The 64,439-nt window shown below is 40.9% G+C and overlaps 2 protein-coding genes across 5 annotated transcripts; one reads left to right on the top strand and one right to left on the bottom strand.

The window, feature by feature from the left end:
- Positions 1 to 8,421: 8,421 nt before the first annotated feature.
- Positions 8,422 to 14,906, top strand: RBM12B (RNA binding motif protein 12B). Of its 4 annotated transcripts, none has more exons than XM_034763275.1 (3): positions 8,422 to 8,557; positions 11,364 to 11,409; positions 12,132 to 14,906. In XM_034763275.1, exon 3 carries the CDS (start codon positions 12,160 to 12,162, stop codon positions 14,230 to 14,232), a length of 2,073 nt encoding a protein of 690 aa, XP_034619166.1. In that variant the 5' UTR covers positions 8,422 to 8,557; positions 11,364 to 11,409; positions 12,132 to 12,159; the 3' UTR covers positions 14,233 to 14,906. The 4 variants fall into 4 exon arrangements, with proteins under 4 accessions (XP_034619166.1, XP_034619167.1, XP_034619164.1 ...); XM_034763276.1 differs by having other exon boundaries at positions 8,429 to 8,566; XM_034763273.1 differs by having other exon boundaries at positions 8,429 to 8,566; positions 11,364 to 14,906.
- A 12,738-nt stretch (positions 14,907 to 27,644) lies between these two features.
- Positions 27,645 to 58,394, bottom strand: CIBAR1 (CBY1 interacting BAR domain containing 1). The gene is made up of 9 exons (XM_034763272.1): positions 58,278 to 58,394; positions 53,405 to 53,639; positions 49,007 to 49,075; positions 45,552 to 45,653; positions 40,667 to 40,672; positions 39,617 to 39,721; positions 37,846 to 37,959; positions 35,339 to 35,458; positions 27,645 to 28,915 (listed from the first exon to the last, which is right to left on the bottom strand). The coding sequence occupies exons 1-9, from the start codon at positions 58,364 to 58,366 to the stop codon at positions 28,808 to 28,810; spliced, it is 948 nt and encodes a 315-aa protein (XP_034619163.1). The 5' UTR covers positions 58,367 to 58,394; the 3' UTR covers positions 27,645 to 28,807.
- Positions 58,395 to 64,439: the final 6,045 nt, after the last annotated feature.

Below are 64,439 nucleotides of genomic sequence, written 5' to 3'. Positions count from 1 at the left end.
CCCCAGATATGTAAGTAAATCAGGGAATGTCTAAAAAAAATGTGATTAGGGATATTTCTTTTATTTCTTATTGACTTGTGATCTCCTCTGTGCTAACCCCAAATGCTTTTCTTTTGCTTGTAATCTTTAAGCTAAACCTCAAAAGAGCTATCTTGATGCTTAATTTTTGTAATTGTTTCTTTTAAAATCTAGAAAAAAGCCTAAGTTCCAAATGTATTTAGTTTCTTTTTGTTTTTAATAAAATTTACCTTTTTTAAAAACAGGATTGAATTTTTGTGTCCCTAAGAGGTTTGTGCATATGTTGTTTAATTAGCTGGTGACAACAGCTGATTGCCTATGTTTTTTTCCCCTCAGCTCTTCCCCGGAGAGGGTGTGTGAAAGGGCTTGAGGGTACCCCACAAGAAGGAATTCCCAAGTGTTCCTTCCTGGGTTCTCAAAAGCGGGGCGGGAGAGGGAGGGTTTGCACTTAGGTGGTGGCAGCTTCTACCCATCCAAGGTCAGAGAAAAGCTGTGACCTTGGAAGATTAATACCAGTGTTAGGTAAAAAGCAAGTCCTTACTCACCTCTCCAGCACCCGAGTTCGTGCGGAGTTGGTATGGGGCTCACAATCTGTCAGAGACCAGACACCAATTCGTTGATCAACAGGCTCACACTATCCTTAGCTTGAAAAGCTTCAGAGTAAGTGTGGCAGGTTTATTAGGGGTGAGCATCAATATTTATACACAGAAGTAAACAAAGTGATTAACAGATCATAATGGTCATGTATAATCAATCAAGATTCTACAGGATAAAACAGGTTAAAATGTAAATTCAAAAAGAGAAAAGGGGAGATGGCTACTTAAGGGGAGGGGGGTGTCATGAGTAGTTCGCAGGTCAGAGCTTTGATTAAAAGTTCAGACAGAGATATCAAGTCTGGGTTAAGTTTAAGCTCATCAAAAGTTCAGACTCAACACCAGCCTGGAGTGGCCAGTATTCATTTTTAAAATCCTTGTGGGCCTCCATCTTCTGCACTCGAAGTACTAGAGGGGGAAATCAACCCTGACAGATTCAAAGAATTAATTTAGTTTCTCCGCAATGACCTTATCATCCTTGATTGCTCCTTTAGCATCTCGATTGTCCAGTGGCCCCATTGGTTGTTGTACTTAAAAAAAACATTGCTATTACTTTTTGAGGCTTTGGCTAGCTGTTCTTCAAATTCTTTTTTGGCCTTTCTAATTATATTTACTTCATACACTATATACTATATACACATCATTTGCCAGAGTTTATGCTCCTTTTTATTTTTCTCACTAGGATATAACTTCCACTTTTTAAAGGATACCTTTTTGCCTCTCACTACTTTTTTAACTTTGTTGTTGTAGTGGGGTGAGCACCCGCTCCAGGCCTGAAGGGGTTGGAAAAGGCCTGCAGAGGGCTGGGGAAGGAAGCAAAACCCTGGCTGATTGGGGGAACTGGCTGCAGCTGGGGCCATGCCCCAAACAGACTAACTGGGCCTTATAAGAAGGCCAGGGCAGCCAAGAGCTTAGCAGTCTCTCCTCTAGCTGTGGAGGGAAAGAGGCCTGACTGCTGGAAGGTTGAGAGGTACTTGGGAATGAGGCAGGGCTGGGGAAAAGCTCGAGAAGCAGGGGAGCTCCAGGCTGGTGATTCCCCAGGCTTTAGGGCCTGGTTCCAGGCCCATAGAGGTACTGGGTGATAGAAGAAGGCAGCAGGTCAAATCCCCCTTGCCAGTGATGAGTGGCATACACTGCAGTCTGCCCCAGGGAATGGGGGCTAGTTGGTGATTGGCAGTAGCCTTATACTGAGGTGAAGTGGGGATAGTGGGTGGGGGTTCCCCTGGGAGGGGGAGACCCAGAACTGTGGGGTTACTGCCTGGGGGCAGCACCCCAGATAACTGGGTCTGGGAGGAATGGGGGGGGGGGCAGCAGTAGCGGATCACTGGCTGACAGATGGTGCTCTAGAGGGCTGGTGAGCTAATTCCTGGAGACACCAGCAGGAGGTGCTGCAGGGGTGAGTCTTACCATGTTACAGTTGTTTAGCCACAGTGGCACTTTTTTAGTTCTCTTACTATGTGTGGCTTTTTTTTTTTTTTTTTAGTATACATTTAAGGTGAGTGTCTATTATGGTAGCTTTAAAAAGTTTCCATGCAGCTTGCAGGGATTTCACTTTTGGTGCTGTACCTTTTAATTTCTGTTTCATTAACTTCCTCATTTTTGTGTAGTCCCCCCCATCTGAAATTAAATGATACTGTGTTAGGCTGTTATGGTGTTTTCCCTGCCACAGAGATGTTAAATTTAATTATATTATGGTCACTATTACCAAGCAGCCCAGCTATAGTCACCTCTTGGACCAGATCCTGTGCTCCACTTAGGACTAAATCAAAAATTGCCTCTCTTGTGGGTTCCAGGACTAGCTGCCCCAAGAAGCTGTGATTTAAGGTGTCAAGAAACTTTATCTCTGCATCCTGTCCTGAGGTGACATGTACCCAGTCAGTATGGGAACAGTTGAAATCCCCCTTTATTATTGAGGTTTTTTATTTATTTTTATAGCCTCTCTAATCTCCCTGAGCATTTTGCAGTCACTATCACCATCCTGGTCAGGTGGTCAGTAATACATTTCTACTGCTATATTCTTATTATTCGAGCATGGAATTACTATCCAGGGAGATTCTATGGTACAGTTTGGTTAATTTAGGATTTTTTTACTTCATTTGATTCTATGCCTTCTTTCCCATATAGTGCCACTCCCCCACCAGCATGACCTGTTCCGTCATTCTGATACATTTTGTACTCTGGTATTACTGTGTCCCATTGATTAAATTGGAGGGAGGATGAGAAATAAGGAAGAAAAAAAGATGAGTAGGCTGGGAGAAAAGGAACAAAGAAAGGGGAATATAAGAACAGCATAAAATATAAGGTCAGAGAACCCAGTAAGAGGAGATTCTATAGACTGAGGCAGGAGAAATAAACTTGGCTTAAAATAGGTGTGGGGTGTGTGTGTGGTTTCTCCTCCTCTTCTTCCCCCCCCCCCCGCGCAAAGCAAAGGTAAAATAAGAAGCAGTGAGCAGAAAACAGCAAATGGGACACAACTCTAAATACCTTCCTCTCTCAGCTCACCTTTGACTGTATCCTGCTTTACCTTTCTATTTGGAAAGGTTGGCAGACTTATGCTGCAGAAGAAAAGTGGCTGGATGAGAAGGTAGAAGAGAGAGGGTAACTTCTTCTCCCTTTTCCCCAGTTACCAAAACCCACCTGTATCCCTCATGCTTCTCTAAACCCTACCAAAACTTCTATACACTAGATGTCTTCATTATTATTCCTGACTATCCTTTTCCTGACACAAAATTACATGACAGTTTATGATCCTGTGTGCTATTATTGCTTGGAAACTCCTACCATGTTTATCACACCAATTGCTTCCTAGCACTTCCCAAATGAATACACATTTCAGCAGTAACAATGACTCTCTTAAGGGTCTAGTTACCTGGTGACAGAGACTTTATCTTCCTGTGCCAGTAACATCTCTCCTGGAGACAGCAAAGAGGCCCAGTTGTCATATAAACTCAATCTGCCTACATGTTGTTGTGTTCCACCAACTATCTTGTATTTTTCACAATAAAATAAATAAGAAAACTATGTCCCCATGCAGCATGACTAGAAAGCTGGAGAACTCTTTCCAGAAAAACTGGCACCTATTTCCAAACCAAAATTGAAGATAGTTGTTACTCAGATGGAGAGCAGAATCCTGACTTCATGCTCTATATCCTAATGCCCAATCTCTAAGGCCTGGTCTAAACTGCTAAGTTTTTTTTTTTTTGCCAAAAGGCAACTTTTGGCAATGAAACAGCAGAGGTGTACACTCCGCAAAGCCAATTTTTGCAGTGAAACTCCTCAGTTGCAGCACTGTAATGAAACCACCTTGATGAGTGTCATAAAGCTTTTTTGCTCCAAGGTTTTATCGTTGTAGTGCCAGTGTAGACACCATGCTTGATTTTTAGTGCTGTTATTGGCCTAAAGAATGTGTCCCACAATGCCCATCTGCATCACTCTGGTCAGCAGTTTCAACTCCGCTGGCCTGCCACCAGGTAAACAACCTTCTATCCCTCCCCCTTTAAAGCTCCAGGAATTTTGAAATTCCCCTCCCTGTTTGCACAGCACGGAGAGCTCACATCGCATCCTCCCAGGTGACCAGGGTGGCTCCATGCAGCAAACAATCTCCCGCTTGGACCACTGGAGCTACTGGATCTGATAAGTGTTTGGGGAGAGGAGGCTGTCCAGTCCCAGCTGCGCTCCAGACGTAGGAATTTTGATACCTATGGCCAGATTGCAGGCAGCTTGTGTGAAAAGGGATATGACTGGGATATGCTGCAGTGCAAAGGTGAAAGAGCTGAGGAAGGTGTACCACAAAGCGAGGGAGGCAAACCATCACTCTGGTGCTGCACCCCAGACCTGCTGTTTTATAAAGGAGTTGGACGCTATCCTAGATGGCAACCCCACCTCCACCACCAAGAGCACCGTGGATACTTCGGTGGGTCTGGAGCCAGTGGAAAGTGTATCTAACTCAGAAGAAGTAATTGATGAAGAGGTGGAGGCTGAAAAAGATGTGGAGCCCATGGCAGGGTTGCCCGATGGTGAATCCAGTCAGGAGCTGGTCTCCACTCCAGAAGTGTCTAGCCAGTCTCTGCAGTTGCTCTTTGGCGAGCCAGAAGCAGGAGAGGAGACCCCTGGTAAGTGGTTTTGCTTTGTGAAGTTCTGAAGCAGGTTGAGGGCAGAGAAATGTAGAAGGCTGGCTTTGTTTCTGCATGCTGGGCATTTCCCTGCACAGTGAGGCAGTATGGCCCTGGGGTATGTGGCTGCTCAAAATCAGCAGCCAGGCATTCTGCCTTGGCAGTCTACCCCTGGGTAAACTTTTTGCCCTTCACAAATATTATGCAGCATGCAACATGTGGCTATAACAATCAAAATATTTTCCTCATGAAGGTCTAACCTGCCATATAGGCATCGCCAACAAACCTTTAACTAGCCAAACACCCATTCAATAGTCATTCTGCACCTACTGAGCATGTTGAACCGCTCCTTACTGCTCTCTAGGTTTCCAGTGTACAGCTTCATGAGCCATGACATTAAGGGGTACGCTGGGCAGTGTTTCCTCTAATTTTTTGTCCATGTGCAGAATGAATTTTATGTACACCAATATGGAGGTGATATATGAAGGTGATGTGTCATATTGGTACACATAACAAAATTCATGTGGTGGGGGTGGGTCCAAGAGGTTCGGAGTGTGGGAGGGGGCTCAGGGCTGTGGCAGAGGGTTGAGGTGCAGGGGTGTGAGGGCTCTGGCTGGCGGTGTGGGCTCTGGTGGGGGGGGCTGGGGATGAGGGGTTCAGGGTGTGGGAAGGGACTGAGGGCTGGGGCAGAGGGTTGGGGTAGAGGGGACTGTGGGCTCTGGGATGGGGCCAGGGATAATAGGTTTGGGGTGCAGGCTGCCCTGAAGTGGGGGGGGGGAGAGAAGACTCCCCCCAGCCCTCTCACTGCAGCAGCTTGGGGCCAGGGGAGAGGCACCGCTCCCAAGGTGCAGCAGTTCCAGCAGGCCTGGGCTGAGGGAGGGTCTCCTCTCCTCGGAAGCTCTGGTGGCCCTGGGCCAGGCTGAGGGAGAGGCTCCTTTCCCCGGCCACACAAAGTCCAGGGCAGGTCCATGCTGGGGCCAGCAGGGAGGGGCGCCTCTCCCTGCCACAGCAGGTCCACACTGGGGTTGTCGGGGAGAGGCGCCTCTCCCCACTGCAGTTCTGAGCCCCTGTGCGGGGCTTAATAGACAGCTGCACAGCCATGCGGCCACACAGCTTAGAGGGAACTTAGATGCCAGGTCTCCCAGGATCACGATGGACATTTTGACTTCCCTGTACGGTGATCATATGGTCTAGAAAGAAAGTCCCTGCTTGCAGCTTTCTGTACAGGCCACTGTTCCTAAATATACATGCACCTTTCCGGACTACCCCACATTGATGTCAGTGAAACGCCCATGGTGATCCACAAGCGCCTGCAAAACCTTGGAGCAGTACCCCTTCCAATTGATGTACTCCATTGCAAGGTGGCCCGTTGCCAGAATTGGAATGTGTTCCATCTATCACACCTCTGCAGTTAGGGAAACCCATTTCTGCAAAGCCATCCACATTTCATGCACGTTGCCAAGAGTCATGGTCTTTGCAGTAGGATGTGATTAAAGGCCTTGCATGCTTGTGTTAATATAGCCCCAGTGGTCAACTTTCCCACTCCAAACTGGTTCACGATTGACTAATAGCAGTCTGGAGTTGCCAGCTTCTATACTGCAATCGCTCCATGCTTTTCCACTGTGTGTGCAGTTCTCATTTGGGTATCCTTGCACCGCAGGTCTGGGGCGAGCTCCGCACACAGTTCCAAGCAGGTGGCTTTCTGCATCCGAAAGTTCCCAGACCTGTATAACAAGGCGATCCTACCACTCAGTGCTACTTTCTTGAGCCCAAAAGCAACGTTCCACTTGTGACTAACTGGGCCTGTTCTTACTGTGGTCTGTGAATGCTGACAGGGGAGTGTGGCTAGGATAGTCTGCATTGGGGGATGGGAGTCTGCCCGAAGGCGAATACCTGAGCGTGTAACATGAGAACCCAGGAAGGGGTTGGAGGCCAGGTGACACCTTGGCCCGGGAAACTGAACAAAGGCGGTGGGAGGGGTCGCTGAAGGCAGAGTGCTGGAAGCGGGCTGGAGAGATGGCTGGGAGGCNTGTATTCCTGTCATCCAAATAAACCTTCTGCTTTACTGGCTGGCTGAGAGTCATGGTGAGAGCCCTGAGTCCCCCAATACTGCGTGACACCACTATGTTCGGCTGTTCTGTGAATGCCAGAAGTAACCTCCTGTTACTGCTTTCCATGTCGGACACCACTTCAGGCAACTGTGACTGCTATTGCCTTCGTAATTTCAAGAATAACTCCACTGCTATTCACAATGTGCTAGTGATAGCTTGCAGAGAGTGGAGATGAGCGCAGGATTCATTCCTGCAGATAGATGTGGTGGGGCAAGCAGAAGACAAGGGACGTTGAAAAATGCTGCAAACTGAAGACGGAAGCACATGGAATGCTGGGATGGAAAGCAGTGCATCATGGGGCATTGAGCTCGGACCAATGATGTGCCACAATCCCCTCCACCTTCCCACAAGACCAAGTAGCAGAAGGGGGAGAGCTGCACTGTGCAATGCTCTCATTGCCGCTGCAAGTGTGAACGCGCTCTGCTGACAATGGAAGACAATGTGAACACACAACAGCGATTTTCTTTAAGTGTTTTTTTTTAATCACTGACCAAACTCTTAGTGAAAAAAATCTGCCAATATAGACCTAGCCAAGGCATCTATCACTGAGAATAGGGACTTCGTAACCCATTCATTTACCTTGATAGCGTTACAGGTATCCTATGTCTCGTCTAACCAGAAAACAAACACTCAGCCTGCTCAACCCATGTTAATACTATTCCAGCCAGCACCAAGACAGGATGGGAGGACGCTACCCTGTAAACAAGAGGCAGAGAGTGGAACAATTGATAATGCTAAGGCGGCGGTTCTCAAACTGGGGGTCAGGACCCTTCAGGGGGTTGGAAGGTTATGGGGGGGGGGGGAATTTGCGAGCTGACAGCCTCCACTCCAAACCCTGCTTTGCATCCAGCATTTAGATGGTGTTAAATATAAATTAAAAACACTTTTTTTATATAATTAGGGGTCTCACTTAGAGGCTTGCTATGTGAAAGGGGTCACCAGTACAATAGTGTGAGAACCACTGTACTAAGGAGATGCCAAACTAGACCGTGAGACTGAAGGTCGGGGAGTCCCCGACTCTGCACCCTCAATCTAGGGTGACCAGATAGTTAGTGTGAAAAATCGGGACAGGGGATGGGGGTAATAGGAGTCTATGTAAGAAAAAGCCCCAAATATCAGGACGGTCCCTATAAAATCGGGACATCTGGTCACCCTACCTCAATCTGAATCAGACAGGCCCTTTGCCCGCTATGAGGCAGGAGCTCCCTCCCAGCATATGCACACTGCCCATGATGGCAAAGGAAAAGTGGAGCAGCCTAGGACATGCTAGGCATGCGCAGTTGCGATCCAAGCACTGGTGAAAGGGGAAAGCAACGGCAGCCACGAAAACGATAGACGCATGCTGCTGAGCTCCGATGAGCAGGCCGCCTATGAACGTGCACATGCGCAGTGAGATGCGGTGATGACAGCGGGAAGGTCACGCACACAAGTACACTGGTTCCGGTTACAAGAGGTTGCAGTGACACTCTGCCATAGGAAGTCGAGTTTGCACATGCGTAAAGACAACCCTGGCGTAAATCACCCGGGCGGGAAGAGGCTGCAGGGTCGCGCATGTGTAGTGTAGGCTGAACTGTAGCGTGGGGGGCGCGCATGCGTGTGGGCCCGGTCAGTTGGGAAAGGGGAAAGAGAGGGAGGACGCCATCTTGTTGCTGCTTCTCCGGAGCTGCGGGGACCCGGAGCGAGGCGCTCTGCGGGGAGCCTCTCCCTCGTGTAGCGCGCAGCGGTGTGTACGGTGGGTGGGGCGAGGGAAGCGGGCTGAGGGAGATCCGCTTCCCCCGGGCAGTGCTCTTGGCCGCTGGCCGGCCGCCTATCCCCGGGGCGGAGGGTCTGCGCTGGGAGATGGCCACGGGGCCGGAGACGCGCTGCCGGTTTCTGCAGCTGCCTAGGCGGGCTCCGCTGGAGTCCCGGCCTGGTCCCTGTGATGCTGTCGCATATGGAGGCCTATCGGCCGCTCCGGATGGTCCTCATCGCCCGTGAGCCTGGATATCCGCCCCGGTGCCCCGTCCTGTCCCCTCCCGCCCCGGTGCCGCGGGGAGGCCGGGCTTGTTCTCCGCAGGATCGGATCACAAACGGCCTCTGGCGGGACTGGGGCGCACCTGGCATGGGGGGAGCGACCCCTCCCGGGCCCCGTTGGCCTCTGGATGGAGGATACCGGCGAACGTGCGGGCTGGTGCTGGAGGCGCCCGGGTCGTGCCCCGCTTGGAGGCGGAAGGTGCTGTGTTTTCTAGGCTTGTGATGCGTCGTGAGTGGCCCTAATCAGGCTGCGGAGTGCGGGGATGCTGACCGAGGTCTTGAGTTTGTGGGACCGCTCGCTGGCTCAGGCTCGACACCTGCTGGCTTCTCCTAAATAGTAGCGCCTCGCCGAAGCCTTCCGTGCAACGGGCCTGTCTGCAGATTTCACTCAGATTGGTGCTCCAGTGAAACTAAATCTCCTAGTTGATAAACTTCTTGCTTTGACTGTTAGATCCATTTTTTTGCCAGCAGCTGAGATAGGGAATCGCTTACCGACTTACCAGTTTTTTTCTAATGAAATTCATAAACATTGTTCACCCACTTTAGTTTATTTAGTTTCAGTTAATGCCATCCTCTGGCATATGCTGGATTTTCTTCAGTCGTCCTTCCCAGACCATGAATTTGATTGCATGAGATCTGGGGATGGGAAATTATACAGTGATAAGTAAGCATCAGTGTTACGGAGACCTAGTTTTATGAAATGTTTGATTCTTTTTGATTGGTAGTGAAAGGGAGTATGGTATGAGGTTTTGCTAGGTGATGAACTGAAAGTATAGTCCTAGTCTTGTGTACTTCTTATTGATGCTTTTTTGAAGGTATTATTTAATGAAGCCTCTGTGCTTTGAATTGGTGAGTACGTAGAGCTTTCCCAAAAGCCTTACCCATTTATCTAAACATTCGTTCTTCTTTGAAGGCCTCATTCTACTGCTGATTTGGACTTACATGTGTTTAAAAAAACCCTTTAAACTACATTTCACTTCCTTGGGTTATTCATTTAAGCCATCTAATGAGTTGTCTACATTTGTTACCATCTCTTGTTTGGATGAACAGCTAGCAAAAATTTATTAGATTAACTTGCATTTCTATCTGTGGAGCAGCTGAACATTGATTTTATTTTATGTGGCGATCTGAAATTAACTTGTCTGGTTTAAGCACGAGAAGTTGTATATTGTGTCCATGGTGTATGATGGGAAAACTTGGCAGTTGTCATCACAGGAGTACTGAGCATACCTGGTTCTGGGTTGACGACAAAAATATTGGGAAATGATTTTTGGTCATAGGAACACAGAAAGGTGCTAGAAAACTGCTGAAATACTACATCAGAATGCTACATGAATTAGTGGGCAAATGGATTTGACTTTTCAAGAAACGAAGGCTCTTTCAGAGAATTCTCTCTCCCATTGAATTCTTTCTTTGCACGTTGGCACTGCTGTTTCAACTATTGAGAAGATAGCATATACAGATGTGAGGAGCTATTTATCTACAAGTGCAATTATCAAACATTCGGTCTTTCTAGCTTACAGACTTGTCTATGGAAAGGAAGTATTCAGACAGTTTAGAAGTAAAATAAGGTCTTTCAATTACAGAAATTTGGGCTCTTTTTGTGCTAATACAGGTGAAGTGTGATCAGCTTTTGTGATTAGTAGATGTAAGTTGATCAGAAATCTGAAAAATTTAGAGTGGTCAGTATGGTATCTTATATTGGTGATAAACTAGGGCTTTCTGTATAATGTGGTAGCATTCTTAACTACTTGTCGGTAGCAACTTGTTAAAAAAAGAATAATAATTTGGTAGTAATTCAGTGCATGGGTTTGTCTTGTTTCTGTAATATAGCTGTGCTATGTAATCCTGTAGCTTGTCAGAGCACATTCAGTGGTTCTTGGTTGCATATTTGGAATGCAGCAAGCACTTGCGAGGAGAAAACCTTGCAAATGAGATTTGTTTGTAAATTCATGTACTCATTGAAATCTGTGTGGAATTTTTGGCTCTTTCATATGATTGTCTATCTTCAGTGCAATATTGGACTGGTGTTGATTAGCATGTTTTGTCGTGCACGTCAAAAGCAGGTGGATTTCAGAAGACTTGGACATGTAATCTTGAGCTGGATTTATACACCTTTCAAGGACTGAAGTAACAGAGGGTTTTCCCTCTACCTTATTGGCAGTTCTGTTGCATTTCAACAGTTCGGTGTGGCACATTTGATGACCAGTTAATCTCAGCATGTTTACATCATTTGCAGACGTCACCCTTAACATTTGAATTTTCTTTCCTACATCTAAAACGGATTCAGAGACAGAGATGCAATGCATAGCAGTGTGCCGAAGTACAATATGTCTCGCTTATATTTCTCTTGGAACAAGGAAGGAATTCTCCATAGTACTCAAAATTGTGGTTTCATTACAGTGCTTGGCTGTTAATGTTATCCATTGATATGGACATGCCACAGTAACATGGCGCAATATGTAAAACAAAATTCAAATATCAGCCATTAATTATGTTTCATTTTCTTTCCACAGTTAAGTTGATTTTACAGAATTTATCAGGTCTTCCAAGCAAAAACAGGTAAGCTGCCTAAAGCTTAATGCTTATCACTGAATATTGTCAAAGATCACGCACGGCCTTTTCACGCATACTTATGACTGGGAATTAGGACGTACTCTCCTGAGTGCATGTGGCTGCTGCAGTTAGCATCCTGACTACCTGAAGGAGGCAACGTTGTTGAACACTGAATAAACGTTCCCATTGGTGAGCAGAACTGGTCAGTTGGTAGACCAGCTTGTCTGAAAGTCTAAATTCATCATTGTTGATGAATTACTTTAATTCTCAGTGAAGTAGTTATCCTTTTTGTCTGTAATCTTCTACCTAGACTTCACAGTGCTATGATGGAAAGTGTCCCGTTAACACTAAAACATAAGATTTTGGTCCTTAGTATCAGGTAGAGATTTCTGGCAGGTAGCAACCATGCCATGAAGGACTTGAGGCATTCCTTACTTATCTTGGATGGTGAGAAGAGTGACTTACGTGGATTTTGTTGCCCTTAAGATAGGGAATATTGACAGTTATGTGCGTACATCCAGGTGGAGTAGCTAATTGTTCTGACTACTTAATCAACCTTAAGATTAAAACAGGGTCACTGATTGATTTGAATTTGAGAGTTTTTGATTTCATAAATCTTGATTGATTGAGGCAGGGACCTTCCTTAAAAAGGCTCTAGCTTATGTATTAAGATACTGTAATAGATGAGTACTAAAGACTTGCTATCATGTGTACCTTTTTGTCTGCAGGTGATTTTTGCTGTGGGTTGAGCTCAGAATGGCTGTAGTCATCCGTTTACAGGGGCTTCCTGTTGTTGCGGGTCCTGCAGATATTCGCCGTTTCTTCTCGGGATTGAATATTCCTGATGGAGGAGTGCATATTATTGGAGGAGAAACTGGGGAGGCTTTTATTATATTTGCAACAGATGAAGATGCACGACGTGCCATGAGCTGTTCAGGAGAGCTTATCAAAGACTCCCCCATAGAGCTCTTTCTCAGCAGCAAGACTGAAATGCAAAATACAATAGAAATGAGCCGGAAAAGATTTGATCGTGGGGGAAGAGAACCAATGTCTGGGTCTAGACGAACAGGTGGTAGTAATTCTGGTGCATCAGGTGTTGGGAACCTTTCAAACTTAGTTGCAGCTATTACAAAAGGAATAAATAAATCTGGTTATGTACCAGAGTCTGGCTTTCATACCAATGGCACAAGACATGGTGATCCAAGTATACCTAAATCAAACTATAATCAGTCAAGAAAGGAGTCAGTGAGTTCAGATGATGTTTATTTATTTCTACATGGCATACCGTACTCTGCAACAGAAGATGAAGTACGTGCTTTCTTTTCTGGATTACGAGTAGAGGGAGTGATCTTTATAAAACGTCGCAATGGCCTAAATAATGGTGATGGTTTGGTAAAATTTGCTACACCTCATGGTGCCTTAGAAGGACTTAAACGTCATAGACAATACATGGGTCCAAGATTTATAGAAATAAGTCCAGCTACTGAAGAACAATGGATTGAATATGGTGGCAGGGTAGACATGAAGAATGAGATTGCTCGTTACTTAAGCAAAGAGCGTTCTCCAACAAGAGGTTCAAACTATACTCATTCAAGAAAACATTCTCATTCAAGATCTCCTCCAAGGAGACAAAGAACACGCTCTCGTTCACCTCGTGGCCAGGAATTTTACTTACACTTAAGAAATCTACCTACCTATCTTGAGAAGAAAGATCTGAGAACTTTCTTTGGAAAGCTGGATGTGTCTAATAACCAAATCAAGTTTTTACTGGACAAGCATCAAAGGAAGACAAGAAATGCATTTTTGATGCTGAAGAATCAGAGAGATTTTGATATTGCTCTGGAACATCACAGGATGTCTCTCTTCAATCGTCCTGTTTACATTTTTCCTATTTCTAGAAAATCTATGTTGAAACTAATTGAGACATATGAGAAGAAGAGCTCACAAGAAAGAGAGCGGCCTGGACAGGCTGTATCGGAAAAAAGTTATCGGGAGGGGCATTCTGGCCCAAAAATGTGCATATATATAAGAAACTTTCCATTTGATGTGACAAAAGTTGAAGTACAAAAGTTCTTTGCAGGATTTGCTATTGATGAAGATGATGTCTACTTGCTTTATGATGACAAAGGAGTTGGGCTGGGAGAAGCATTGGTAAAATTTAAATCTGAAGAGCAGGCAATGAAAGCAGAAAGTTTAAATCGTCGAAGGTTCTTGGGAACAGAGGTACTATTAAGACTTATATCTGAAGAACAGATGCAGGAGTTTGGTTTAAATGTTCTGCCATCAGCAACAAGTGGAAAAATGCAGGTTCATTCACAGGCATATGACAGAGGTGAGCATTCCCGTCCAGCTGCTTCACCACCTGGACAACCACAAGGATTACCTATGCACTCATTTGGTCCTCCTGGGAGCTTTAGGCATCCTTCTGATGTTAGACGACCTCCTGAGGATTATCGAGGTCCTCCACCTTTTATGGATTTTGGTGGTGATGGCGAACCTTTTGGTAGGATGGAGTATGGAAACAATAACATGGGAGGCTTTTCTGAGGGAAGATTTATGTCCGATCCAAATTTCAGTGGTGGTTCTGATCGTGTAACTCCTATTAGATTAAAGAACTTGCCATTTAGAGCCACTCCTAATGAAATTTTGGATTTTTTCTATGGCTATGGTGTCATTCCAGAGTCTGTTTCTATACAGTGTAACGAACATGGACTACCTTCAGGTGATGCCATTGTTGCTATGACAAATTATGAGGAAGCAATGGCTGCTATTAATGAGCTAAATGATAGACCAATTGGCCCACGCAAAGTTAAGCTAAGCTTGCTTTAAAGAGAGAAAATGTTTCTCAGATTAAAAATTCTAGACATCACAGTATTGATGCAGTAAGATGGATTCTTATTTACAAGTTTTGTTACTGGAAGATGCAGAAGAAACAGTTTCCATAAACAGAGGAAGTTGTAAATAGTGTCATGTTTAGTTATTTTGTATTGGTTCAAATTGACATCTGTAAGGTTTTTTTAGAAGACATCTTAGAAGTGTATTATGCTTATTTTTATTTTTATGGCCGACGGAGAGCTCAGTAATCCTAATGGATTGTCTGTTGACTTGTAAGGTGCATATCTTGATATTAAGACATACAAACATGGAGTTGTAATGCATTTGGGGGTTTTTAGTTTTGCTTTCATTCCATGGTTCCATGATTCTTTGCATCATTTGAAAATGTAAAACTGCTGGTTGACTTGGTTGTACAGACTGGTCAAAGAGAACAATTTCAGTGCCACCTTCATTAGTAAATATCCTTGGAGCTATAGTCAACCCTATATATTTAGAATAGGTAAACTGTAAACATGAGTGAATTTCTTATGTGTAAACTGTTTAGTCTTGTTCAGTTTCACGTGGTCGCAGGCATCTCAAGTTATTCTCATAAAATTAGTTTCCTGTTCATGTTAGCTGGCTGTGCAACTTCTAAAAAAAAAAAATAAAAGGATTTACAGCTATGTGGATTACCTGTTTAAAATTTATTTGTGTACACTTATTCATTGAACCCTTGGTCAGAATCACGCTGAACATCTTTCATGGAAGGGGTGAAAAATGGGTATTCAGTATACACTGCTCTTTGCACATGTTGGTCAGTTTTGGCTCTAAAACTGGTTCTCAACCTATTTATCATTGTGGGCCACAGGTTGAGAACCACAGTGCCCTCCCTCCCCCCACAACTTCCCACAGTCCCGTATGCCCTCCGCCCTTCTTGACCTGCTGCGCAGGGCCGGCAGCCAGACCCCACAACCTGGACCCCGGGACCCTGCCACCTGGGGCCAGGTAGCCGGGACCACAGGCACCTGGGGCCAGGAGCGGAGCGCCTGGTGCAGGCGGGCAGCGAGGCCCGAGGTACGGGGCCAGGAGCGGAGCCCCACCTAAAACCTGGGGGTGCTGCAGACCCCTGCAAACTCGTAGTTCCAAGCACGCAACCCCCCACAAACCTGCCCAGGGACCCACTCTCTTGCACCCTGCCCCCCGCGGCACTCACCAGCCCCCTGCTGGTAGGAGCGCTCCTGCAGGCTGCCAGAACATGTCTGTCCCTCAGCCAGCCCGCCTCAGACCAGAGCAAATTTTGAATTTTTTTTTTTTAGCGCACAGCTGAGTTGAGAACCAGTCCTCTGAAATCTATGTTCAAAATTTGGTGGGATTTTCTGTTCTATCTCAGCATGGTATATTGTCAACAGTGGGGAGTGAAAGTAGGATATGGGTTTTTTAGTGTCCCATATCCACATTCTTGAAACTATTATTAGGAATAAGTTGGTAGTTATAACAAATTTCTTAAATGCAAGCTAGTTCAGTGACCATGCTGTACAGACTTACTAACATCTGAGCAGTATGTCAGTGGCAACTACCCAGTTACATCCAGTTATTTACTGACCTTTTCCTATAGAAATGAAAAAGACCTTGGCTTAAATCTAGATGTTTAGAATGCTTTTCTAAGTAGTATGCTGCTACTTTTAAAATTGAAACGAGGAATAGAAAGTGAGGTTGCTTCTTGTTTCTTTTGTGGTTCAGAAAATAAGTTAGGTTCCCTCTATTTGTGATATATTTTGCATTATAAGACATAGCAAGATCATAACATTACTGTTTAAAGTGAGTGGGAGATTTACAAAACTGAACTAATAGAATTTAGATGCTTAAAAGTCTACCCTGTATTTTATCTGACTGTCAGAGTCCACCCCAGTGTCATTTTAATGCATGAGTCGCCTACTGTAACTACCTTCATACAATTCAAACGGTAAATATTAATATGCAATTTTTAATTCATTGTAAGTAGTGTAAGGTAATAAGGTAAAAAATCTCAATCGTGATAGTGGCACTCTTACTGCAGCTTTAAACTGTACAGCGTTGTGGGTTATTACTGCGTTTTAAACAGGTCTTCTGAGTTTTGTAATAACTGTTAGTTCTACTGATGCCATGTAATGGATCCTTCATCATGTAAAGCACTGTTCATGTGGGTTCCATGAGGGTTTGCTAGCATTCTTGTACTGTAGGAGAGAGAGCAGCTTAGGCTTACTCCTTGGCCAATGAATTTCTGGGGTTTTGTATGAACTGGATAATGAGGGTTAGTGTGTGCTACTGCATATCAATGGAGAAAGGTTAAAGCAGTTCTTGTGTGGGGCAGATGAAGAGCCAGAACTATCAATAAGAAAGAGCAGTTTTTGGCAGTAAAACAGGTATAGTAGATGAAACAGCCTGCCTTTTGAATTGAAAGAAGAGGGGCTGATTAATCAAAAACATTCATATCATACAAGCATGCAATACAGTACATTTTTCCCCCTTACTAATCTTATCTGGGACACCATGAAAGTAATAGTGACTTGAAATCAGTTTGGATTTTAAGATCAAAATAAAGTTTGGCTATGATGGGGATTTATTGAATGTTACCTACTTATAGGAACATAAACTTGCATAAAACTTCATATGAGACCCTGTAATACATTAAACAAATTGCTATAGGAAAAGCTTAATTACAGTACCAAATTTTTAAAACCAAATGCTAGAAAACTTCTGGCTGCTTTATTGCTACTGCAATTTTTTCTATCATTCAAGACGTTTATTTTGTGTACTGATGTTAGGAATAGAAGAAGAAAAGCAAGCAGCATTATCATCCCTTGTATTTTTTTTAAAATAAAGAATTTAAATGGTAACTGTGTTTTTGAATTGTTCCTTGTGAGTAGTCCCATCTTTTTTTCAAAGGCTAGGAAAATGGCTTTCAATACTTCTGCTTTAGAGATGGAAAAGGCATTGCTCTGCCTGTACATGGAGAAATCTGTGAGCTGAGAAATTAAGAGATACAGTAAAACTTTCAAAAGTGACTTAGGCTCTTGAGTCGCGTTTAAAAATTTTACCTACTCTTGCCTCACATTTAAATTTCTAATTGAAAGTAGTTTCAGTAGTAAGCTGGTTTTGAGTCCTCCTGCCAGTTTTTATTTTGAAATAGCACTTAATATCAAATATCAAAACTACTACCCCAGAGTTGTCAAAACAAAGTGAACATAAATTTGTCTAATCTTGGAGTTAGAAAAAAAATTCATCTGGAAAAAGGTTTTGGTAAGATTTCTGCACACTACTTTTAACTTATTTTAAAGTTCACAATTCTTCTAGCTCTTACAAAACCCAGTATCTCAACTAATGGAAAAAATTGCTAACTTTTTCAGCCACGTTCCTGCATTTTTGAAGAATCTTTATGCTGCGTAGTAACAGGCATCTGGAAATAAAAACACATAAATCTCACAACATATGTGCTGTTTCTTTGAAGTGTGTAGTTCTCTGCAGCTGTCTATATAAAATGGCTTCTCCATCTCCAGCGCTGTAGTTCATTATATATTTTACTGACAAGTTTTTTTTATCAATAGGCTAGAACCAACAGTTATGATAGGGAAAGCTGGATACTTTTTCAGTAATTGTACACAGTAAGAAATAAAACTAACTAATGTACCGGGGAAGATATTTTAGTTAGACTGTTTAAAACACATTTTTTTACCATGTTTAACTCCAGTGAATAATGAACAGTGAAAAGAAAAGATGGCTTTGATAAAGATTTAGACCTCTGCCCCTTTACCATATAAACTCAGAGCCTGGAACATCAATGAAATCCTTAGGAAAGACCCAACTTGATATTACTGACTTTTCTATGGCAAAAATCCATAAAGGTCATCCTCATACACTATTAAGGAGCAAAATTTAAACCCCTTGCAGGTCACCCATAATTTATAATTATTGTCTTGGATGCAATAGTAAGGACTGATCCCTGCAACCTCCAGTGGTGGAAATGCCAGAAGAACATTATTTAACTAAAAAAATGTTGCCATGACAAATATGTACCTATCATGGCTTTCTTAACATGTCAGGGCTTTCTTGGGTGTTACATTTTGGCTTTCTAGGTTAGCTACTGTCATATCTACCATGGATCAGTTACTTTCAAACACATCATACAAGTTCTAGATAGATTATTTAGAAAAGTACATTGCAATATTCAATTCATCTGGCATAGAGGAAAGTTACTAGGAAAGGATGCTGATGAGCTGTATTACTATAGTAGGAAAAGGTAGCTGGAAGCCTAGTTCTGCAGTATTTTTACATATCTATCTGCTTAGATAAATTCTCTACTTCTCTGGTATCAAAGAGATGGGGGCAGTGCATCCAGATTGAACAAACTCAAACTGAAAGTCGTCTTGAGTTGGATCAGGTCTGCACTGATGCAGGCAGTGGTGACACTAAGCATTCTAGTATGGCTTAAAGTATGACTTTGTATCTTTTGAGACACTGGGCTGGTGTTTTATTAGTCTGCAAATATATCTGGCAATGCAGCACATTGTTGTTTCCTCTGCTTCAGAATCCGCCACAATCATTGTCCTCCTCTCTTTGATGCTGTTCTGACTGTGTGTGAAGCTGCTGAGCAGTCTTCCTTCTTAGATGCCATGCCTGAAGTACAGGAAATAACTCATTGGCAAGAGCTGGACCAGTAGAACAAATGCCAACCTCACTGAGCTTGGCTCAGGCAGCAGCGTGGCATGCCAAGATCACCACTATGCTAATGATCTGGAACAGGTAGGTCTCAGGCAGAGGTGAAAGCAGATAACAAGGTATATTTGGGATCTGATTAACTGTTGAGGATTGGAGGAGAGTGGTATGCTCATTGCTGATTAAAGTCAAGAAGGAACTGACTGGTATTTTCCGAAGAGCAGCATATATACTCAGCAGGAGCTGGTGTGCAGTAACAATTAAGGAGCCTGGCTTCTGCTATCATCAGTGGCCCCAAAGCCTTAAGTGCTAGGGAAAATGTGCTGAACTAAAACCCAGCATTTGTGCAGCCTTCTCATTCCTATTCTTAAATATTCCACAATCAGAACTAAGTTACTTCTATTGATAATGCAGAAGTGAGAACAGTTCTACCTCCACTGATAATAAAAATGGATTAGTCAAAATCAGATGCCTTGTATTACATAGGAGCATAGGTCTGCTGAAGGGGTTATCATTTTCACTCAATTTTTTCACTGTATCTGCATTTGAAGTACTTCTTGACAGTTTTACAAGAATGTGAAAATACAAATCTGTGAGGTCTGTTTTCAAATCTAGAATAAAATAAGGAAAGGCTTCCCAACTAGAATCTTGAGCATTTGATTCACTGATTTATAGATTGTAAGACTGAAAAAAAGACAAGTGTTCTTTCATGTCAGTTCCTGAATTTGTGTTTTTATACTCTATACCTTGCTTTGTATTTAGGGAGGCCAGTGTTTGACTTTTTCACCTCCCCTCCCTTTTCCCCACCCCTACTATTAATTCCAACTGAGGTTATGGTAAAACCATCTATATAATCAAATACGAGCACTGGAGGAGACATCTCACACGATCCCTTGTTGTAAACGGCACTTCAAGAAGTGCACTTCATACCTACTCACACAGTTCCAGGAATTAAATTGTATGCAAAAGGTTAATATTTCACACATTTCTTGATCACATTAATTTTATTCTGAATTATATATAACTCAAAAGAATTATTTTACATCCCCTCCCCCACTTGTGATGTATTAAAGTATAGATATAATGGCTCTTTCTGCCTTAGAAATTCCAAAAATGTCAAATCTAGATTCCCCTGGTTTTACTGGAACAGAGGCTGGAGGTTTTAATGTGTACATAAATCTCTCCCCACAATAACTGAAGGGGGGTGGGGCGATGTCAGATATTAAGTAGATGGCAACAAAAACAGTTCAAAGTAGTGGAACTAAAAATTCATTCTTCAGCTATGTTTTTTGTGGGGTTAGACCACTCTTTAGTTTTTCAGATACATATAGTTTCAGATATTTTCTAAGAAACAAGCAGGAAATATTAAAACAAACCTTTCATATCTTTCTCATGCATCATAATACAGCAAAAGGGAATAAGTCCATATTTTGCACTTTTGCAGGTTACTTTTCAATATTCTTACTAAATTGAGCAATTTAGAAACCAGGCTAAAATTGTCCAGCTCACAGTATTGTGGCTGCAACAAGTGTTCAGTGTCAAGTTATGTTCTAATTAAAACTACTGTTTAAAAGATTGCTTGTACATGCATACTGTAGATGTTTTAATATAACTAAATGGGGGAACAAAGAATGTACCCCATACTGTATCATAAAAAGCAGTGACTTTGAAAAAGATTTAGTGGTTGTGGTGGATACTCAGCTGAACATGAGCTCCCAGTGTGACACTGTGGCCAAAAGAACTAAGGTGATCCTGGGATGCATAAATGGGAACCTTGAGTAGGAGTAGAGAGGTTATTTTACCTCCATATTTGGAACTGGTGTGACTGCTGCTGGAATATTGTGTGCTGTTCTGGTGCCCACAATTCAAGAAGGATGTTGATAAATGAGAGAAGGTGAAGAGGAGAGCCCAGAGAATGATTAAAGGATTAGAAAACATGCCTTATAGTGACTGAATCAAGGAGCTCTATCCCTTTAGTTTAACAAGGAGATGGGGTATGGGTAATTGAATTACAATCTATGAATACTTAACGTGGGGAACAAATATTTAATAATGGGCTCTTCAATCTAGCAGAGAAAGATATAACACAATCCAATGCCTGGAAGTTGTATCTAGACAAATTCAGACTGGAAATAAGGTGTACATTTTTAACAGCGAGAGTAATAGAAATGTAGGACTGGAAGGGGCCTCAATAGGTCATCTAGTCCCTTCCCCTGCACGGTGGCAGGACTAAACATTATCTAGACCAGCATTTCCCAAACTTTTTTGGCCATGGAACACTTTTTAGCCTATTACGGAACACTTAATATTATTTTGTAGTCGTTTGGTTTTCAAATAAAAAATTGCGTTATTTATGCTCAAATATATTTTATTTTATAAAACAAAGCAAAAATACAAATTTAAAATAACTTGAACTAACAGTTTCTAACTGGAAAACGCATATAAAGTAGTACAAAAATCAAGTGCAAGAGTCAAAATTAAAAAGTGTTCTACTTTAAAAAAAATGTTTTTATATATACACAAACACCAAACAAATTAGGTTTTTACTAGGAAAATCTATTTTTATAAACAGAAATACAAATTTGGATTTAATGGGATGGGTGTTTCTGCATTTTTCTATCACAAATTCGCTTAATATTAGGAATAATGCTAGAAAGTTGAATCCTCATGTCAGGCACATCATCAAGTCTATTCCTATTTTGTTTTTTGTTGCAGTATAATAAGAAAATCCCGTCTCACACAAATAAGTTGTAGCAAAAGGAAGGAGCACCCAAACTGCACGTTTAGCCACATTAGGTTACTCTTCTATTAGGCAGCTCCAAAAATTATTCAGCGGAAGATCCTTAAACTTTTGTTTCAAATCAGAGTCAGAAATTAAGTCAATTAGGCTTTCATAATCGTGTGCAGTGAAGCCGACTGGTTTGTCTGTAACTACAAATGGATTTCGAACACAAGCATTATCAGTAGTCGTAGGAAAATATTCTAATAAAGAGGCCTACAAGTCATGTAAGTGCTGTAAAATGGTGCTGGAAACTTCTTCATGGACTGTAGAATTTATTTCAGTCAGAAATTCATGTACTGTAGGGAAGCAGTCTAAGTTACTCTGTTCTACAGAAGATGTCCAGAATTCCAGTTTCTTTTTTAACGATGAAATTTTATCCATTGTAGTAAAAATGGTCACAATCTTTCCTTGCAGCGACAGATTAATTTCATTTAATTTTGCAAAAATATCTGCAAGATACACAAGTCTCATTAGCCATGAGGAATTTGTCAGACAGTCATTAAATTTTTGTCCTGAATTATCTGAAGTGAAGAATACCAGTAGGTCACTATGAAGCTCAAAAAGCCTCACAAGCACTTTTCCTCTGGATAGCCACCTGTAAAAGAAGCGCTTTGTGCTGACTACCCATTTCCTCATACAAAATTTTAAATAACCTGGATTGAAGTGGTTGAGATTTGACAAAATTGATAATTTGTACTGCTTCATCGAGCACAATTTTCAGATACGCTGGTATTTTTTTAACTGCAAGTGCTTGTCTGTATAGAACACAGTGGCTCTTAGTGCTTTCTGGTGCCACACTTATGATTTGCGTTACAGCTCTCTTCATCTTCCCGATCATTGTTCGAGCACCCTCAGTACATACATCAATACATTTTCCCCAATTAATTTCATGCTTTCTGATAAAATTGTTGATGCAGTTGAATATTTCTTCTCCAGTTGTGTTGCTTTGCAGAGATTCACATAAGAGCAGATCCTCTTCAATAATATTATTAAATCTATGTCGGACAAATACTAGTAGCACGGCAAGTCCTGAAACGTCAGAGGACTCATCTAGCTGCAATGCATACTCATGGCAAATTTTCAGTCAGCAAACTAGTTCTTTTTCTATGTCATGGGCAAGATCTTTAATACGGCGTGCAACAGTATTATTTGACAACTGTACAGCATCAGTTTTTTTTACCAGACTCCTCATTCAACATGCACATTACAATATCTTTCGCGCAAGGCTTGATAAGCATTTCTCCAATAGTGTGAGCTTCTCCGGCAAGCGCTATACAGTAACTTACTCGACAAGTTGCCTCTGTTACACTTTTGTTGTCTGTTTTAGCAATTGTAATCATCGAAAGTTTACAATTTCCAAGTGAGTCATGCTTCCTCTTGAAAAAAATTATATCTTTGTCTTTGTATTCAGCATGCTTGGTTTCCAAATGCCTACAAAGTTTAGCAGGAGCCAATGAACTATTTGCTAGTATTTTGTTGCACACGACACACTGCGCATCGGGAACATCTTTATTTCTAACACACGTAAAAACGAAAGAAATAACTTTCATCATACTTTTGTTTCGGTCTTTTAACACCTGCTTCTTGTTTTTTGATATATTTCGGTGGAAATTCTTTCACCTTGGATAACTCACTAATACTAACAGATTTTTCAGCAACAAAAGCCTGCGAGGTTCATCTCACTTTGAAGCGTCACAATATTTTGCTCATTTATTTCAGCCAGAGTTTTGAAGTACCAGAAGAACTTGCTTTTCGTTTCAAAGTTCCTTCTTTTAGCCGCAAATCCGTGATGATTAGGTTTAGTAACAATATTTAGAAATACTGATTTTTGTCAAATTTTGTTTGTCACAAATATTTATATTGTTTCAAGTGAAGCTAGCTTATTGCACACATGGTAAAGACCCACAGGTTTGAACATATTGAGTGAATGTTATATTCAACATGGCATAAAGAGAATGGTGTGTGCATACCACTGCAGTTCACGCAGCCTGGAGCAGAAGGGGTACGACGTCACTAACTGAAACATGCCCGAAAGGGGTAGACGTCAACTTGCTTGTGTGCCACGTTCTCTTTACGCCATGATATTCAATACGAGATCTATCAATAACCGGAAAAAGAATTTTGTTAAATTATAGTCCAAGAAGAGTTGTGAATTATGCTTCAAATATGCCAAATTTAAAATTAAAAAAAATTTAAAGACCCTTTTTTAAAATAATGATTCTTTCATGGAACACCTATTCACATCGTGCGGAACACAGTTTGGGAAACACTGATCTAGACTATTCCTGACAGATATTTTTCTAATCTGTTCTGAAAAATCTCCAATGGTAGAGATTCCACAACCTCCCTCAACGACTTGTTCCAGTGCTTAACTAGAGTTAGGAATTTTTTCCTAATGGCTAACCAAAATCTCCTTTGCTACAATTTAAACCCATTGTTTCTTGTCCTGTCCCCGGTGATTAAGGAGAACAATTGATCACCCTCCTCTTTCTAACAAGCTTTTATGTACTTGAAGATTCATGTCTTCCCTGAGTCTTCTCTTCTTCTGACTAAACAAACCCAGTTTTTTCAATCTTTCCTCATAGGTCATGTTTTCTAGACCTTTAATCATTTTTGTTGCTGTTCTCTGGACCTACTCCAGTTTGTCTACATCTCTCTTGAAGAGTGGTGCCCAGAACTGGACACAATCCTTCAGTTGAGGCCTTATCGTTACTGAATAGAGTGGAAATATGCCTTCTCATGTCTTGCTTACAATACTCATACTAATACATCCTAGAAAGTTTGCTTTTTTGTTACAGGGTTCCATTGTTGACTTAGGGTATGTCTTCACTACCCGCCGTATTGGCGGGTAGCAATCGATTTATCCAGGATAAATCCTGGATAACCCGTTAAGATGCAATATATCGATCCCCAAATACGCTCACCGTCAACTCCGGAACTCCACCAGAGCGAGCGGCGGTAGCGCAGTTGACGGGGGAGCCGCGGCCATCAATCCCGCACCATGTGGACCCCAGGTAATTCGATCTAAGATACTTCGACTTCACCAACCTAATTACGTAGCTGAAAGAAGGGTATCTTTTTACATTTTTTCCCCCCCCCCCCCCAGCGTAGACCAGCCCTTTTGTAGTTCGTGATCCACTATAACTCAGATTCTTTTTTGCAGTACTCCTCTCTAGGCACTCTTTTTCCCAGTACTTTTTTGCAGTACTCCTCTCTAGGCACTCTTTTGTATTTGTGCAATAGATTATTCCTTCCTAAGGATAGTACTTTGCATTTGTTCTGTGTTGAATTTCATCCTATTTCAGGTCATTTCTCCAATTTGTCCAGATCATTTTGAATTCTAATTCCGTCCTCTAAAGCTCTTGTAACCCCCTCCCAGCTCTGTATTGTTCACAAACTTTATAACTGTACTCTATGCCATTATCCAAATCACTTATGAAGATACTGACTAGAACTGGACCTAGGCCAGATCCCTGTGCAACCCCACTCGATATGCCCTTCCAGATCGATTGTGAACCATTGATAACTACTGAGTACAGTTTTCCAGCCAGTTGTACCCTCACCAGTTAGGCTCTGTTTCTCTAGTTTGTTTATAAGAAAGTTATATGAGACAGTATCAGAAGCCTTAGTAAAGTCAAGATGTATCACATCTTATCCACAAGGCTTGGTATCCTGCCAAAGGAGGATATTAGGTTGATTTGTTCTTGACAAATGCAGGTTGACTGATCACTTTATTTTCTTCTAGTTGCTTACAAAGTTATTTGCTCTATTATCTTCCCAGGTACTGAATTTAAGTTGACTGGTCTAATTGCCTGGGTTGTCCTTATTCCCTCTTTTAATAGATACTATATTGGCCCTTTTCCAGTTCTCAGGGTCTCTCTCCTGTCCTCCATGAGTTCTAAAAGATAATCACTTATGGCTCAGAAATTTCTTCAGCCATTTCCTTAAGTATTCTTGGGTGTATTTCATCAGGCCCTGCTGACTTGAAGACATCTGAATTGTCTAAGTAATTCTTTACTTCTTGTTTCCTATTTTAGCCTTAGCCCTTATCCCATTTACACTGATGTTCACTGGTAGTTGTCCAGTCACTGCTAACTTTTTTTGGTGAAAACTGCAGGAGGGGTTCAGGTTCCAGACCAGCGCTGCTTATCTCGAGCGGCTCTGGGGTGGCAGTGGCGTGCAGCAGGGCTAAGGCAGGCTTCCTGCCTGCCCTGGCCTCACGCTGCTCCTGGGAGTGGCCAGCATGTCCAGCAGTGACCGGGTGGGGTGGGGAAGGAGGCTCCATCACGTGCTGCCCTCATCTGTGGGTACCACTCCTGAAGCTCCCATTGGCTGTGGTTCCCCATTCCTGGCCAATGGGAGCTGTGGGGGGCAGTGCCTGCTGACAAGGGCAGCACACGGAGCCCTCTGCCTCCTCCTACTCCCCCAGGGGCCGCGGGGGTGTGGTGCCGGCCATTTGTGGGAGCTGCGCGGGGCCAGGGCAGGCAGGGAGCCTGCCTTAGCCCCATTGTGCCATGGGGCTGGCAATTCCACAGACTGGATCCAGCCCACAGACTGTAGCTTGCCCTCCTGTGCTACAACAATCCTTATGATTCTTCATGACTGTGCCCTCTTCTACTGTACTTTTAATTTCATCTTGCTATACCTAGCTAATGCTCCCTAGACTGGGCCAATTTGACTGTTAGTCACCTCCAAAGATGGAGACTGTCTGGGACATCATAATTGCCTCTTTTATTAACATAAGAATGGCCATACAGGGTCAGACCAAAGGTCCATCTAGCCCACTATCCTGTCTACCGCCAGTGGCCAATGCCAGGTGCCCCAGAGGGAGTGAACCTAACAGGTAATGATCAAGTGATCTCTCTCCTGCCATCCATCTCCACCCTCTGACAAACAGAGTCTAGGGACACCATTCCTTACCCATCGTGCATATCTATTCAAGTGACATCATTATAGGACCTAATCACATCAGCCATACCATCAGGGGCTCGTTCACCTGCACATCTACCAATGTGATATATGCCATCATGTGCCAGCAATGCCCCTCTGCCATGTACATTGGCCAAACCAGACAGTCTCTACGCAAAAGAATTAATGGACACAAATCTGACATCAGGAATCATAATACTCAAAAACCAGTGGGAGAACACTTTAACCTGTCTGGCCATTCAATGACAGACCTACGGGTGGCTATCTTACAACAGATAAACGAGAGACCGCTGAGCTGGAATTGATATGCAAACTAGATACAATCAACTCAGGATTGAATAAGGACTGGGAATAGCTGAGCCATTACAAACATTGAATCTATCTCCCCTTGTAAGTATTCTCACACTTCTTATCAAACTGTCTGTACTGGGCTAGCTTGATTATCACTTCAAAAAAATTTTTTCTCTTACTTAATTGGCCTCTCAGAGTTGGTAAGACAACTCCCACCTGTTCATGCTCTCTGTATGTGTGTGTATATATATATCTCCTCAATATATGTTCCACTCTATATGCATCCGAAGAAGTGGGCAGTAGCCCACGAAAGCTTATGCTCTAATAAATTTGTTAGTCTCTAAGGTACCACAAGTACTCCTGTTCTTTTTGCGGATACAGACTAACATGGCTGCTACTCTGAAACTTTTAAGAGATTCATTTGGATTTTCACCAGTGTTATATTGTAGCAAGCCTTTATTTTTCCTCAAAACAAGTCTGTATTATAATATCCTACAATAACAACACTTGAAGATTACACTTGTCCATGTAATATAAATTGTGAACTATTCCTCAGTGCATTCTTTTGTTTTCTACATAGTACCTAAAAGAGCATCTTACATGCCAGAGAATCCAGTTGTATTTTACTTAGTTTAGCTAGTGCCTACTTAAGATACTAATTTAGATTGTGTGTTACTCATTCCTTGATACAGATAAGTAAACAGTGTCAAAATTCCAAATGGCGAAAAAGGAGTTCCTTAAAAACTTTTATTTTTCCATCCTGTACACAGATAGTTTCAATAACTGCAGATTAAGATTAGTAAATACTGAAGTTCAAGATCGATAAAATACTGAAATAACTATTTGGCAGACAGACTTTCACTCCATACAATAATACTGAATATAAATTTGATACAGGAATGTGTATAAGAGATACTTATATAGGAAAATACATTGAAATCTTGTATCAACGTCCATAACTGCTCTTGTGGTAAGAATCAGTAACTGAATTGACTAGTATAAAAGGCAAGTATGAAAAGGTGATGTATACTTATACAATGGTTCTTTTATCATGAAGGCACTTTCACGTAAAAAGGAAGCGTATGAAAAAAAAGAGTTCTTGGACTAGATCCTTGGTTCTGATACAAGCCATTTGCACCACCCCAGTAGTGTAAAAACCACAAAGCTATCTTAATTAGCCAGTTGAGGCTTTCCCCTGTTTGGGGAATCCCCAAGAAACAGAAAGGTAGAAGGCAGCACTATGTTACCCTGCCTCCTACTCCATAACAGGGGCATTGGCAAGGCAAGGTAATATGCCAGGATCACTTCTGTATTCTGCTTTGCAGCTACCACAGCAGCTCTTTGGGGTTGTGGATAGCCAGGCACAAGTTGCAATAGTAGCTGCATTACAACCTGGCCCCAAGATTGGGAGGGAGTGGGTGAAATGAAGCTAGTATACTGATACCCAAAGCCTGTGACAAATACAGCTCAGCTAGACCTAAGAATAAGGATCCTTGTGTTCACTATCTGTCTAGGCAATAATTAAATATTACAGTAGATCATTTTGAATTGCAATAGGAGACAAAAATGAAGTTTGACTAAAATTAAATAGACTATACAAGCTTGTAGTGTAATTTTTCTACTGAAATGTTACTTGCTTTTCATTTTCTGTCTACTGAAATCATCCAGTTTCAGTACACTTAGTTACAATCTTCAAGACTGACCTGCTGTTCAAGTAACAAATAGCCAATCAAATGAACAGGATTAAATGTTGCTGCCAATTTCTTGCTGCTCTGCTGTAATTATTTTAATGGATGACCTCAGTGAAATTCTCATAATCTAAAATATAAAAGCTGTTAAGCAAAGACAGGCCTTGTCATGTGAAAAAAGACAAAATACTTAGAACAGTTCTCAAAGTTATCTCTCTTCCTTGGTAGCTTCCAATTCATCCTCCTCATCCTCCTCCTCTTCTTCCTCCTCTTCATCTTCCTCCTCTTCTTTTCTTAGCCGACTGTTAGACATTTGCTAAAAATGGAATCCAACACATAAATCATACTTTTTGCATAACACTTTGGAAAAAAAAATTCCCCACCCCAAATCCATGCAGTTTTAGGAGTGAACTGGTTATATATAAAATCTAAATTTCCTGCAAGGAATATAATACCAAGCATAAGACACAGTACATAATATAAACTTCAGCTAGCTAACTGCAGAGACTGATTTAAAAATGTTGCTCATATGATACCAGTGTCAGTAAAAGAGGAAAAATAAATATACATTTATGGGACGGAGTTAATAAGCTAGTAGCAGTCCAACACAGCTAGGTGGGCCATGTCTAGGCTATGGCTGTTACAGTGACACCACTATGGTGCCATAGCACCAAAGTGTAGAGTGTTCCTGCAGTAATGGAAGAGGTTTTTCTATTGTAGGGAACTTCACTTGCCCAAGTGATGGTAGCTAGTTTGAAGGAACCATTCTTCCATCAACCTAGCTCTGTCTACACTAGGGCGTAGGTTAGCATAGCTCCAGTGCTCAGGGGGGATGACATTTTCAGCTCCCTGCTTGCTGTAGCTATGTCGACCTAATTTTTAAGCGTAGACCAAGCTGTGGGAAATCCAAGTTTATTTCCTTGATACCGCAAGCCAGTTGTACAGGGAACTCTGTGGAGGCCTTGTAAGAATTAAGAAAAAAGAATCCAACCTCTTCAGTTAGCCAAGAATCAGCAATGACAAGCTCCAGTGGTACATTCATGTCTTTCTCCTGAGAAAGGATCACCACAAGGTATGGTCTTGGTGTTCTTTCTGCAACCTCCCTATTCCCACCAATATCAGAACTCCTTTCTCACCACAGTTTTACATGCATACGAGATGGTATTTCTGTCCCTGCCTTCCTGCTACTAGTTATCGTGGAAGGGTGCAATGTATATGTTCTTTCTTTGCTTCCCCAACCATAACCTACATCTGAGGAGGCTGCTGTCCAATTTTATTTTGTCCAGTCCCCCTTGCTACTGACATAAGGGCTTAAACTTGACTCCCACTCTTTTATGGGAGCTGGGATCACGCCTATAGTTAACCATTCAAAGACCCAAAACAGAGGTGCTGGAGGAGTAAAACAATGCAAATATTAAAACAAGTTTGGTTATTTTTCTTCCTGATTCACTTTTCTGAAAAGTTAAGGTTTTATTTCCAAGTGTCCTTTGAAACCATCTGATTTATAATTACTACCTAGCTACATTAACGGATCCTAGACTGGCAGCTATCAGATCATGTTCGCAGTTTTGGACCTGATCTTCTATGCAGATTCTACCTAGGAGTCCCATCTATTTTTAATCACTAGATGCAGAAAAAGTTTTTGACTGAGTAAACTGGCATTCCTTAAAAGATACTTCAGATACATTTGGTTTAGGCCCTAAATTTCAAAATTGGATTAACTTCTTATATTCCAACCCATATGCTATTATATGAGTGAATGGATAATTATCATAAACATTCCTCATTTTTAGAGGCACAAACCAAGAATGCCTCTTATCATCACCTTTTTTTGCCACAGCAAAGGATTCATTTGCCCAGTCACTCAAATAATCCTAATATAAATGGAATTACAATAGGAAACAGGGAACACAAGTCACCCTTATATGCAGAAGTCATGATATGTGTTACAAATCCAGCTCACACACTACTAGTTGCAAGAGGAAATCTTAAAATGTGGCAAAAAGTCAGGATTTAAAATAATCAAGTCAGAATGCCTGGATGTAGGTGAGGGCTCTGATTTATTGAATGCTATACAAGATAAATACAAATATAAATGGGTAACTACATCATTAAGATACCTCGGAATATAGTTTTCTAAAAGAGGGCAAGACCTACATAATATTAATTATATTCCTTTGATTAAGAAAATCGAGACATCTGGAAATTTGGTAAAAATATGAAATTTCAAAGGCGAAACTACAGGTAGTTAAAATGAATATCGGATCCCTAATTAGCTTCTTTTTCCAAATGCTCCAGGTTTTAGTCCCAGGAAGTCTCGTAGATCAATGGCGTCCACAATAAATAAATTCATTTGGAGAAATAAGAATCCCAGAGTTAAGCAATCTATGTTATAAAGGCCAGGATAAAAGGGAGGATTGGCTTTATAACCATTCTTTTATTAAAAACAACAATAGAAGCTTGGGATAATTTATTTAGAAAGCTAAACCCACATCTATCACCTCTAATATCCATGACAGACAATATAGAAATTAACACCATAAAAACCTAGGAAGTTTTGACATTTGAGAACTTACAGGTATATCAAAATTCTGCCCTCAGTTTGGAGAAAATACATTTAGATCATTTGATGAAATATGGCGCACGAGAGACAGCAAAATTCCAGTGTATCAATATATACTATTAAGACATTTTTCAACCCACCCCACAAAAAGGCAAACCTAAGAAAAAATGGTTGGAAATTGAAGAACTACTCACTACATCCATGAAACACAAAAGTTTACCTTCATTCTATAAAAGTAATTTTTAACTGTTACTTAGGGCTTGTACACACTAGCATTTATGTCAGTATAACTTATGTCACTCAGGGGTGTGGAAATGTAAGTTACACCGACCTAAGCGCCAGTGTGGACAGCACTATGATGGCCAGAGAGCTTCTCCTGTTGACAGAGCATCTCTCGCAGAAGTGGATTTATTATGCCAATGGGAGAGCTCTCTCCCGTTGCATAGAGCATCTACACTAGCTGCACCACTGTGATTGATTGGCAATCCCTTGATTCGAGGATGATCTCTATCACGGATTTACATATGGGTCCTGAGATGACTCAGGAGTCCGATCCTGGAACCGCAAATCCACCCGCAGAAGGTACAAACATTTTGTGGCAGGCCAGCTGCCTGCTGAGAGAAAGTTCTTTCTTTTTCCTTCCTTCTCGCTCTCTTTTCAGCTTCAAGAGCAAAGCGCTTCTCCTCGAAGTGGGCCACTATATGATGGAGGATATGGCGCTATATGGTCGGTTGGTGGCTTGCTCTTCCCAGCTTGTGATGTCTACATCAGTTTTCTTAAGATATGCTTTCAGTGTGTCTTTGTAGCGTTTCCTCTGACCACCATGGGATCTCTGACCATGGGTGAGCTGAGAGTAGAGGACTTGTTTTGGGAGGTGAGAGTCTGGCATCCGCACACAATGTCCAGCCCAGCGAAGTCCCACTGCGGTGGCTCCATTTCAACGGAGAGACTAGCCTACTAAGCTCTTGTGGACTTTACCACCTGATAGCTCACAAGTCTAATGCTCAGTGTTGCAAAAGAGAACATCTAGCTTACCTATCTAACTGAAGGGACAAAGTGGTCTTGACCCACGCATTTTAGCTCTTTGAATGGCAGCTGTCATCACCAATGAATTTGGAGTTGGGTGGGTCAGGAGAATGAGAATTCCTCAGCAAGCAGCTGTATAATTTGTCTGCTTTCTTAGAAATTGTCTGTTCAGGTGCTGGGTTTAACCAGATACTTTTTGCCAGCTATAATAAACCATCAAAGACTGGCAAGGTATCTCACTTCTAGAAGGTGACCCCAGTATATCAAGAACAGATGTGACATTTACTCTAAGGTTCCTAAAGGATGTTCAAGGTAATTAGTACCCAACCTTTCCATATGTTTGTGAAATTGGAACATATCTTCTGGAGGGGAAGAAGATGATGCACCCACACGATCATCTGGTGAAGTTTGATCATCCAGATCCATATCTGCATTCAAAGGTTCAACAGGCCCCTTTAGTTCCTCTTCAGGCAGTATGTCTGGGACAAGTAAAGGAGACTGTTCCTTCAGTACCAGACAGTGACAAATCAGGGCAGGATATTTCACCTGAATTCTTTTGGGAGAAGGCTCTGTTGGAAGCTGCCTTTCTTCAGCCCTTTTAAATTCAGGTTAATACATAGGGGAAGGCAAATATGGCAATAATACCCAGGTGGTTCTTCCTAGTCCAAGGAAGGGTGATCTTATGGTCTGAACAGTTGGAACGGAGAGTCTTGATAACTCTAATTTCTCTCATCCTTTCCCTGGCAAAAGACGGGCAAGGAATGGTATCAGGCAGGACATGGCCCGATTCTGGATCGGAGGCAGTTTCCAAGGGTGACAGCAATAGTTTGGTAAGCAAAAAGTCAAAGGAGGTGAGACATTTCCCTGAGGAACTAGTAGAGGTTCTAGGGGCAGGTTCATTTATCTTCGGAGAGATCTGTATAGATAGGGAAACTGATTTACCCCTATAAGGCTTTTTCTTTTCTGGAGAAGGGGGAACTAGCATCCCACTGCCTTACACTTCTTTACCTTTAAGCATTGAAGGTCCCCCTGATCTGAATGAGGGTGTTCCCAGGGCTTGATACCTAAGCCACCATGTTACTGAGTCACCCTATTAACAGTGGATCCTCCAGTAGGAACTTAGTGGCTCACAAGAAGCCTCAACAGGCTCACAATGAAGTTTCAAGTATGGAACTGATGGCCTCTGGTCCTGACCAGAATACAGCTCTGTAATTTGGTTTTGGCCTTCTATAACCACTCTTTGCTGTGGCTCGGACTTCCAAGGCTGAAGCCTTATGAGGACACTTTTGCACTTCAGTGCACTGAACCAGACATATAAGTTCCTTAGAGATATGCTCTCGAGAATTAACTTTTTCAGCAGAGGTGTCACCTCTGATCTTATGGATTCACAGTGACTGGTAGTACCTTAGGTCTGACTCCAGTAAAAGAGACAGATACCTATACTGCTGGACTTTTTGATCCCCTTTGGGGCCAAAGCTGAGGCTGGTCTCCCAGCATTTGCAGATCCCTGGGTTTCTGGAACTGAAGTTTAAATGCTAATGCTTCCTGCAGTAACATAGGTTGGAGGCAAATGCAACTCCTTTCTGGCCATAGGGGTGAAGGTGCTACATATAGAGCAAAGAGAAGGTGAATGACATTTCCTCAAACAGGCCAGATAACACATGTGTATTCAAAGCACGAAAAGAAGCAGGGCAAGAAGGCTGATTTCTTTGTCTTTGTTTCCAACATACTAGAAACAAGACCTGTGCCAGGGCACTAAGATCCTTAGTCAAAAACCCCTCGAAAAAAGAAGACAAGAAAAAAAGAACTAACATCTAGCTCAACTAAGGTGATGACACTGGGAACAATATGTTCCTTTGAATTGGGGGTGCCAGGACCTGGCAAGTGTCCTGGTCCATCTGCTACCGTAGTTGGAAAGAACAGAAGCAATCATCACACCACGCCTCCTTTATAGCCCTGCCCTCAAATCTTTAGAGCCATAAGGAGAGGGGCATGGAGCATGAGAGTGCTCCAATGAGCACTTTTATCAGAAGGTTCCACTGGTCCAAGCTACACTGTTGATGCAGTTCAAGAGTGGGAATGTGCAGAGGCCACTCAAAGAATGTGTCTCTAAAACGCTCCTATTACTAGACTGCTGCATAAAATGCAACATGAGAGCCAAAAGCTTGCTAGCTTGCTTAATACTGATCAGAGTCCTAAAACTTTTCATTTTAGAGATTAGGAAATGTTCAATTTCTCACAACCTGCGACTGTTTCGTTTGTATGATCTCTCTTCTTCTTACACTCCTTTTTTGCCCTATTATGGTATATTTTTAGACATCTTATTTCTTCCAACATTGTCAAGAATTTTTGCTTCTGTCATACCTCCAATTTTTTGCATGACTTTACTTTTTTTATTTCTCCATTATCATCTCCCTCTTCATATTTTTTCAATTTATTGGACACATTTTAAAATGTACTATGAAATCTCCTTGCTCATCCATACTAGATCATTTTACCCATCTTGATATATTTATCCTTAAGTGGAATGCATTCTTGCTGCAATCATTAATATTGACAAGTCTGTCCTACCCAATTTCTGTATCTTATTCTTATCACAGTCAGTTCACATTTCCTAAAAAGTCACTGCAACAAAGCTGCTCTTCTAAAATGAAATAAATATTAAAAAAAGTTTCTACAGAATTCTTCTCCACATCTCATACTCAATAACGGCCAGTTTTTATTTCCTACAAAATCATTTTATAAAGTTAGTATTCTAAAATTAAGAAGAGAAACATGTTTTATCTATTTTATTCTTCTATCACCCAAGTGTTGGAAGAACTTTGTTTCTGACATGTCCCTTCCCAATTGTTTCTTTTTTATATAAAATAGTTTATAGTAGAGTATTTACTATTGTATGCAAATCTTAGTCAGTTTTAACAAGGTTATTATAATTCCTAGGTACAAGATACAAAATTAAAATGTTTACTGAATATATCTGGAATGAACCCTTCTCCACGCTCAGATGGTGTAATTTGTCAAAGGCCCATTAAAGTCAGTGGGCCTATGACAGTTTACATCACCTGAGGCTATGCTCCTGAGATACTGTCTCTAATTTAACACACCTTCTGAAATTAACCTTGAACCTAACATTCATGTTTTCTATCTTACCTGTATTATTCCAGGTGAAAATTTTGATGAACCAGTTCTTTGAAGGGGGGACTTTGAGTTTGCACGGACTATGTCTAAACGAGACTGATAGTCTGGTGGATACAGTGAACTCCGAAAGACCTGTTCAAGGTAAAATGGCAGTGACTTTAGTGCCATGATATAAATGCCAGACTGACAGCCCAAGAGACTGAAGCTCTCTAACATAAGTACAGCATTGGATAGTGACTATACAATCTTACCCTCCCAACTCTGATTTAAAGAGACCAACTCTGGAATAGAGAGAATAATTCAATCTATACTTAGTCTATATATAGCATACTATCTAATAGTCCAGTGGTTCCCAAACCGTAACAACCTGTGAACCCCTATCACTAAAATGTCAAGTCTTGCGAACCCCCTCCTAAAAATGAATATTTCCAGGGATTTTCTCCTTTACCTGTGTATAAATTATAAATACGGTGATCTTGGAAATATAAAATTTGTTTTTATGATAAGCTTATTACACACTATTTATCATTACAGTATTTTTGTTACATTATGAAAATGGCAACACTCTTTCAAGATCTCACTTTCATAGCTTGTATCACTTTGAATAAGCCTGTTATAAGACAAGGTTCCTATGGTTCATCAAGGAGTATCAGATGTGAAACAGCATGAAGGTATTTAAGAAGCCAACTCAAAGAGTTGCTCCTACACAAGCATTCAGGTCTTCAGCAGTCCAGGCAAACAATGCACGTTACAACAAAGCTTAAACTTGTTCTTCATAATAATTTTAAAAACCATACTAGCTGCCTCTTTAATTTTAAAAACAGCAAAAAATATCCACCTCCCTTTCCATTTCTTATAAGGAGTCTTGAAGTTTAAATCTCAGTGTGATCGATATGCTTGCTTTGATCTGCTTAGCTCTTGGAAGTCCAGAGGCTCCGGGCTGCTGGCCCCGTGCTACCCAGGGTCCCTAGCTCTGTCCGCCATTAGGGAATTTTTTCCCTAAGAACCCCCTGTACCATTTCATGAACCCCCAGGGGTTCACAAACCCCAGTTTGAGAACCACTGTAATAGTCTATATTAGTTAATGCCATTCAACATGGTTTTATGGAAGATACATCCTGGCAAATTAACTTGATAATTTTTTTATGAGTTTTTGATGAGATTACAAATTAAGCTGATAAAAGTAACAGTGATGTAATATATTCAGACTTCTGTAAGGTATTTGACTTGGTACCACATGACATTTTAATTGAGAAAGTGGAATGATACACATGAAATGGATTAAAAACTGGCTAAATGGTAGGTCTCAAATATCATTATAAATGGGGAATCATCATCAAGCATTTCTAGTGAGGTCCCGAAGGGATCAGTTCTTGAGCCTACATTATATATTTTTATCAATGACCTTGGGGGAAAAATTACTGATAAAGTTTGCAGAAAACGCACGATAAGGGAGTGGTAAATAATGAAGAGTACAGCTCACTGATAGAGAGTAATCTGACTTGTTTGGTAAGGTGGGTGCAAGCAAACAATATACATTTCAATGCAGCCAAATATAAGGTCATACCATATAGAGGCAAAGAATGTACGTCATACTTACAGGATGGGGGACTCTATTCTTAGAAGCAGTGACTCTGAAAGAAACTTGGGGGGTTCTAGTGGATAATCAAATGAACATAAGCTCCCACTGTGATGTTGTGGCTAGAAGTGCTAACATAATCTCTGGATTTACAAAGAGGGGAATATCTAGTAGGAGTAGGGAGGTTATATTACCTCTGTATTTGGCAATGGTGCAACTGCTACTGGAATACTGTGTCCAGTTCTGGTGTCCACACTTCAAGAAGGATGTTGAAAAATTGAAGGTGGTTCAGAAAAGAGCCACGAGTATGATTAAAGGATTGGAAAATGTGCCTTCTAATGAGATACTCAAGGAGCTCAATCTATTTAGTTTATAAAATAGAAGGCTAAGGGGTGACTTAGTTACAGTCTATAAGTATCTATGTGGGGAACAAATATTTAAACAATGGGCTCTTGAATCTAGCAGACAAAGGTATAACAAAATCCAATGGCTGGAAATTGAAGCTAGACAAATTGAGACTTGAAATAAGGTGCACATTTTTTAACAGTGAGAGTAATTAACCATTGAAACAATTTACCAAGGGTTGTGATGGATTCTTCATCAATGGACATTTTTTAATCAATCAGAATTGGATGTTTTTCTAAAAGAAATACTCTAGCATTCAACCACAGCTACTGGACTTGAAGCAGGAGCTAAGGAAGTTCTAATGACCTGTGTTATTCAGAGGCTTAGATGAGATGATAACAATGGCTTTAAAAATCAGTATATGAATCTATACCCACTTCAAGGCACCTTTACACAGCTGGAGAAGTGTAAAAGGGGCCTCAGTATAAATGAGAATCTGTCCTTTGCATTTTCTGAATTAGGCAACATTTGTAGATCCAGTGTGCAACTTGGCCTTGTATGTAAATAATAAAAAAAGAATGTTGATTGCTCTTACCTCTAAATCTTCATTCTCATCAATATTGTGTATATTTTGGTAGGCAGCAGTGTAAATCTCTAAAGCTTTTCCATGGAATAACATTTCAATAGTTATAAATTCAGAAAATATGCTCTAAAAATTAAGAGAAAGGTTTTATTTGTATGCAGATTTATTAATTTACATGACGAAACTACACTCCTGCTTCAAACACACAAAAACTGTATCAGAATTATATCACTGATATCCTAGGACACAAACAGCAAAATAGTTGAATGCATTTTTTTAAAAAAAAGTTGGACTTTAATTCTAGCTATTAACCCCTAAGTCTGCTGGCAACTTGGCAAACACTATCTATCCCAGTAGTTCTCAAACTTTTACACCGGTGACCCCTTTCACTCAGCAAGCCTATGTATGCAACACCCTTATAAATAAAAACACATTTTTAATATTTAACACTATTATAAATGCTGGAAGCGAAGCAGGGTTTGGGGGTGGAGGCTGACAGCTCATGACCCACCATGTAATAACCTCACAAACCCTTGAGGGGTCACGACCCCAGTTTGAGAACCCCTGATTATCCTGTTCCCACTTCGTATACCATTTTAATTCCTAGTGAACAGTTAACTAGTGACATATATGACAGGCACTGAAGAGGAAAATGATAGATCAAAGCAAAACAAAACAAGCCTGCCTATGAAAACTCACACTAGCAGAGTATTAGATTATCAAACTGATATATATCTGGCTGATTTACACAGCCCTTCTCATTCAAATGTTGCATTTCGTTTCCTTAAAAATATTCTGTGAATTACAACTTACCAATAGCCATCTACTGAAAACTTGAAATTGGTTAGGAAGAATCTATGTCTATTTTTTATTCTACTGTCTATAAGGCTTTGGAGTGGAGCCCAGAGCTGGAGCGCGGAGCAGCTCCAGACCAATGGAGCTACAGGTTTTTGCCTGGAGCTGGAGCAGAGCCGGAGCACAGCTCCAAAGCCCTAGTTAATACATACCACAAAACCCTACCCTGCCTTGAACATAAACAGTCACTGAATCTCCAAAACTATTGGGATGATTCTCATCCATGTTACTATATATTGCATAATGTTTTATCTTTTCTTCCTCCCTCATTCTTTCCTGTTTGGTCTAGTTATTTAATTTTTTTTTTTTTTAAAAGTAGCCCACTTCAGTAACTTTATAGTAAAGCTGTGATGACATTTTCTAACCCCCTTTCAGTCACTTATATCCTTTGGGCTTAAGTGTCTTACGTTTGTCCTCTCAGATAAGAGGGAAATGAAGGCCTTGCCCACTTGTAATCATTAAGAATCTGAAAACACTTCTTGTAATAGTAGGGGTTTTAACCCCCATAACCTAGCCGAATTCCAAGTTTGGTAATTATAATCTGCTACTGATAGCTGTTACTGTTGTTCAGCATTGCCACTTCATTCCACTCACAAACCCAAGTATTTACTGGGGGGAATATGGCAGCTATTTAAAAGTTCAGTGAGACACTAAATGACATTTTAAGGCAACAGTTAATATTGTATCCAAATGAAATGAAGAATAACTAGTTGATTTTTTGTGTGTGTAATGTTATTTGAGTATTGAAATAGTTGTGAATATCACAGTATTTGCCCCAATTTGTATTTGTGCACAACTCACGTGAACTGGAAGTGTTGCCTAATCTTGCCAAACAAACTGCAACTAAAACCATTTCACATATCAAGAGTGATGCCATAAATTTAAATGTGAACTCTCTCTCTATATATATATATTTTTACATGCACACCTTTATGTCCTTTATTTTCTGTTTCTCAAAATTGTCAATGGTTTCCTCCAACTGCCGACTTGTTCGAGTTGCATCCATTGAAGCTCTCTGTAGATCACTTTCAGCCTTTAAAAATAACCAAATAAAGACTGTTATTCCTCGAATTGATATTTAAAAAGTTGTGTACTATGCTTTACTTTAGAAACCAATAGGCTGTCCTGCACATGCAAATTACTATAGTTTAGACTTCTTGTAAGTTGGACATTAATATCACTTACACAGAGGTAGAGCCCTTTAGAAAAATTTTCAAAGATTTGTACAAGGAAAAAAAGGAAAATGTAGAGAACATGAACTATAAATCCTGATGTACAAAAGTATGCTAAGCAAGTGAGTCTTTAAAGCAGTGGTGGGCAACCTGTGGCCCGCTGGCCGCACGCGGTCTGTCAGGGTAATCCATTTGCGGGGCCACGAGACAGTTTGTTTACACTGACCGTCCGCAGGCACAGCCGCCCGCAGCTCCCAGTGGCCGCGGTCCACCGTTCCCAGCAAATGGGAGCTGCAGGAAGCGGCGGCCAGCACGTCCCTATTCTATGGAATTCTATGGCCAGCACATCCCTGTTCTATGGAATTAGTAATAAATAAACATACATCATCTTCATCTCCTCCTTTAGGCCCCAATTCAGCTAAGTTCTTAGCACTATCTTAATTTTAAGCATCAGTAACACTTCCCTGTTCAGCAAATCATTAAGTATGCGCGTAAGTGTTTTCCTGAATCCTCCCATAATGTGCTGCAATAGACAGTTTTGGGCATATCATATTTATCTGATACAGTTCTGTCCTTACTGGTATTTAGTAAGTAGTAGATATTGTAATGTTAATTATATTATTGTCATGGTAATAGAATGTTATTCTTGATCCACTTTAAACAGATATGGACATATTTTAATATACTAATTTCTTAGGGAAAACAGAATGTTGTGATACAATAGAATACTAAAACATGCATAGTTTGAAAATAAATAATTAAAAGATTTTATTCTGATGTTTCCTCTTCAGAAACACAACATGCACCTGTGACTGTAATTATTAATAAAGGAAAATATTTTTGATGAAAATGAAAGTAAAATATTTATAGTACAATTGTTACATGTGACCTTTGGTAAAAAGTCAATATGCTTACATAAAAATTATTTTTATCTACAATGTCTATCTTTAATACATTATGTGTGTTCATGTGTGAAATATTTGATACACCAAAAATACCCAGTAACAGTGAATGTTCCTTCTGGGAGCTTGTCACAAATATGCTATAGCAGAAACAGTTGCACGCTTCTGTATACTTAAAATATAGAATGGAATATTATGCTGCAGGTAGTCAGCAGTCTTTTGGAGGGGAGAGCAGTTCTCTCAGCCTATTTCACTAATAATTTTATAGTAGTCTACCAGTTAGAGTTAAAAACAGGTCTTATTAATGAGTTAAGGTAACCCATATGATAGAAAAACATCATTGCTACTACATTTTGGGCACATATCTGGTGGTCATCACCAGGGTAGACAGCTGCTAGAAGTGGTGCAGGTTTTCTTTATCACATAATGTTTAATCATTATCAGACATCAATCTGAAAAAAAATAATCAAATCACAAAAAGGGCCAAAACTCAAAGAAACAGTTTAATTTTGACCAAAATTGGCAGAAAGCTAACTACAATTGATAATGCAATTATGTACTCAAATAGTACTGTTCTGAAAAGTTTGGGAAATATTTAGCCCTAGGTGATATATTGTATGCATTTTCCCCATACTTTTTTGCCTTCAGTTAAAGCAAAAGTCTGTAGTCACAAAACAATATAAGCTTGTTTGTACCATGTAATACATTGAAATATTTGTCATTATTTGTAGAAGGGGTTGATTTGAGAAAAGGTTTTCTGTCTGCTATTTTTATGAATTTGTGCAGATAAGATGACCCTACCCCTTAACATCAAAAATATATGTTTTATAATTATCTGCTCGGCTGCAGACATAGGTCTAAAACACACATGGTACATCTGTAATTATCTTATCTTCTTACCATCATCGAATACAATGACAATACATGTAAACTACTTATAAAAGTAATGACTCTTAGGGCTTGTCTATACTTACGCGCTGGTTCGGTGGCAGGCAATCGAACTTCTGGATTCGATATATCGCGTCTTGTCTGGACGCGATAAATCAAACCTAGAAGTGCTCCCTGTCAACTCCGGTAATCCTGCTCGGCGCGAGGAGTACGCAGAGTCGACGGGGGAGCCTGCCTGCCACGTCTGGACCGCGGTAAGTTCGATCTAAGGTACGTCGACTTCAGCTACGTTATTCACATAGCTGAAGTTGTGTACCTTAGTTCGAATTGGGGGGTTAGTGTAGACCAGGCCTTAGTAGAAGAGCTGTAGAATGTCTTGTATGAATAGATCGTCTGAATAATGCAGCATAACCATGTACTCTTATATAATCCTACATATAATTATGAACTACTGAATGTCTAATGTAACACTCTTTTAACCTCAGAAAAATAGCCACAGTAATTTGCAGATAGTTGAAACATTACTATTCTCCCTCAGAACCTGTCTGAAGTGCTCAATAGTCTCTTGCTACACTCGTCACTGTCACAGTACCATGTATCAGAGCACACCGAATCTTCCCTACAGCATTTCCATCACCTTGTTTCACAAGTACTCTCACACTCATACGGTGCAAAGGTGAGGATAGCTTCTGGAGCAGGTAGCAGCACCATCATGTTAGAAACAAGATGTTCTGGGCTAAACATCACCCATCCATTTTTGACAGGGGACACTTAAAAATACTGAGCTGTTGTATGATTCCATCTGTATGATTGATAATTTGCATGTTTCAGGTGCAACCTGAAGGAGACCATTGTTGGTGGCAATTTCTCACTTGTTTTCATCTTCTTAGCAAACATTATCCAGAGATGTTTGCTTCTTATCACAGTACAATAAAGATACCATGGAGGCATAGAATAGAAAGAAAGCAGCCTGAGCTGCACTGATCTCAAGATGTTTCAAACTTCTGTGAACTCTGGGTGCTCAATTTTTGTCTTCAGTCATCTTTTTGTACATGAAAGCTGAAGCAGAATTACATCCACTGACAGCATGAATGTCTGACAGCGTAAGACATATCCATTCCCAGCTCCATAGCCATTCTGTGCATGGGAATGAATCTCTTCTTTTGGCCAACACCAGTTTTGAAATAGAATTCATTTTCCCCAAGAGTAGAGCAATATCTTGGGCACACAGATGCAAAATCTGGATCTAAGCTCCACATTAGCACCCTATTTACTGAGTGTTTGCTTTGCATGAGCAATATGCAAGAACGTGTGAATCTGCTTCCTTGTGATATGCCTTGAGTTCTGGTATTGCAGAATGGTTGCCAGATGCTACTTTTACTGCTTGTGAGATGTCATGAAATCTAGCAGCAAGGTATACTTCACAACCAGGTAACAATCTCTGTTCATACTTCATAATTCAGTCATAGAGAAGAAATTCTGTAACATCTGATTTATTCTTTGAATTTGATATCTTCAAGCATTGCTTTGGTAATGATATTAACACAGTGGGGTTCCAAACGTCTTGCATTTGGACGTTCCCCCTGAGGTCTCTCTCACCAGATGACTGATTCTTCATTTGCATGCTTGTCACCAACAAGAGCAGTGTCTTGACATTTTAATCAAAGGATAATGTTCAGCAGCTGATCAGGCAGCTCCCCAAAAGTTTTGCACTTGGCAGTATTAGTGCCCACCATCTGCAGAAGCATCATGAGGTCAATAAATAGCTAATGTTGGCTCATCGGATGATAGTAGCTCAACCACTGACAGATTTTTCTCCAGCCAAGATGGTGTGTTGCTCTTTTGGGTCTTTCTTAGAGATCCATCCAAACTGAAGAAGGAAAGCGGGAGAGGTGCCAACTCATACTTCAACAAACCCTGGATATCAACATATCTGGACTTGGCAAATGCAGTTAGCTTGCTGAATGTCTGACAAAAGTTATTGCTTGTGCTGTCTGCTTCTGCTGCTCGATTGGCTTGTTGAGATTACCAAATGATTTGAGATATCTTTTTATGGAATCAAAGAGGTCTACCTCACCCCTTTGCACTCGACTGGTTACAAACCACTTCATTTATTTTATGCCGTTCCCTCTTATTATGCACAAACTTTCTGCAGTTTCAGGTGGAGCCACAGTAGACACTGCAATGTACACAAGTGGCTTTCTGCTGTCTGGGCTTGTTTCAGGTTCAGTACTAAAAGGATTTGTCATTCTTTCAGTCACAATTTTTGTAGTATCTTGGACATTTTCATCAGCAGTCATGCACTCTATGGTTGTTTCTTTGTGGAGATCTGCCACTGAAGGCTGAATTCCACATATTTGTTTTGTCATAGCTATTAATGAGTCAAGTAACACTTGGTCAGAGCCTTATCTTCTGTGCAAAGATGCTGATGCTTCCCATAATCCTTGTTGAGAGATTGCTCAATGGCCATGCCATGCCATATATCCCTGAAGGGTCAGGCAGTCTGGTATACTGCTCCCAGATTATCAACTAAGGCATGATATATATCTGGCTTCTCCTCTTCCAGAAGTCTGTCTTCTGCTACATTTACACAACCCCATCTAGCAAAATTCACCTGACCACACTGGAAGTCAAGTGGAATAATCTCTGTGAATGTCAAGCTCCATGAACCTATCATCATCTCTCTTTGCCTCTATGTAATCCATCAATAGTTGGACGAAATCCATTACATAGTTTTCCCAGAAGTGTATTTGAACAATTTTTTCCTTGGGTAACATAAGTGTCCATGAGCTGGCAGAGTGATTGGGTGCTGGTCATGAAATCTGCCATGGCATTTTAAATATTGATAACATTTTATAATTAGGATGTAGGGGTCTTCTTATCGGCAAACTTCATATAAATAGCAGACAAAAAAAGAACCTTCTCAAATCAGTGCATTCTAAAAATAATGACAAATATTTTGATTTATTACATGGTACAAACAAGCTCATACTGTTATATGGGAAAATGCATAAAATAAATCACATGGGGGTAAATATTTCCCAAACTTTCCAAAACAGTACTATTTTTGAGTACATAGCTGCATTATCAATTGTATTTAGAAGCTTTCTGCCACTTTTGGTCAAAATTAGACTGTTTCTTTGAGTTATGGCCTTTTTTGTGATTTTATGATTTTTTTCAGTTTGGATGCCTATAATGTTTAAACATTATGTGATATAGAAAAAACAGTACCATTTCCAGAATCTACATCCGCCCTGGTGATGACCACCAGATATGTACCTAACAAGTGGTAGCAATGAAGTTTTCTAGACGATGGGTTACGCCTTAGTGCCTAAAATGGGTCTTAGCTGGTAGACTACAGATTTCCCCACTCCAATCAGCCTCAATGAGCAACATCAACATCAACTCTGGGGGAAGTTTATGTCCCTATGGCTGCAGGAAAGATCAATAAAATTGCCAGGGTGGTAAGGAGACAAAATAATGGAAAAAAAGCTAAAATTAAACAAAACATAAGGCGAAAGTTTGTCCCACACTTACTTTCCAAAGAGTAATTCACAATAGGATATAATCTTTCCATAACCCTCAGACATCATACAACAGATATTTAAACCTACTATCAATGATAGAAAAATGTAGAAAAATTGAAAATGTGAATATGGTGACTGAAAACATGTCAGATACTCTCAGGTACTTTTTGTTTAATAAATGCTACTACAGCAAATGTTATAAGCTATAGCCAATTAGCTGTCACAAAATATAGCATAAAGAATTTGTGATTCATGATCAATGTATGAAATGATCACTTTAAAGACAATTGCTTTTACATCTCTTTCTAAATACAATATTTTTAATTACTGGAGAATCAACTACTTCTTATATTCATTAGAAACAGAAAGGATACAATAATGTGTCGATCTGATGGATTCCTCTGACGTGTCCTTTCCAGTTGAGATAACTGTTTAGCCTCTCGATTCTTTGCTGTTAAAGTTGCTTTGAGATCATCCTGCAAATATATTTATACCATTTTGTATATATTGAAATAGAGCTAGGGGCATATAAAATACATTTGTCTGCATTTATGAGTTGTCCTGAAAACTTAAGACAATTTTTTTTTGCTTTAAATCAAACCAGGTTTTTTTCTAGACTAATCCTGTGAAGTGATGAGCACTTCCTGAAAAAGAGATCAATGGGCACTGAGGGTACTCAACACCTTGCAGGATTGGGCCCCAGGCTGTGTGCACCATCTTTTAAATGTTTGGAATGAAAAATGTGAACAAAAATCAGGAGTTCTTAAAGCAGAGTTTATTAGATGGGCAAAAAGCCTCAATTCTACAATCAAGAAAGAGGTCAACTTTGGCTGGTCAACCATGCTGGTTCAGTGGCAAAGTGTAGCCAGTGTTTAGAAATAAAAAAGCAATATATAACAGAAAAAGGAGAAATAGCAATCAATATAAATTAGAAGTATGAAGTGCAGAAGATTGATAAGGGAAGCTAAATACATTAGGGAAAATCCAAGGCGGGCAAGACTAGAGTTTTAAAGTACATTAGGAACAAAAGAAAGCATAGCAATGTTATAGGCCCACTACTACATTAAAATGGTAAAATTGTTATTAATGATGCAGAAAAGGCAGAGATGCTCAACAAATATTTCTGTTCTGTATTTGGAAAGAAATAGGATGATATACTCATATTATATGAGAATGATGAAGTACTTTATAGTCCATTAGTAACTGAGGAGGATGTTAGACAATATCTACTCAGGATAAACATTTTTCAATCAGCTAGCCTGAATAACTTGCACTCAAGAGCCCTAGAAGAGTTAGTTGAGGTGATCTGTAGCCCACTGATATTAATTTTTAGTAAATCTTGGAATTCTGGGAAAATTCCAGAAGACTGGAAGAATAATAATGTTGTGCCTATATTCAAAAAAGGCAAACAGGATGATACAGGGAATTATAGGGTGGTTAGCCCAACGTTAATCCCTGGCAAAAACAGAACAGAAGCTGATACTGGATTCAATTAATAAAGAATTCAGGAATAGGAATACAATTAATGCAAGTCAACATAATTTTAAGGAAAACAAGTCTTGTCAAACAAATATATTTAGTTCTTTGAGGAGATTATAAATTAGGTTGATATAACAATTATACTTGTAAGGTGTTTAACTTAGTATTGTACAACATTCTGATTAAAAAATGGGCACTATACAATATCAAGAGAGCACGTGATAAATGGATTAAGAACTGGCTACCTGAAGATTCCAACAAGTAGTTGTCAATGGGGAATCATCACTAAATGGGAGTACAGTAACTCCTCACTTAAAATCATCCCGGTTAACACTGTTTCGTTGCTGATCAATTAGGGAACATGCTCGTTTAAAGTTGTGCAATGCTCCCTTCTAACGTCATTTGGCAGTAGGGTGACCAGACGTACCAATAAAATCGGGACTGTCCCGATATTGAGCAGTTTGTCCCGCATCCCGACTGCAGTACGGTCAGGATGCCATTTGTCCCGATATTTTTGTTTTGGGCACGGTGGCCTTTTTTTTTTTTTTTTTTTTAAATTAGGCAGCGGTGAGAGGCAGGGGGAGCGCCTTTTCAATTGTTACACTTACCAGGCACGTCTGTGTCTTCGGCAAAATTTCGGCGGCGGGTACTTCTGTCATTGGCAGCAAGATTTATTACCCGCCGCCGAAATGCCACCGAAGACCATCAGCAACTGAAGGATCCGCTGCCGGAGTGCTGCCGAAGACCCAGACGCGGCGAGTGTAACAATTGAAAAGGCGCTCCCCCTGCGGCAGTCCCGATATTTTGAAGATATCATCTGGTCACCCTATTTGGCAGCCGCCTGCTTAGTCCACTGCTTGCAGGAAGAGCAGCCCGTTGCAGCTAGCCGGTGGGGGCTTGTAACACTTGGCAGCCCCCCATCAGCTCCACGCTCCGCTAAGTTCCCTGTGCTGCAGCCGCCCAGCAGGCTATCAATCGGCAGTTCAGCTGTCCCTCCCCCCCACTGTCTTGTGCTGCTCCTGCCCTCTGCCTTGGAGCTGCTCCCAGAGACACCTGCTTGTTGTGCAGGGTGGGAAGGGAGGGGGCTAACATCAGGGTGTCCCCCGCCCTCCTGCTCCTGCACCCCGTTTACCACTTCTCCATATAGAGCAGGGTGGGGAGAGACAGAGAGAGCTTGGGACAGCAGCTGCTGTCTCAACTTCCTGATCCACTTAAAAAGACAATGCACTTTTTTTACTTAAAGGGGCAGTGTGCATCTCTCTCTCTCTCTAGGTGTGTGTCTGTCTCTGTCTGTCTGCTATGCTGTCTCCCCTCCCTCGCGTTCGTGCTGCCCTGTGTGAGAGGCTACATTAACAACAATGTGTTAACCATTGAGGGCTCAGCCGAGTGCTAGTTCATCATTTAGCAGTAAGGCATTCCCTGGGAAATATCCCTCCCTCTTTCACTCTCTAACTTTACCACCTCAACCAAGCTTCACAATCATCATAGCTGTGAACAGTATTAAATTGTTTGTTTAAAATGTATACTGTGTGTATATCTATATAATATATAGTTTTTTGTCTGGTGAAAAAAATTTCCCTGAAACCTAACCCCCCCCATTTACATTAATTCTTATGGGGAAATTGGATTTGCTTAACATCGTTTCGCTTAAAGTCGCATTTTTCAGGAACATAACTACAACGTTAAGTGAGGAGTTACTGTATTTCAAGTGAGGGTCTACTGGGATCAGGACTAGGCCTGATTCCTAGTCAAGATTTTCATCAGTGCACTGGAAGTAAATATAAAATCACAGCTGATAAAGTTTCCAGATGACACAAAGACTTGTTTTAATTCAAATTAAATTAGTTCAAATGTGAGGGGTTAATTCAATTAACACAGTAAAGTCTCTTTATTTCATATATACAGAAATGTAGTTGTTGTCCTAAAGTATTTGCAAACAAGTTTAACATCTCTCTTCAAAATAAAAATATACCAGGATTTACAGGGAATGCCATTTTGGAGTTCTGAGATGTGATATGATGGGGTTCTGTTGCTTTTGCAAGTTGCTGCACATGCACACTATTCTACATGTACTCTATAAGCCACTCTGTCCTCCCACCCCGCAGCTGGACACCATTCTCTAGGGGATTGGACCCCCTCCTCTCAGCTGTTTCCTGAAGTGCATCTGCTTCACACATTTCCCAGCTGCAATTCCAATGTATTGTTGTGAGTTACACATCTATACATTTTTGTTGCAGTAATTATTTTTAATAAGAAAAGTTTAAATAATTTGGTATACTTAACAAGCTTCACAAAAATGGCTATAAGAATACACTAAATTTTGAGAGAAAATACACCATATAGTACCTACCCTTTTAAGTTTTACTATGGTCCCATAACTTTTCAGAGGGTCAACAACTTTGGCTTCAAGCCTTTCAACCTGGAAAAAAAGTCAAGTTACCCAAGTCCTCTGCATATTAAATGTATTTCTATAAAACTGATTGCTTTAAGAGTAATGTTGATTCTATCCAACTAGGATTTTAACCACATTCAGTGAAAAAACAGTGGAAGCAGAGGTTGTATATATATATATATATATATATATATATTTATTTATATAGGCAAATGCAGAACCAATAAAACTAATCAAGAAATAACTTGTCTTGATTAATCCCTAGTGTAACTTCTTTTATTTCAATAGCACTATACCAAATTAGGCTGGGAATTCTAAGAACTGACTACTGGAAATAGACAATGTTAAATCTCTTACATTCTACAGCTTTTAAGAGATTAAAAGTAAACATATTTGTTTTTAAATGTTAGATTATGATTTAAAATTGTTTGCTCATTAATATGCTTTAAGAGATGCAAAGCTCCAGATTCTTGAAAGCTATGGGAGCAGCAAACTATATACTTAAAATATCAGAAATATTATGCACATATATGAAGGCATTCAGAGATATTTACATTTGAGATTTTGTTTTAATACCTTCTACATGGAAAAACAGATGAAAACAGCTAGACAGGTAATGGAGCTAAGACTATGCATGTCATACAATATTGTGTCTGTTTGTTACTTTAGAACAGAAGTTGGCACAATAAAAGATATTACCTCACCCACATTGTCTCTCTAATATCCTGGAATCAACACAGCTACAACATCACTGCATACAAAAATGGAAATTATTGTTACTTTGTCCTTCCTCTCTCTCTGCTTCTACCACCCCTTTTGTCTTGCCTACCTGCGAGCTTTTGAGGCTAAGGACTTTTTACTGAACGTCTGTAGAACACATAGCATGCTAGTGTCCATAATAATAAAGTGTGTGACACTGGCAGCCAATCAATGAACTGCCATCCTCATTCACTCATTTACAATTATGCCTTTCATCATACTATGCTCTCTTTTATATAGATATGCATTCTTTTATAGGGGCACATTAACTTGTTAAGTAACAAAAAAGAGCTCTGTTGCTACACAATTTATAAAGCAAAGTTCCAACTCCAATTGTAAAGCTTTACAATTACAAACAAAATAGAACCAACAATTTTAAAACCAGGGATCTTAAAAAGAAAATGTTGTGATGAAAGAAAGATAAAGTTAGGTTCCACAGAGGAAGAGAAATTTTGGGGAAAGACTTGTTTCCTAATTATTATTAATGGACAAATCTTAAGATCTAAATAAAAACTGCTTTACAAGGTACATGACTGTGAAGGGTACTATCAATTATCTCAATTGTTCCAAAGTTCGACATGAGTTAAGCACTGCATTAAGAACTGGACTTTTTAGAGCCATAAACGTTTATCCTAATCTTTACAGAGCTAAATCCCATTATTTTTCTTTGCTGGCTTTTTGTCTCCTGACTTTCCTCCCATCCTCTGCATGTTTTTCTAATCTTCCTCTTTTTTACTCAACAAAGAAACCAGGTTTGAAACTGGAGATCTGCAACACTAGATGACTATAGCATGCTGAAATTAAAAGGCTCTTAAGCTAATATTACTGGAACTTTTATGAATTAAAGAACTTCAAAATCTTTTTAAGTATCTGGCGCTGTTACTGAAGAATGAATGGAATCAGCAGTCCTTATGAGCTATTTCACTTGCAAGTTCTGACAAAATACATATGAAAGCTGCTGCATAAATTGATGCCCACAAAGAGGAGAAGGGGAATGGAGACAGATGGATAACAAGAGATCAAACTTATGTAGCCATTCCCTGTTCGCTTTTTTATCCTTTTCTTTTTAATGTCTTTGCCCCCCAACCTCACCCCAATTAATTGTTGGAATGGTGGAAAATGGCTTGACTGAAGGGCCACATTTTTAAAGGTATCTAGGTGCCTACAGATGCAGAAATGTGTGCCTAGTGGATGTGGAAAACTTGGAGGGCTACTGATTTATTTATTTTTTTTAAATATGCACGACTGTTTCCCTTCTCCCTTTGTATGGTTACTCAGCAGGCGTGAAGGGGTTAATTTCTTTCTTGAAACAAGACAAGCAGTACAGTGACTGTGGGGAAGTTGCCTAGCTTGAATGAAGGAACTAAAATCACTGGGGGGTAATTAATGCAAAACCTTTGACAGATAAACATGTTTGGAGTGGAGAAGTATCACCTTCTGGAGGAAACTGGCTATATTTGTTTTGTTTTTGACTGGGTTCAAGATGCCCAGCAAACAAAGTATTATATCAAGTGACTAGCCTGATATAGAAGAGGAGTCACTTTCTCTCCATGGAAGAACTGATCTGAACTGTGAACAAGAGGGACAGACCCCGCAGAAAGGATTTGAAGGACTGAAAGGGACCAGGGTCCTGTATGGTAGAGAAGTATTACATGGTAAGCATGCAATAAGCTATTTATTGTTTTATGGTATGTTTTCTCTGTAAAGCTTTTGTTCTAAACAAACTGGCTGGTCACTGGTCTATCCTGTCATTACCTCAGGGAAAGAACAGGACAGCAGGTTCTGAACTAGACTCCAACTTGTTAAGATGATCACAGTGAATTGCAGAAGGAATTACAGCCTAAATCCCTGATCTGGAGTGAGAGGAATGTGGGTTCCCACCTTGAGAAAAGTGACAGATAGGACCTGAGTGGGGTTCCCTCAAGGAAATCAAGAAGGGGGCAGAAGTGCAACTATCTTGGGAACTGTGACAATGAGATTCTCAAGAGTGCTTAGATGCCTAACTCACTGAAATCAATGGGAGTTAGGCATCTATGTGCTTCCAAAAATCCCACTAGGCACCTATCTGCATCTCTAGATGCCTAAATATCCTTAAAAATCTGGCCCTAAGTACATAGTGAAAGGACCAGATATAGCACTTTTATTTTCAATTGCCCTTTCTGAGTAACAAGGGCTGAACCTCTTAAAGGTGAACTTCAAAAGAAAAAAAGGGATTTATGATTTTTTCTTTTGTTTCTTAATGTATACAGATGACTTTAAAGGCTTCTTTGGGTTTTTTAAAGTTTTTTTCTATTTCCTTTTTTCTTTATAAAAACAGCAAGAAGGTCAACAATTGCATTCCCCTCTTCAGTTAGCATACTGCTTGGTGACTCAAATGTGAAGTAGGAGCTTTCTGAGCTCTTTAGTAAAGGGGTAAGAGGTATCCTTAATAAACTCCCAGAAGTTTTAGTTAAATAGGTGTTAGCTTAAAACAGAATTTTAAACAAGCTGAATAAAAATCCATTGCATTCTAATTATGCCCCAATCCTGCAATTAGATTCATGTGGCTAGACTCTTGCACACGTGTAGAGACTCACTGAAGTCAGTGAAGTTCCAGGCTAGTGCCAGGGTTGACCCTTGCAGATCCACTGCAGGATCAACACCTCTCTTCCTTGATACATTTGACGTCATAAACTCACCCATTTTCCAGCTGTCTACAATAACTTATAACAAAGTGAACAATACCTGAATTGTAATTCAAAATATGAGCAAAAAACCCAACAACTTTAAAACACATTGAGGCTTTTTTAGGTATTATAATGAATGGAGAACATCCCCATCCCAATAAATAGATAGCCACTTTTTCTCTTTCGCATGTTACCTTTTAACATCAAAATAAGCTTTGTTTAGAGTGAACTTAAAATCATGAACCAAACTCATCTAGGTAATATGGCCTATTTCAGGACAGTGTCAAACTATTCTTAGGGCCCTGATTCTGCAAAAAAAAAAAAAATTATGTGTTTAACTTGACTCATATGAGTCATCGCATTGAAATCAAAGAGACTATTCACGTGTGAAAAGTTAATCATCTGCATAATTCTTTTCAGGAGCCTAATTTTGGGAGTACAAAGCATAATAATTTAACATAGAAAAAAACACAAATAACATTTAATAGATTTTGCAGAAGAAATGACTTACAGTATCATTCCAGTTTCCAGATGACAGCCCAAGTCACAAAACCAAAAAACAAATATTTATTAAGCATAATCTATAGCCCAATAAAATCCATTGGCTCTTCTCATCTCCACTGAAGACCTGTCTGTCCCTCATTCTTCAAAAGGTGTGAGAAGCTACTCAGGGTAACTATTCACAAGGCATGAAGTTAAGCATGAGCATAAGGCATTTCACAATTGGGGCCTAGGTCTGCAGAAAGGTCACTAGTAGGGTAAACTATGAAAGTTGGTGGGGCTTATTTTGCTTTGTTCCTAACACATTTGTTACTAATGCATTTAAAAGTGGTTTCCCTCAGTCTTAAGAGAGAACCAAGGTATACATTATGGTAATCGTATTAAAAAAGTTAAGTTTGCAAGCACAACATGCACGGCTTTAATTCTATACCTCTGCTTGGCGATAATCTTGAAGTTTGGAAAATTCATCTGCAAAATTTTTCAATCCAAGTTTTAAGCTTGGTGTCTCTGTAGCTGCATATGCATATATTTCATTTACTAGCAGGTCTGCTTTGTCTCGTAGTCTAGCAGTTTTACGTACATATGCAGCAAATATTTGGCACAATTCACCAAAATGTTTTTCCACATTTGAAACAGCCTCTCGTACTTGTCTAGTTTGATTGTCCCTAGAAACCAAGGAAAAATGAAAAACAAGCAAAAAAACCAATATGATTACAATACATACAGATTAAACAGGTTTGACAGTACTGTCATCACTATACCATAAATATTTCAAATTGGTCATTTTACTTCTGGGCAAAATGGAAATTTACTAGAGGAAAATTATACTTAATATTCCGATGTGGTGTTTGCTTATCTAAAAAAAGACAAATAAAATAATAAAAAATTGAGATTTATATTTCAGCCTGGGGGGAAGGAATAGCTCAGTGGTGTGAGCATTGGCCTACTAAACCTAGGGTTGTGAGTTCAATCCTTGAGAGGGCCACTTAGGGATCTGGGGCAAAATCAGTACTTGGTCCTGCTAGTGAAGGCAGGGGGCTGGACTCAATGACTTTTCAAGGTCCCTTCCAGTTCTAGGAGATAGGATAGCTCCATTAATTTAATTTAATTTTAGCCTAAGACTCACCAAACTGAAGTTTAAAAAGTAAAAATGCAGTAACTGAAGAGCCAAACCAGATACATCTATATACTTGAGAAAATCTTCATAAAATTCCTATGCAGTTAGATGCTTTGGAAATCTCAAAAGCGATCTATCTGCATCTTTAGACACCTCCATACATTTAAAAATCTGTCCCAGAGAAATGAAAGCCCCAGACACTTACACACAAGCTTAAATTTAAGCATGAGTGGTCTCACTTAACTTAGTTGCCCAAGATTGACAGGAAGTCTGCGGAAGAGCCAGGAACTGAACCCAGGTCTCCTGAGTCCTAGTCCAGGACCATAACCACAAAACCACACCAATCTCTTAAAATATAAAAATCCCCAATACATTAATGTGTGAATGTTAAACCATTATTAGAAATTACATGCAAGTCTCTGAATGTCTCTCTGTCACTGGGTAGTAGAACATGTTATTGGAATAGGTGGATGGATGGAAACACCTTTTTCATCTGTAGTTTTCAAAGCCTTTTTCAAAGAATCCGAGGATCCATATCCCCATTTTACAGATGGTAAAACTGAGGCACAAAGTGGTGAATTGATTTATCCTAACTCACACACAGCAAGTATGTGACTGGGAACAAAAAGCCAGGTCTCCTGATTCACAGACTAGTGATCTTTCCTTGGAATCTACTCAAAAGTGCCAGTGTGCATTGGTTTTGAAAGTAAAGTGTTGTAACTATAGAAGTAAACAAAGTCTATCAGATTCAGGAACTCATTTTTTCCCCTGAAGTCCTCAATACCAACTCCATAGTTAGGCTCATTTCAATTTTCCAAAGTGCAAGTTTAAAAAATTTGTTAGGCATGACAGCAAATACTGAATACAAACAAAATTACACCACTTATGTAAAGATCCATCTTTATTATCGTTTGAAGTAAATCCGTTCAGTATTTTAGAAGTCTCAGTGACTTAAAGGACATAATCAATTAAAAAAAAAAAAAAACCTGCCTCACTTGTCTGAATTTTTTTTAAACTTACAAATGTTATACCTAATTTACTATAACTGAAAGAATAAAGAGTTTTTCCCCTTGTTTTTAACTGTATTTAATTGACAACAGTTTGGGTATAGTCATTTTCAATGTTTCTTTTGTATTGTTAGTCTGTTTCTCCTGTTTTAATGCAGGTTTTTCACACAGCAGCAGAGGAGAAAAAGTATTTTAAAACAGGAAAATATGAACGTAAACCCCACAAAAATCACAGTGAGACATTGAGGCCGGCATAGTACCAGAAAACAACTTGATTTTTATGGGGTACTGCGCAAGCATAGGGCTCTGCTTATGTCAATTGCAGGATCAGGGCCTTAGTTTTAACGGTTCTAACTTTCACAAGAGGTAAATAAAATCCAGCACAAAGAGTATTAGTTATTTAAACAAAACAAAAAATAAAAAGCCTAATTGTAAGAAATATTTAACGATGCTATCTCCATCACAATAGCAAACAAAGAAAGTATTAATTATGCAATACCAACAACATAAAATGTTGCAAGGTAAAACACTGGTGCATAACATTTTATGTGAGCCCTTTGGTTAGGTGGGAGGAGGGGTATTTACAGAAAAATATGCCTGTTCAATGGAACTCAAACAATATATGCTCCAATAGAGCTTAGGAAGTCCTTGAAGCAGGTACCCTCTCTACCTAACATCCTTAGAGTTCGTAGGTATGGTCTTGTGAAACAGGGTGGGTTGTCAAAAACATGCAAGGTAAATTTTCACATATCAACATCTTAGATTGAATGTATTAACCATAAGGGTAAAATAATATATATGTAAATTACTTTAATTGGTTATATTTTGCTTTTTATATGAGTATAAATTTTAATACTAATACAATAGCTATGTATTTGATAAGAATTTTATTAATTAATTCAGAAACTCAAGCTAATGATGGGTTATGAGTGGGACTTAAATTTTAACTTCCAACCAAACACCTGCATATTTTATACCAGAGATAGGCAACTTTTGACACGCAGCCCATCAGGGAAATCCGCTGGTGAGCTGGGACGGTTTGTTTACCTGCAGCGTCCGCAGGTTCGGCCGATCGCAACTCCCACTGGCCGCAGTTCGCCGTTCCAGGCCAATGGGAGCTGCAGGAAGCGGCGGCCAGCACATCCCTCAGCCCACGCCACTTCCTGCAGCCCCCACTGGCCTGGAACGGTGAACTGTGGCAGCTGCGATCTGTCAAACCTGCGAATACTGCAGGTAAACAAACCCTTCTGGCCTGCCAGCGGATTTCCCTGATGGGCTGCGTGCCAAAGGTTGCCGATCCCTGGTTTATACTTATTAATCTTCTTAAACCACTCCATATATTGAAGTCAAGACTTATTTGGTTGGCATTAATATTTCGCTTGATACTTCAGTCTCCTCCTCCTCCTATCTGCTTAATGAGTGCCTTCAGTTGAGGGTCTCACCTCTGCTGGTCCTACATATCACTATATAGTAGCACTTCAATGCTACTGGCAACACAATTCTACTGCTGCTGAAGTTCATCTGATTCTCATCGCATTCATTCCATTGCTTGGTGCCCACAACATTATGCTACAGACCCAATTCTGCAAATGTTAACTACCAATTGCAGAGTACTGTAAGAAATCCCACTGGCCCCAATAAAACTACTCAAACACTGTGCTTGCTAGGGTATGGAAGATCAGGCCCTATGTTATTAGTAACACAGGACAAAATCCTTAGCCTTGGAATTTGCTCACATCTCACTTATTTGTTGGAAAAATTTAAAACTTCTTTCATCTGTGTAAGTTGAGATTCTAACAGACTGAAATGATCCTGGCTCTTAATTTTGACCACTGTCATCAACCTTCCAAACCCAGAAAAATCAAAGCAAATTCAGTACTTCAAGACCAAAGTATTGTCTCACAGTCTATATTTTCTTGACAAGACAGATATGTGAAAATACATGCTGAAAATGAACATGTGTGTTATCCTAAGTCTTTCAGAAGAAAATACCATTGCAGAGGAAGATCAGTTTATGTTACCTCAAAGTAAGCAGGCACAATTTGAGGTAGGGAGGTTGTTTTCTTTTAAAGACAAATACCAGGGGATAGTCTCCTAGCTCCCAATGGTTTTCTCAAGTCTGCTACCATCTAAATAAGGAATATTTCACAAACTGAGTGAGAGTATAAAAAAATCTCATTGAAAAGCCCATCATAAAAATCTTTCTTCCACAATTAACACTAATCTAAAAATAATCTCCAATGTGGGGTCCCTCCCCTCTCCTATTGAACCATCTGACGCTCTATACATATAACCACCACCTCCCCCCATCAAGTAATGAGAGTGACATTCAGCAACTTTGTGCCTACAGTTTCCCCATGTGAACAGCATTCAATTCTGAGAGATAGGAATTACATTTCCTTAAAGGAAGGTGTGAAAAGGTTAGTTTGTTTTTAAAAATGCTACTTAAAGGCCACAAAAGGACGGACACCACAAGGCTTGATTATATTAGCAACTACTCTTCATTTTATCCCAGAATACTAAATCTAGATACATTTTGTTGCCTAGACTTTATAGTGATGGGCACAGTATGAAATGGCTTAAAACAGACAGCTGGGATGAGTGGACAAGATTGGTCATGTATAGGTGCAGGTAACTTTTTTGTTGGAATAGAGCCAGCTTTATTTTCACTTTGAACATCCTGTTACCCTATCCAAACTATTTTCTTTAGATCTTTAAAAACTATTTTTGGCAATCCCCCCCCCCCCCCAAATTAAAACACAACATAAAGACTAGATTCATTCCCTTTAGACAAATATAAAAGAGCTAATCTGAAGACAATAAACCCTGCACCCCCAAACCTCAGGGCACCCTGTCTCAAAAGCCTGGGGCTGATGGGTAACAAATCAGGACTGGAGAAGCCAAAGAGCCAAACCCTCCCTCCTTCCCTCTCCCCCAAGCCTAGTCACAAAAATAACAGGGAGGGAGGAAGGGACTCTGCCCCCTCTCCCACCTCATTAGCAGGGGCTCCCGCCCCTCCTCCCACTAACGGGACTCCGTCTGCCTGCCCCCCTCCGCGCCTCAATAGCGAGGGCTTTGTCTGCCCCCCGCGCTCCAACAGCCCAGACCTCTCGGCCAGACGCGGGCGGGGGAGAGGAAGCGCCATTCTAGGCCCCCGGGGCAGGGGGCGCCGCACTTACCTGGCGTCCAGCCCACGGCCTAGCATCATGATGGCGGCCGGGAGCGAAGGGGAGGCGCGGCGCACGCTCCGCTTACACCCAGTTCCCATGGACACCGAGCGCCGCCCACGGCCCGGGCTGCTGAGCCTGGCCCTCCCCCAATGCCTTTCTAGGGTAAGAGTGAGACTGAATGATGCCAAGACTCATTGCCTCCCAGCCAATCCCCTGTATACGACATAAAGGACGATTCTGTGTCCTAATAATGACAATTTCTATGCACCAGCCACATACGTCTCTTTTTCTAGGGCTGAGGACAAGGCAGCTCTGACATCCAGCTGGCACTACCATCCAGAGTACAGAGAGAATTTGCAGCATTCCTGCAAGAGATATACAGCTGTGTATCTGATCTCTATTGAGGATCGTCTAACCCCGAGTTTAGAAATGTTCTCATCAAGTGGCCTCACATACACTCTTACCCAAAGCCCATTGAAGTCAAAGAAAGATTCCCACTGACTGGACTAGGATTTTTGAATCAGACCCATATCCCGGACGTTGAACAACATGGGAGATATGATCCCCTTGAAGGATGCTAGGAGTCTTTCAGCAATGGCAAACAGTTGTCCATCATCACAAGGAACCCCTTGTGTGCAAGCCTCAAGCACATAAACCAGGGCAGAATCTGGCAATCCAGAAATCATTTCAATCGCCATTGAAGTGCAACCACCTCTGGACTGGAATGTAGCAGCATTTCAGTAGTTAGCATATCCTGGATATATATGTAGAACATCACTGCAACATACAATCACCTTCATTTCAGAGAATGGAATAGGCCAAGGTGCGTTACTACAAACTGATCTACATGGGCACAGAGGTCCATCTGCAAGGATTAGCTTGCATTATCAGGGTCTTATACAGTATTGGTCTGTTGTATATGTGTTGGTCTGACTGCCCCTTTTGACCCAGCACATAGATTCATAGATTCATAGATTCATAGATTATAGGACTGGAAGGGACCTCGAGAGGTCATCGAGTCCAGTCCCCTGCCCGCATGGCAGGACCAAATACTGTCTAGACCATCCCTGATAGACATTTATCTAACCTACTCTTAAATATCTCCAGAGACGGAGATTCCACAACCTCCCTAGGCAATTTGTTCCAGTGTTTAACCACCCTGACAGTTAGGAACTTTTTCCTAATGTCCAACCTAGACCTCCCTTGCTGCAGTTTAAACCCATTGTTCCTGGTTCTATCCTTAGAGGCTAAGGTGAACAAGTTCTCTCCCTCCTCCTCATGACACCCTTTTAGATACCTGAAAACTGCTATCATGTCCCCTCTCAGTCTTCTCTTTTCCAAACTAAACAAACCCAGTTCTTTCAGCCTTCCTTCATAGGTCATGTTCTCAAGACCTTTAATCATTCTTGTTGCTCTTCTTTGGACCCTTTCCAATTTCTCGACATCTTTTTTAAAATGCGGTGCCCAGAACTGGACACAATACTCCAGCTGAGGCCTAACCAGAGCAGAGTAGAGCGGAAGAATGACTTCTCGTGTCTTGCTCACAACACACCTGTTAATGCATCCCAGAATCATGTTTGCTTTTTTTGCAACAGCATCACACTGTTGACTCATATTTAGCTTGTGGTCCACTATAACCCCTAGATCCCTTTCTGCCGTACTCCTTCCTAGACAGTCTTTTCCCATTCTGTATGTGTGAAATTGATTTTTCCTTCCTAAGTGGAGCACTTTGCATTTGTCTTTATTAAACTTCATCCTGTTTAACACAGACCATTTCTCCAATTTGTCCAGATCATTTTGAATTATGACCCTGTCCTCCAAAGTAGTTGCAATCCCTCCCAGTTTGGTATCATCCGCAAACTTAATAAGCGTACTTTCTATGCCAATATCTAAGTCGTTGATGAAGATATTGAACAGAGCCGGTCCCAAAACAGACCCCTGCGGAACCCCACTCGTTACGCCTTTCCAGCAGGATTGGGAACCATTAATAACAACTCTCTGAGTACGGTTATCCAGCCAGTTATGCACCCACCTTATAGTAGCCCCATCTAATTTGTATTTGCCTAGTTTATCGATAAGAATATCATGCGAGACCGTATCAAATGCCTTACTAAAGTCTAGGTATACCACATCCACCGCTTCACCCTTATCCACAAGGCTCGTTATCCTATCAAAGAAAGCTATCAGATTAGTTTGACATGATTTGTTCTTCACAAATCCATGCTGGCTGTTCCCTATCACCTTACCACCTTCCAAGTGTTTGCAGATGATTTCCTTAATTACTTGCTCCATTATCTTCCCTGGCACAGAAGTTAAACTAACTGGTCTGTAGTTACCTGGGTTGTTTTTATTTCCCTTTTTATAGATGGGCACTATATTTGCCCTTTTCCAGTCTTCTGGAATCTCTCCCGTCTCCCATGACTTTCCAAAGATAATAGCTAGAGGCTCAGATACCTCCTCTATTAGCTCCTTGAGTATTCTAGGATGCATTTCATCAGGCCCGGGTGACTTGCAGGCATCTAACTTTTCTAAGTGATTTTTAACTTGTTCTTTTTTTATTTTATCCGCTAAACCTACCCCCTTCCCATTAGCATTCACTATGTTAGGCATTCCTTCAGACTTCTCGGTGAAGACCGAAACAAATAAGTCATTAAGCATCTCTGCCATTTCCAAGTTTCCTGTTACTGTTTCTCCCTCTTCACTAAGCAGTGGACCTACCCTGTCTTTGGTCTTCCTCTTGCTTCTAATGTATTGATAAAAAGTCTTCTTGTTTCCTTTTATTCCCGTAGCTAGTTTGAGCTCATTTTGTGCCTTTGCCTTTCTAATCTTGCCCCTGCATTCCTGTGTTGTTTGCCTATATTCATCCTTTGTAATCTGTCCTAGTTTCCATTTTTTATATGACTCCTTTTTATTTTTTAGATCGTGCAAGATCTCGTGGTTAAGCCAAGGTGGTCTTTTGCCACATTTTCTATCTTTCCTAACCAGCGGAATAGCTTGCTTTTGGGCCCTTAATAGTGTCCCTTTGAAAAACTGCCAACTCTCCTCAGTTGTTTTTCCCCTCAGTCTTGATTCCCATGGGACTTTACCCATCAGCTCTCTGAGCTTCCCAAAATCTGCCTTCCTGAAATCCATTGTCTCTATTTTGCTGTTCTCCCTTCTACCCTTCCTTAGAATTGCAAACTCTATGATTTCATGATCACTTTCACCCAGGCTGCCTTCTACTTTCACATTCTCAACGAGTTCCTCCCTATTTGTTAAAATCAAGTCTAGAACAGCTTCCCCCCTAGTAGCTTTTTCAACCTTCTGAAATAAAAAGTTGTCCCCAATGCAGTCCAAGAATTTGTTGGATAGTCTGTGCCCCGCTGTGTTATTCTCCCAACATATATCCGGATAGTTGAAGTCCCCCATCACCACCAAATCTTGGGCTTTGGATGATTTTGTTAGTTGCTTGAAAAAAGCCTCATCCACTTCTTCCACCTGGTTAGGTGGCCTGTAGTAGACTCCTAGCAGGACATCTCCCTTGTTTTTTGCCCCTTTAAGCCTAACCCAGAGACTCTCAACACTTCCGTCTCCTATGTCCATCTCTACCTCAGTCCAAGTGTGTACATTTTTAATATATAAGGCAACACCTCCTCCCTTTTTCCCCTGTCTATCCTTCCTGAGCAAGCTGTACCCATCCACACCAACATTCCAATCATGTGTATTATCCCACCAAGTTTCAGTGATGCCAACAATGTCATAGTTGTATTTATTTATTAGCACTTCCAGTTCTTCCTGCTTATTCCCCATACTTCTCGCATTTGTATATACGCATCTAAGATACTGGTTTGATCTTTCCTCCCGGTTTTGTCCTGACTCTCCTTTCTCTCTGCCAATATAGCCCACACTCCCTCTCGTTTCCGACCCATCTCCCCGGTCTCCATGTTCCCCACTTACCTGTGGGCTTTGCTCACCTGTCCCCGTCGAACCTAGTTTAAAGCCCTCCTCACTAGGTTAGCCAGTCTGTGTCCGAATAGGGTCTTTCCTCTCCTCGAAAGGTGAACGCCATCTCTGCCTAGCAGTCCTTCCTCGAATAGCATCCCGTGGTCTAGGAAGCCAAAGCCCTCCTGGCGACACCATCTTCGCAGCCAGGCATTCACCTCCATGATGCATCTGTCTCTGCCCGGGCCCCTACCTTTGACAGGAAGAATTGAAGAGAATACCACCTGCGCTCCAAACTCCTTCACCCGTACTCCCAGAGCCCTGTAGTCACTCTTGATCTGCTCAGTGTCACACCGCGCAGTATCATTTGTGCCCACATGGATGAGTAGCATGGGGTAGTAGTCAGAGGGCTGGATAATCCTCGACAATGCCTCCGTAACGTCTCGGATACGGGCCCCCCGGCAGGCAGCATACCTCCCGAGATGAGATGTCAGGGCGACAGATGGGCGCCTCCGTCCCCCTCAGCAGAGAGTCTCCGACCACCACTACCCTACGTTTCCTATTTGCAGTGGTGGCAGCAGACCCTCCAGCCTTAGGGGTACGAGGCTTCTCCTCCTTTACTGTAGGGAGTGATTCCTTCTTTCCTGTGTCAAGAAGAGCATAACGGTTACCTATAACCACGGCAGGAGGGTTCGGAGCAAGGGTGGAGCACTGCCTGCTGCCAGAAGTAACCAGCTGCCAGTGTCCACCCTGAGCCATCTCCTCCTCCACCAGTGGTGTATCAGCAGTCCTGTGTACTGGGACAGCTACCTCAGCTGTCTCCACATGGACACTGTCGAGGAATTGCTCATGGATACGGATGCTCCTCAACCTAGCCACCTCCTCCTGTAGCTCTCCCACCTGCTGCCTGAGAGATTCCACCAGCAGGCACCTCTCACATTGGATGGTCCCCCCAGCCTGGATATCAGTAAGTGGAAATTGCAAGTTACAGTCTTTGCAAAACCACACCAGGATCTGGGTAGAGGCATATTGTTTTTATGTTTTATAACTTTATAAGAACGTTCTTTAAGTTTATTATTATTCTATTTGCAGATGTAGCTATGCCAGCAACCTCTCCATCTTTCTATCAAATTTGAGGCACATCAATCACAATAGTATGTAGGTGCCTGACATTCTTAAAATGAGCATAAAAATGTAATTCCAGGTGAACTCTGCTATTGCCATTCTAGCTTCATCAACTTCTATGTTGGTTTTTAAATCCCCCCTCCCCAGCTCTCTCCCTTGTATTTTTGTTCATTTTTTGAGAAGAGGACCCTACAGTTCCCTTGCTTGAACCATGGGTCTTGACCAGCAATACTTCTGTCTTTTTTTTCTCAGGATCAAGAGACAGGTTCTGGGAGCAATTATTTGCTAATGTAGTAGTTATCGGTTCCAGGTTCAGGGTTGTGACGGGGTCCCCGGGGTCCAACGTGGACTGTGGAACTCTTGAGCCCTCTATCCCACCAACTTGGGCTGCCTCAATAGAGAGGCTCCAGCCAATTGCCCCCAGCTCCCCAGTCTTGCACCTCGGGACTGTACTGTCTTACACTGCTCAAGGCTCCCTTGGGCAGTGCAAGTTCATTAAGTAATTCACCTCTCCCTCAGTGTGGAGTGGACACACACTAGTCTTTGTAAACTGATTTGAGATTTCCCAAGCACTTCAGCCAAAACACTCTGTTTTAGGTAAAATATAAAACAGATTTATTAACTGTAGAAAGATAGATTTTAAGTGATTATAAATGGTAGGCATAAAGGTCAGAGATAATTACCTTAAGAAAATAAAAAGTAAACATGCTTGCTAAATCCTAAATTTTTAGTCTAAGCAAAAATTGAATCACACAGCTTTTCTCATCCTGATAGATGGTACAAGCAGGTTGCAGTTCCTTAATCCACATGCCGGGACTAACTTCCAGCTAGGGACCAATCTTCCCCCAGTTCAAAGTCTTTTTCCTCCAGACCTTATTGTTGAGATGGGGGGAAGGGAGGAGAAAAAGGCCAAGTGATGATGTCACTGTCTCTCTTTTATACTTTCTTCCAGTTTGCTGGAAAGAGCTTTGCTGTGACATGGGTGAGTCTGCGCCCAGGGCATATGTGCCTCCTCCTCTGTAGGATAGTGGATTGTGTCTGGATGAGCCATTAATGCTGGCTATTGATGGCTACTCCTTTGTTGTAACTGAAAGGCTGGTTGTGGGTGTTCCCAGCCTTACAACA

This window comes from Trachemys scripta, chromosome 2 (genome assembly GCF_013100865.1).
Source record: "Trachemys scripta elegans isolate TJP31775 chromosome 2, CAS_Tse_1.0, whole genome shotgun sequence".
NCBI lineage: Eukaryota > Metazoa > Chordata > Testudines > Emydidae > Trachemys > Trachemys scripta.
The sequence above is the reverse complement of the archived record's forward strand: the minus strand, read 5'-3'. Positions and strand labels throughout refer to the sequence as shown.

Excerpts from the sequence above, each read along its gene's own strand:
- RBM12B (XM_034763275.1), top strand. The coding sequence starts at position 12,160 with ATGGCTGTAGTCATCCGTTTACAGGGGCTTCCTGTTGTTGCGGGTCCT.
- CIBAR1 (XM_034763272.1), bottom strand. The coding sequence starts at position 58,366 with ATGGGAACTGGGTGTAAGCGGAGCGTGCGCCGCGCCTCCCCTTCGCTC. Across the intron at positions 53,640-58,277 it reads GGCCGTGGGCTGGACGCCAG|GGACAATCAAACTAGACAAG; the intron begins GTAAGTGCGGCG and ends CTTGGTTTCTAG. Across the intron at positions 37,960-39,616 it reads AGAAAATAAAGGACATAAAG|AGCATATTTTCTGAATTTAT; the intron begins GTGTGCATGTAA and ends CTTAATTTTTAG.